General features: G+C 42.2%; 2 protein-coding genes across 2 annotated transcripts; both read left to right on the plus strand.

Moving 5' to 3' along the window:
• The first annotated feature begins 13,469 nt into the window (after window positions 1-13,469).
• On the plus strand, window positions 13,470-16,251 carry LOC311127557 (GTP-binding protein RAD-like). Its single transcript, XM_084159373.1, has 5 exons — window positions 13,470-13,547; window positions 13,863-14,228; window positions 14,752-14,825; window positions 15,034-15,238; window positions 15,403-16,251. Exons 2-5 carry the CDS (start codon window positions 13,874-13,876, stop codon window positions 15,678-15,680), a joined length of 912 nt encoding a protein of 303 aa, XP_084015499.1. The 5' UTR covers window positions 13,470-13,547; window positions 13,863-13,873; the 3' UTR covers window positions 15,681-16,251.
• Window positions 16,252-19,658: 3,407 nt separating this feature from the next.
• Window positions 19,659-53,366, plus strand: LOC311127695 (cadherin-17-like; the record flags this gene model as incomplete). The annotated part of the gene is made up of 17 exons (XM_084159565.1): window positions 19,659-19,685; window positions 19,833-19,931; window positions 21,626-21,760; window positions 22,561-22,690; window positions 23,794-23,952; window positions 26,341-26,537; window positions 30,668-30,793; window positions 32,048-32,198; window positions 32,435-32,647; window positions 32,987-33,063; window positions 35,365-35,556; window positions 45,072-45,313; window positions 45,450-45,580; window positions 46,321-46,560; window positions 52,029-52,145; window positions 52,768-52,884; window positions 53,189-53,366. 17 exons carry the CDS (start codon window positions 19,659-19,661, stop codon window positions 53,287-53,289), a joined length of 2,454 nt encoding a protein of 817 aa, XP_084015691.1. The 3' UTR covers window positions 53,290-53,366.
• Window positions 53,367-72,089: the final 18,723 nt, after the last annotated feature.

Raw genomic sequence — 72,089 nt, forward strand, 5'->3', positions numbered from 1 at the left:
CATAATTTTCCTTCCTCATGATTATATCTATTTTGTGAAGTGCACCAGTTCCTCCTGCAGCAAAGCACCCCCACAGCATGATGCTGCCACCCCCGTGCTTCACGGTTGGGATGGTGTTATTCGGCTTGCAAGCGACCCCCTTTTTCCTCCAAACATAACGATGGTCATTATGGCCAAACAGTTCTATTTTTGTTTCATCAGACCAGAGGACATTTCTCCAAAAAGTACGATCTTTGTCCCATGTGCAGTTGCAAACCGTAGTCTGGCTTTTTTATGGCGGTTTTGGAGCAGTTGCTTCTTCCGTGCTGAGCGGCCTTTCAGGTTATGTTGATATAGGACTCGTTTTACTGTGAATATAGATACTTTCGCACCTGTTTCCTCCAGCATCTTCACAAGGTCCTTTGCTGTTGTTCTGGGATTGATTTGCACTTTTTGCACCAAAGTACGTTCATCTCTAGGAGACAGAACACATCTCCTTCCTGAGCGGTATGACGGCTGCGTGGTCCAATGGTGTTTATACTTGCGCACTATTGTTTGTACAGATGAACGTGGTACCTTCAGGTGTTTGGAAATTGCTCCCAAGGATGAACCAGACTTGTGGAGGTCTACAATTTCTTTTCTGAGGTCTTGGCTGATTTCTTTTGATTTTCCCATGATGTCAAGCAAAGAGGCACTGAGTTTGAAGGTAGACATTGAAATACATCCACAGGTACACCTCCAATTGATTCAAATGATGTCAATTAGCCTATCAGAAGCTTCTAAAGCCATGACATCACTTTCTGGAATGTTCCAAGCTGTTTAAATGCACAGTCAACTTAGTGTATGTAAACTTCTGACCCACTGGAATTGTGATACAGTGAATTATAAGTGAAATAATCTGTCTGTAAACAATTGTTGGAAAAATGACTCGTGTCATGCACAAAGTAGATGTCCTAACCGACTTGCCAAAACTATAGTTTGTTAACAAGAAATTTGTGGAGTGGTTGAAAAACGAGTTTTAATGACTCCAACCTAAGTGTATGTAAACTTCTGACTATTCCTTGCACAACTACTTACTTACTCCTCTTCATTCCCCATGGGACAATTAAGGATATAAGACTATTCCTTGTGACATAGGTTATTATTGTGTTATTACCATTTTACCGTTTATTTTCAAGGAAAATACCTGACAATGCCAGAGCCAGGCTGCAGAGCCTTATACTAGGAGTTAGCAAGGTCACTTTGGTCAACTCTGAATTCAACTTGGGATAACTGCTACCAATAAAGTAGCTCGCCTTTTAGCCAGGTAAATGTCAACGTTACCGAAATCTTCAGATCTAACCTGCTCCGGGGCAGGCTAACTCAGGGCTAACTTTACATTTATCATGAATGAAGAGTCTGAGCCGCGAGTTGAGGCCCAATTAAATCAGATTCCCTCCCTCTCGCGAACATGTTTGTTATCTGCTGATTAAATAATGTATTAATAAACGGTGTTTTTGTGTGTTAAAAAAATAGTAATGTTAAAATACTGATCACATAACACATTTAGCAATGACAAATGCATTGTTCCTAACTAAACAAATGAACATGACACTTTGTTTAAACTATTTAACTGTACTAGAATGCTTAAAAGGCCGCTAAAATTTTAGATATCGGTTATCGGTATTGGGGTTTTTTGGCAAGGAAAATATCTGTTATTGTTATGGGTGGAAGATGGCACATTGATGCCATCTGTTGGTAAATGTTCATTACTGCAACTCCAGTGTTTTACCGGTGTACTTGAGATACCCGGATGTATTGCAATATACTGAACAAGACTGGTTACTCGCATCAATGCCTCTGCCTCGTTATTTAACATTCAAACAGTTATTGGTATTGGCCAAAAATGTCTGGCATGTGCTGATGCAGCACAGCGTTATGTAGGTTGTAATGAAGGTAAATATCAATTTACAGGCATATTATAATGACATTGGCGAATTTATTGATACGAATCCGATTAGGTTTAGGGTTAGAAAAATAAACTACAAAATGTCGCTATATTTGTAGTTCACAATGTATCCGGTTTAGGGAAGAAAATATGTCATTACTTTTACATAAAACATTTCAGAAAAAACGGATATTGCATAAGCAAACGTCAACGTGATTCAAATTAAAGACAGATGCAGCTACAATAATTTATGAATACTATCAAAAAGTAATACAAATCTGACAGGATCGGTTGGTTAGCAAGAAGACTCCTTTTCGTACCTGTAGTCAGTAAAAGGTTTGCCTAATTTTAATAAAGATTCTAACTAAAAGTATGTGTGAGTTTGTCAGGGGACCAGCAGGTGGAAGCATTGTCTTTCTAGCAGTTTGAAAAAGAATGCGCGAGTGATTATTCCATCCATATGGGTGCGTTTTTTACTTCTTGTTGGAGAAAGGTGAATAGAAATATTCTTGGTCCTGTAGTAAACTGAATACACCGGACATCCAACCGTATACCTTAGAAACCGATGAGAAATAGTTATGGGGACAGCTTACTAAGAGCAGCCGAAATAGCTCAGTTGGGAGAGCGTTAGACTGAAGATCTAAAGGTCCCTGGTTCGATCCCGGGTTTCGGCAGGTCTTCTTTTTGAGACAGATCTAATTTATGCCAGCAAACGGAGGGTTGCAGGTTTGAATCCTAGGTTCAAAGGGACAATCTGGTGGGCAGTGATTGTAGGAAAGTCCTCGCTTGGACAAAATACTATCCTCTCCTCAACTCCTCCATCATTTCTCCGTGACCCGACCTAGTCTCAGAACATTTTATATTATTCTGTACATATATCAAAGACACTCCATTTAGTATGATCTGTTACGTTTCAAATTGTATGTATGATTTGTGGATGTCTATCATCCATTTCGTATGATATGTTATGAATTACAATTCGTATGATGTTACGAATTTCCAAAACGTACTATATGTTATGAATTAGCAAAATGTACAAAAGGTTAAGATTTTGCTAAACATATATGTTACATATTCCAATTTGTCTTGCACAACTGACTTAATTTGTTTTTATGACTTTACACATTGATTTTGGGATCCAACCCTGTAAACATACAGTACCAGTCAAAAGTTTGGATACACTTACTCATTCCAGGGTTCTTCTTAATTTTTACTATTTTCTACATTGTAGAATAATAGTGAAGACATCAACACTATGAAATAACACATATGGAATCATGTAGTAACCAAAAGGTGTTAAACAAATCCAAATATATTTGATATCCAAATAGCCACCCTTTGCCTTGATGACAGCTTTGCACACTCATGGCATTCTCTCAACCAGCTTCATGAGGTAGTCACCTGGAATGCATTTCAATTAACAGGTGTGCCTTGTTAAAAGTGAATTTGTGGAATTTAATGCGTTTGAGCCAATCAGTTGTGTTACGACAAGGTGTGTGTGTGTGTGGGGGGGGGGGGGGGGGGGGTATACAGAAGATAGCCCTATTTGGTAAAATACCAAATCCATATTATGGCAAGAACAGCTCAAATAAGCAAAGAGAAACGACAGTCTATTATTACTTTAAGACATAAAGGACAGTCAATCCGGAAAATGTCAAAAACGTTGAAAGTTTCTTGAAGTGCAGTCGCAAAAACCACGAAGCGCTATGATGAAACTTGCTCTCATGAGGACTGCCACAGGAATGGAAGAGATTTTTACATTTACATTTTAGTCATTTAGCAGACGCTCTTATCCAGAGCGACTTACAGTTAGTGAGTGCATACATTTTTCATACTGAAGACCCAGAGTTACCTTTGCTGCAGAGGATAAGTTCATTAGAGTTACCAGCCTCAGAAATTGCAGCCCAAATAAATGCTTCACAGAGTTGAAGTAACAGACACATCTCAACATCAACTGTTCAGAGGGGACTATGTGAATCAGGCCGTCATGGTCAAATTGCTGCCGAGAAACCACTGTTAAAGGACACCAATAAGAAGAAGAGACCTGCTTAGGCCAAGAAACACGAGCAATGGACATTAGACCGGTGGAAATGTGTCTGGAGTCCAATTGGAGATTTTTGGTTCCAACCGCCATGTCTTTGTGAGACGCGGTGTGGGTGAACGGATGATCTCCTCATGTGTATTTCCCACCGTAAAGCATGGAGGAGGAGGTGTTATGTTGTGGGGGTGCTTTGCTGGTGACACTGTCTGTGATTTATTTAGAATTCAAGGCACACTTGCAGCGATACGCCATCCCATCCGGTTTGGGCTTAGTGGGACTATCATTTGTTTTTCAACAGGACAATGACCCAACACATGTCCAGGCTGTGTAAGGGCTCTTTGACCAAGAAGGAGAGTGATGGAGTGCTGCATCAGATGACCTGGGCTCCACAATCCCCCGACCTCAACCCAATTGAGATGGTTTGGGATGAGTCGGACCGCAGAGTGAAGGAAAAGCAGCCAACAAGTGCTCAGCATATGTGGGAACTCCTTCAAGACTGTTGTAAAAACATTCCAGGTGAAGCTGGTTGAGAGAATGCCAAGAGTGTGCAAAGCTGTCATCAAGGCAAAGGGTGGCTATTTGAAGAATCTCAAATATAAAATATATTTTGATTTGTTTAACACCTTTTTGGTTACTACATGATTCCATATGTGTTATTTCATAGTTCACATTTAGCAAATGTATAACTTATCATAGGAATTGTAATTCGTAACATATCATTCAAAATGGATGATAGACATACACAAATTAATACTAAATCAATATATTGGATTTAGTTACAGAATAATATGAAATGCTCTGTGACCACGTTGCTGTCTGTGACCTCCACACCTGTGCCCGGCTGGGCCTCTGTCTGTGACCTCCACACCTATGCCCGGCAGGGCCTCTGTCCATCCTCCACGTCTATGCTCTGCTGTCCCTCAGTCAGCCCCCTGTCCTCCTTATGGGCTGGGCAATCTGATGGAGTCAGCTGTCAGTCTCTCTCTATTTTCAGTTAATTATATATCATTGTAATTATTTGTGTTCAATTTGTTTGTCCATCTGTGGTGTTTATTTAACTGTATTACTATTTTTCAAGCTTATAAAGCATCATTTTTCAATGATGTATTACTCAACAGTATTCTCCCCTTCCTCTTAATTCAGTCTGAGCACAAAAGCCCTTAGCTGAATGCTCTAATTACATTTTGATCAATTCATGTCAGTCTTTGAATGCTCCATTGTATAAACTACACTGAGCAAAAATATAAACGCAACATGCAACAATTCTAAAGATTTTACTGAGTTACAGTTCATATAAGGAAATCAGTCAATTAAAAATAAATTCATTACATGCTTACTAGACCTCGATCGCGCGTATGTTGATTTTGTCCACCCACACCAGACGCAATCAGGACACGCAGGTTGAAAAATCAAAACATACTCTGAACCAACTATATTAATTTGGGGACAGGTCGAAAAGCATTAAACATTTATGGCAATTTAGCTAGCTAGCTTGCTGTTGCTAGCTAATTTGTCCTGGGATATAAACATTGGGTTGTTATTTTACCTGAAATGCACAAGGTCCTCTACTCCGACAATTAATCCACAGATAAAAGGGTAAACAGAGTTTGTTTCTAGTAATCACTCCTCCTTCAGGCTTCTTCTTCTTCTTTGGACTTTATATGGCGGTTGGCAACCAACTTTAAGGTGCATTACCACCAACTGGACTGGAGTGTGGACCTCAATTCATCTTTCAATCACCCACGTGGGTATATGCTCCTAAAAACCAATGAAGAGATGGGAGAGGCCGGACTTGCAGCGCGTCAAGCATCATAAATAGAACCATGTGGATGCAATGATTGAATAACATGTATGTGTACATTTATTTTGTAAAGCTTGCACACGTAACGCGAGCGGTGCGGTCAGCATGTTAGGCCCTAATCTATGGATTTCACATGACTGGGAATACAGATATGCATCTGTTGGTCACAGATACCTTAAAACAAAGGTAGGGGCATGGATCAGAAAACCAGTCCGTATGTGGTGTGACCACCATTTGCCTCATGCAGCGCGACACATCTCCTTCGCATAGAGTTGATCAGGCTGTTGATTGTGGCCTGTGGAATGTTGTCCCACTGCTCTTCAATGGCTGTGCAAAGTTGCTGGATATTGGCGGGAACTGGAACACGCTGTCGTATACGTCGATCCAGAGCATCCCAAACATGCTCAATGGGTGACATGTCTGGTGAGTATGCAGCTTTTCATGAAACATGGGACCAACACTTCACATGTTGCATTTATATTTTTGTTCAGTGTATTTAATTTTCCAACATTTCAAACAATTAGAGTATATTTGTCATTCTCACGGCTTCCACCAATTCAGTATCTTCAATTACTTCCTTGATTTACACTCAAAACTATTTAGCTAACATTACGTTTTTGGTGTGAAAATGATCTTAAATGTATAGATTAAGCCCTTTCTCTTAATTGAGATAAACATGATTGAACTCCTGTGGTGTTTAGGCTTAACACATTTATCCTTTTACAAGTTTGAATCCTGACGAGGGTGAGCGGTTTCACGAAAAGAGACAGATTTACGGGGTAAGAGGAGGGAGGATTGTCGGAAGAAGCCCGATGCTTTTCTACTGTCAGATTTCACAGTAGGAAAAGAAACCATAAAAAACAACGATTCAATACAGCAGCCGTGCCGGGATTCGATACAGGGTCGGCATCGGCGAGTATGTTCATTCTTGGTAGAAAATGCCCCCTGAAATCGCTACACTTGTTCATTCCTGGTGGCACAACCTTGTCTAATGAGAAATATCCTTGGCACAGTAGGGAGAGCGTTAGACTGAAGATCTAAAGGTCTCTGGTTTGGTTTCGGCAGGAATCCTTTTTGGGGCAGCAGCAACCTAGAGGTTAGAGGTAAGGCCAGCAACCGGAGGGTTGCAGGTTTGAATCCCAGGTCCAACGGGAAAATCTGGTGGGAGCGATCCTAGACCTAGATGCCATCTCCTGACAATTGAAACTTAAGACAAGACAAATGTCTGTTTTCTGTAAACATGGGCAATAAAGTATTCTTCTTTTAACGTGTTACACTGAGGATAAAGTAAACCATACCTTTTAACATAGCATGCTACCTTATTTAGAGTTACATGCAGTAGTTAATTTAGAACTAGCCTACTGTGATCAATAAAATGTGTGATATAATTTGTTTGAAACAAAGCAAAATTAAATAAAGTTGTAGAAATATTATCCCTGAGTTATTATCCCTGGATACTTCTCGAATCTGCTGCCATTTCTGTGCATTAAAAATGGATGAGTGATACGGTTTCTTCTAACTGTAACAGAACACTTTTCCAATGCTGTTCCATTTAGCCCATTTAAAGACAATTTCCAATTCCTTGAGGGTTGTCAGTGCCTTCCACCAAAATAGCACCAAATCTATGCTGTTACTGATACACACAACCAAGCTATTTTTCTGAAGTCATTTACCCTTATAGAAGTCCACTAGTTTGTGTTCACCTGAAAGGCTGTTTTGTGTGAAGGGTCATCAGAGGTCAGGAGGGGGTCATTGTGATGGGTTAAGGCAGGGGTGTCAAACTCATTTTAGCTCAGGGGCCACATGGAGGAAAATCTATTCCCAAGTGGGCCGGACCGGTAAAATCATGGTATATATAACTTAAAAACAACAACTTCAGATTGTTTTCTTTGTTTTAATATGATCAACATAAAACATAAAGCTGGAGCCTGAGGACAGTGTGTCCAAAATAGTACAAGCACAACATCACTATTAATCATAAAACACCTCAAGTTTATTTGAAAATTCTAAAGAAAAAGAACACACAATGCCTCAGTGATTAACAGAACTGTTTCACAGATCACATAACTATATCTGGGTGTCATTTCTCAGGCAGAAATGTAGATAAAAATAATGAAATCCTGTTCCCCAAACAAGTGCAAGAACCACAGAGTCAAGAATAGGTTAAATATACAAATAAAATAAAATCAATTAAAAACAATAGCACATCAACATAAAAACATATAAACATAAAGCTGGAGCCTGAGGACAGTGTGTCCAAAAGCACAACATCACTATTAATAATAAAACACCAAGTTATTTGAAAGTTCTGAGGACAAAGAACACACAAACACACAATGCCTCAGTGATTCACAGAAGTATATCACAGATCACATAACTATATCAGGTGTCTCATGCAGCACTTTAAGTGGGGTTGCATAGTTTATTTGACTCCTGATACCTGGCATCTTTTAGCTTTCACCAGCACATCAATATCAGGCGTCACATCCTGAGTGGCAGCCAACTTCAGGATGTGATTCAAGTGCTTGTGCGTGAGCCTTGAGCGCAGCTTTGTTTTATTTATGCTCATTACAGAGAACTTGCTCACAAAGATATGTGGTTCCAAACATGCACAACAGTTTTGCAGTGAGGGCTGTCAAGTTGGGGTAACCTGGCAAGAGATTCTGATAAAATGTGTCCAAGCCAGCTGCGGCAAATTTGCCCTTCAAATCCGAGTCACACTGCAAGTCTATTATTTCAAGTTGGATGCTGACGGGCAGATCAGAGGGATTCACGGTGAATGGCGAGCAAAAAACTTTGAAGTCTTTCTCCAGTTCACAAAAAATCTGAAAGCGTTGCTCAAACTCCCGTAACAGTCCCGTTTTTTTATCTTTGAACCGCTTCATGTCTGCCACATGTTGGGTCGCGCACACATTTTTCAGGCAGGGGAAGTGAGCTGCATCACCACCGGCGAGTTGCGTCTCCCACAATGACAGCTTCAACTTGAAAGAACGTATGCTGTCATAATACTGCGTGACAACTTTGTTGCGCCCTTGCAGCTGTTTGTTCAAGTTATTCTGGTGCTCTGTAACATCCACCATAAATGCAAGGTCCTGCATCCATTCTGCGGAATGAAATTCTAACACTCCTTTTCTTCCATGAACTGTTCAATTTCTTCTCGTAAATCAAAGAAACGCCTCAGCACAGCACCTCGGCTTAACCATCTTACCTCAGTGTGGTATGGCAGGCCTTAGATGTGGTCTTTCTCTCTGAGAAGGCTGTCAAACTGACGGTGATTCAGGCTTCTGGATCGGATGAAATTAACAGTTTGGATGACCACCTTCATGACGTTATCCATCTTTAATGACTTGCAACACAAAGCCTCCTGGTGCAAAATAGTGAAAAGTCAAAAAATCACGTCCTCCATTTGCAGATTGCACTTTCTCTCTGAACTTTGTCACAACGCCTGCTTTTTTCCCGATCATTAAGAGCGCACCATCTGTAGCCAGGCTGACAGCGCGGGACCAGTCCACTCCGACCCTGTCCAGCGCGTCGACGAGTGCGGTGAAAATATCAGCTGCTGTCGTTGTATCTGTCATCGGCACCAACTCCACGAACTCCTCGGTGACGGTCAATGTGTCATCAACTCCGTGGATGAAAATGGCCAGTTGTGCAACATCTGTAATGTCCGTGCTTTCATCAATTGCAACCGAAAACGCTATAAATGACTTTACTTTTTGCTTCAACTGGCTGTCCAAATCCACTGAAAGATCGTAAATCCTGTCTGCAACTATGTTTCTTGTCAGGCTGATATTTACAAAAGCCTGACGCTTTTCAGGGCACACAAACTCCGCTGCCTTCATCATGCATGTTTTTACAAATTCACCCTCACTAAATGGTTTTGAAGCCACTACGATTTCATTAGCAATGAGTTAGCTAGCTTTCACTGCAGCGTCACTGATGTCTCGGCTGTGAGTAAACACAGACTGCTGTTTCTTCAGACCCGCCAACAGTTCATTCACCTTCTCTCTTCTCCGCTGTTCTTGAAAGTTGTCATATTTGTCGGCATGAAGACTCACATAGTGGCGACGAAGGTTATATTCTTTCAGCACTGCAACATGCTGTGAACACACCAAACATACAGCTTTCCCATTGAATTCCGTGAATAAATAGGAGGATGACCATTTTTCTTGGAACACTCTGCACTCTGCGTCCACTTTTCTCTTTTTTGACAGAGACATATTGGGGCAATGAGGGTGCCAAAGCACATAATGTTAAAAGTAGAAGCCGTAATAAATATCGCGGGCAAAACAAAGTAGCTCATCCGGACTGGCTGCACGTGCTTGACGTACTTGCTCTGCCCCGGTATAAACAGTTTGCTTGCTTAACACAATTGATATTGCGCCATCCAGTGGACGCAATTGGAACAGCAGTTTATTTTATTGAAAAATTGCAGCGCATTTTTATACTTTACAAAATCATCTCGCGGGCCGGATTAAACCCGTTTGCGGGCCTGATCCGGCCCGCGGGCCGGACGTTTGACACCCCTGGGTTAAGGTGTTGAATTTAAAAGTTACCATTGCCAATGCATTTCCAGCTAACATGTGGTGTCTCAGATTGGGGGCAAGAGAGTCGTTACAGACTCCTGTAGATACAATCTGTCTGTTCTGAAGTAGTCTCCTTGTTGCGTTGGAGATGATAGGGGTACCCTATCTGAGCAGCATTGGTTGAGTAGTATTGTACAAAAGCAACATGAAGATTTCTTATATACAGTATGCCTCAGTGGAGCTGACTATTCCTTGCACGACTACTTACTTACTCCTCTTTATTCCCTATTGGACATTTAAGTACATAAGACTATTCCTTGTGACATAGGTTATTATTGTGTCATTACCATTTTACCATTTCTTTTTTAAAGTAAATACCTGAAAATGCCAGAGCCAGGCTGCAGAGCCTTATACTACGAATGTTGTTTGAGGAGTTAGCGAGGTAACTTTGGTTAACTCTGAGTTCAACTTGGGATAACTGCTACCAATAAAGTGTCTCGCCTTTTAGCCAGGTACATTTCAATGTTAACGAAATCTTCAGATCTAACCTGCTCCGGGGCAGGCTAACTCAGGGCTAACTACATTTATCATGAATGAAGAGTCTGATCCGCGAGTTGAGGACCAATTAAATCAGATTCCCGCCCTCTCGCAAAGATTGTCATCATCTGCTTCATTTAAGGAAGACAACTGATTAAATACTTGATTAATAACGTGTTTTTGTGTGTTAAAAAATAGTAATGTTAATATACCGATCACATTACACATTTAGTAATGACAAATGCATTTGAAACTTCACGCACAGTAAAACTTTTGTAGGACTTTATACAATTATTTTTATCATAGGAGTGGGAAAAAAGGTGCTCGTGAATTGATAACCACACCAAAGTAATAAAATAAAGACGGCACTTCTAAAAGTCTATTTCACACGATAGCCTGCTGAATTTTCTTTCATTTCGATTTCGGCACAAATGAAAATGTACCACTGACTTGCACTTTGTTTGACGTTTCAGCATTGTTTCAATGAAGAGTTCAGCGTTCGACTAGCCAGCCACGTGCGACATGCACGCGCAACCTGCTAGAGTTAGCGGCAGGCACACGAGCAATATCCACGGTTGGTAACGCAGATAGACAGATATTTCACCGGATGTATAAAAGTGAAGAATCCGCTGGGCGTTTCCACTCGCTACTAAATATGGTAGTGAGAGGAAGCCCAGTGGCCAGCAGTGGGAGAAGACTTACGAGATGGATTTTGGGCGAGATTCTGCAAATGTTCTCATCTATGAAATATTTGATCTCAATACAGTTTTCTGTTCCCAAAACTAGAATCTGTCCCAAACAGAGTGGACTAAGTTTTGTAGACTTTACCCTTTGCCAAAGTTGTAAAAATTGCATTGTTTAGTGGGTAATGCACATGCACACTTCACAGAGTAGGGAACCTAACGGAAATATTCAAATGTCTTTCTGTAAATAACAACAGCCTACACCCTGGGTTCTCATGCTGAGGTGTTCATACTTATATAGCCCACAATCAGTGAACACCACTCAGACCACTCAGCAGGCTTCAGTAGGCTACATAAACACTGACTGACCTATTGTTCAATGTTAAAAATGTTATGCTAATGAAACAGCAGGAGCAACCCAATATAACTAGTGAGTCACTGAGGACAAAACAGCTGGTAGTTTAATGTGGACTTTGCTTATAAGAATGAACATCTCCACCTCCACACTGTTCTGCATGTGTATGTGTGTAATGGAGACAGAAGATAAAAACATTTACTGAACACATGCATAGAGTGGGATTGATAATTAAAGAGCCCTATGCAAGGTCACTTTCCTTGTTAAAGAGACAAGTCATGTTGATTCTCCCACTGATGGGGAACCAGAGAAGCTTATCCAACCCTGGGGGAGGAAGGCCTGTTCTTCTCTTCCTGTAAATAACTGTTACAGTACTGTAAATATGACACTGTATGACCCGTTAAAAAGTACAGGCTAAAGCTGAGTCAGAGAAACCCAGTGAGTCAAACACGTTTCATAGAGCACCAAAAAAAATAAACTGCCAACAGGGAAAAACATCAATTGATGAAAAGATCTGACCAAAACATGTTTTTGGAAACATTGTGCTATTCAACTGAAAACCTTTGGGAACTGTGTTACAGTTATTGCCACTTGAGAAGGCGTTTAACGTTAGTCTGTCCACCAATACACCACCCAATGACTTTATGCATTGAGCATTGTCTCCAATCATGAGGAATGAAGTAGGCTAGTAATTATTCCTTTGTCACTGGTCTTCTCTTCTTCTCAGGAAGCAGAATGGTAAAAGACAAACAGAACTTGCCGTCCCAGCAGCCTACTATAACATTGTGCATTTCACATAACCACCATCAGATGGCGACTACAGACTAGGTTTACTAACCTCAATGAGACTCATGCAGGTGAAATCATCATTAATTTGGATCGCAATGGATTTATTTCATGGTCTTTCTTTCCTGTGTCATGTGGGATACCTGTGGCCCCAGTGATACGTCTAGGCGTCGGTTTAAGAAATAATGTGTCGTATTTCTGTGGTGAACAGCTGTGTCACCAAGGCTACGCGACCTATGGGCGGAAAAGCTGAGAAGCATCTACTGGAAATGCTTGATGTCTCAGTTGATCTTGGCTAATCCTCTGACAATTTGTAGTTGATAACTTATCAATTACAAACACATCGTGTTATTTAAAAGAATTGATTGAATATGGTAAGCCTTGCGAATGGCTGGGAACACCTCACCTGTCCAGATGAATTGTAGCGGGCGCCATCACAAAGCATGGAAACCGTGTCAGGCCAACTCTCCATGGCTATGGGCCAACTGTTGTTAAAACTATGCTAGTTAGCCTACCCCTTCAACGCAGGTAGGCTATAACTTATTGAGAGTAAATGGGCGAATTACTCGGCAAAATAATTACATCAGTGGCATCATGGCATTGCATTGCAGGACGGGAGAATCCCTTAGCCCGCCCGCGCATCATTTTCAATCACGTCTCTGTGGAGCGGTCCTCACTCCCTCTCCTCCCTCCCTGGCATGATGTTACGTACTACTACTATAATAAGAAGAGACGTGACTATCAGAGGCAAACCCTGCCTCATGGTGACGTCACTCGCTCGGCTACTAGATAAATATGGGGATCCGTTCTGTTCACGGATCAAACCGAAACTTCCCTTCATTGAGTAACGACGCTAACGAAAAGTGGATTGCCTGGTTCAGTATTTTGGAATACCTCAGACGCACATCAAATGTAAGTTTGTTTATGGAATTGAATGATTTTGCAGTCGTGATAATACATTAATTAGGCTATGGCAATTTCAAATCATTTTAGTTCAACTTCAATTTTAACATTGCTCAATGCTCAATCAAATCTTAATTAATATTATAGGATACAAGCACATTATTGTCTTAAATGTATTTGTTCAAATAATAAATACACAAAAGTTCATATAAGTTGAGGCCTAATAAAGGATAAAAAAAGTAATGAGAAATGCATTCTTTGTCAGAGTTGGCTGCTTTTCATGTTAACAGCAGAATCTTACTAAAGAGCGCATCTATTTCACAGACAAAAAAGTAATGACTTTGAATAAAGGTGACAAATTGCGGAACATGGACAAAAGGAGAGGGAGCATGCCGTTTCCCATGCACCTGCAGAACCTGCACAGAAGAAGCATGCCGGTGGATGACCGCGAGATGCGCAAGGCGCAAACTGGAGAGCTGTCCAACCTCATGCGCTGCACGTCCTACACCCCCGGGGAGCCTTACCGAGACAGCTGTGTATCGGACTCGTCCGATTCCGTTATCTCCTCCGGCAGCGACTCCGGGGGACAGGTGTACAAGGTGGTTCTCCTCGGCGAGCAGGGTGTCGGAAAGTCTAGCCTGGCACGTATTTTCGGTGGAGTCGAGGATGGTCACGACTGCGACGAGACAGGTGAGTGTCTGATGACCATTACTGATGATGATGGTGTTGAAGTTTATATGGCATTGAAAATACACTACAATGAAATACGTTATCAAAACAAAGAAAATAACTGTTTGACTGTGGCTGTTCTCAGCACCCCATTAAAGCTAATGCACATAGGCTCCAAACTAAGTAAATATAGGATTTGGTTTCCATATAATCTTGGCACACAGGCTGAAGAACATTGATTATTGCTTATTTCCATCCAGTCAGTAAGGCGTCACACATATCAAAGTACTGCTGTTGACATATACAGCCACAGAGATAGTGGATGGGAGATATGAAAATCATTGACTGAGGGAAGGAGACAGTAATGCACTGTAATACCCATCACAGATATAGGTTAATTGAGAGTTAATAAGCTGTACTAAAGGCATCATGAAATGGGAAATAGAAATGGGCAATAGTGAGTGAGACCTCACACTTTACCCAGTTAGTGGGTTTATAACATTGTGGCCAGGAGTATTTATCTGTCTGCTTGCTTTTGTTTCAGGAAACACATATGACAGATCGTTCGAGGTGGACGAGGAGGAGGCGTCCATCTTGTTGTACGACATTTGGGAACAGGTGAGGCATATAATGCAAATGATGCAATTTCAGTTTGACCCTCAGTAAAATTGGTCTTAGTCATAGCATATCATTTGATGTACTGCGTAGTGCTCTAATGCTGATGTATAATATCATATATCACTATAATAACTTTAATTTGAGCACCTGTAGCTTTTGATTAGATAAGCAATGTAACTAATGTAATTATATTTCTCTTCGCCTTCAGGATAACAGTCAGTGGCTGAAGGAACAGTGCATGAGGATAGGTGACGCCTACATTATCGTCTACTCAGTGACAGACAAGTCCAGCTTTGAGAAGGCGTCAGAGCTACGCATCCAGCTACGCAGAGCTCGCCAGACTGAGAACATTCCCATCATCCTTGTTGGAAATAAGAGCGATCTGGTGCGGTCCAGAGAAGTCTCTGTGGATGGTAAGTGACAGTGATCTTTGCCTAGTGCTACTTATTTTAGAATTACTGCTATAGTTAAAGCTAGTATAAAGGTGTTATGCAAAGGCATAATGATGAGGGTGAAGTCACTGTCCCCATGGAACACTATAGATTCTCACCTGCGCCTCCCCTCCTTTTTTTGGCAGAGGGCAGCGCCTGCGCTGTGGTGTTTGACTGCAAGTTCATCGAGACCTCAGCCAATCTCCACCACAATGTCAGGGACCTGTTCGAGGGCATCGTCCGGCAGATCCGCCTTCGCAAAGACAGCAAGGAGGAGAACGCTCGCCGTATGGCCAACTGCAAACGACGCGAGAGCATCGGCAAGAAGGCCAAGCGTTTCCTGGGCCGTATGGTGGCCCGGAAGAACAAGAAGATGGCCTTCAGACAGAAGTCCAAGTCCTGCCATGACCTTTCGGTCCTCTGAGAGTATAGTATCTGGACTGCTGTTTTCTCTTTGGCCTTCAAGACCAGACGCTGTGTGTTTTTAACACTAACCCCAAGGACTGATAGAGCTGTACAGAAATTATATATTTTATTATATTAATTAAATACAACAGACATGTCCATGATAATGATCTGGCTTTTGAAGTTTCATTATTTAATTTTTTTGTCTGCCTTATGTATAGCTGTTGATACTTCTTGTGTATGTATATTCAATCCACAAAGGCTTGTTATTTTCAACCATGAGTTGTAAGATTGCCTTGATAATGGGGGACAGTGTGTTTGGTTCTACTGCATGTAGTGTTGGTCGTGTTGTATATAGCCCTCATGAAAGATTACATGATGGTACACTGTCCTGAAAAGCAATGGAACTGTAAGCCCTATGAGTGATTTCCCTGCATTCTGTCACCTGGAGTCATTTTTACTTGAAACTGGGTACGCAGGTTCGTACTTTGGCCATGATACTGAGGAGAGGAACAATGTGTAATGGGGGTTAGGCCAGGTTTTGGAAAAATATATGATTCTATTGTCCTAACCTTCAGTCCAGATGTGAATGAAGAAAGCAATAATAAGTTATATTTGTCATGTGAATTTAACGTTTTGTTTTAAATATAGTTGATTTGCACTTCATTTTAATATTCAATAATTTTGTTATGTTTACATTTGATTTTTTTTAATAAAAAAAAGAAATACAAATATTCCATATCTTTTCTTACCCAGATCGTAAAACAATTAGGTTACACCAAAAACGAAAGTACCAGTCAAAGGTTTGGACACCTACTCTTTCAAGGGTTTTTCTTTATTTGTACTATTTTCTACATTGTAGCATAATAGTGAAGACATCAAAAAATCATGTAATAACCAAAAAAGTGTTAAACAAATCCAAATATATATGTTATATTTTCGATTCTTCAAAGTAGCCACCCTTTGCCTTGATGACAGCTTTGCACACTCTTGGCATTCTCTCAACCAGCTTCATGAGGAATGCTTTTCCAACAGTCTTGAAGTTATTTTTCTTCATCCCAAACCATCTCAATTGGGTTGAGGTTGGGTGATTGTGGAGGCCAGGTCATCTGATGCAGCACTCCATCACTCTCCTTGGTCAAATAGCCCTTACACAGCCTGGAGGTGTGTTCTGGGTCATTGTCCTGTTAAAATACAAATGATAGTACCACTAAGCCCAAACCAGATGGGATGGCGTATCGCTGCAGAATGCTGTGGTAGCCATGCTGGTTAAGTGTGACTTGAATTCTAAATAACTCACCGACAGTGTCACCAGTAAAGCACCCCCACACCATCACACCTCCTCCTCTATGCTTCATGGTGGGAACCACACATGCGGAGATCATCTGTTCACCTACTCTGCGTCTCTCAAAGACACGGCGATTGGAACCAAAAATCTCAAATTTGGACTCATCAGACTAAAGGACAGATTTCCACCGGTCTAATGTCCATTGCTCGTGTTTCTTGGCCCAAGCAAGTCTCTTCTTCTTATTGGTGTACCATATGTAAAAATGTATGCACACATGACTGTAAGTCGCTTTAGATAAAAGCGTCTGCTAAATGGCATATTATTATTATTATTATATATTATTAGTAGTGGTTTCTTTGCAGCAATTCGACCATGAAGGCCTGATTCACACAGTCTCCTCTGAACAGTTGATGTTGAGATGTGTCTTTTACTTGAACTCTGTGAAGCATTTATTTGGGCTGCAATCTGAGGTGTAGTTAACTCTAATGAATTTATCCTCTGCAGCAGAGGTAACTCTGGGTCTTCCATTCGTGTGGTGGTCCTCATGAGAGCCAGTTTCATCATAGCGCTTGATGGTTTTTGCGACTGCACTTGAAGAAACTTTCAAAGTTCTTGACATTTTCCAGATTGACTGACCTTCATTTCTTAAAGTAATGACGGACTGTTGTTTCTCTTTGCTTATTTGAGCTGTTCTTGCCATAATATAGACTTGGTCTTTTACCAAATAGGGCTATCTTCTGTATACCCCACCTACCTTGTCACAACACATCTGATTGGCTCAAATGCATTAAGAAGGAAAGAAATTCCACAAATTAACTGTTAAGAAGGCACACCTGTTAATTGAAATGCATTCCAGGTGACTACCTCATGAAGCTGGTTGAGAGAATGCCATGAGTGTGCAAAGCTGTCATCAAGGCAAAGGGTGGCTACTTTGAAGAATCTAAAATAAAAAATATATTTTGATTTGTTTAACACTTTTTTGGTTACTACATGATTCCATATGTGTTATTTCATAGTTTTGATGTCTTCACTATTATGCTACAATGTAGAAAATAGTAAAAATAAAGAAAAACCCTTGAATGAGTAGGTGTGTCCAAACGTTTGACTGGTACCGTATATAAAACAGACCTTGTTATTTGATTTATGTCCTCATAAATATTCATTCATAGATTGTTCAGTGGACTGGAGTCTTGTTGACCAACATCATTATTGGAAGGAAACAAGGTAGTCAAACATTAAACTGGAGAGGCGTGCAAACGCACTTCGTTTTTCCACACTATTCAAACCGTTCTCCCTCCTTCATAGAGAACACGCACATGATTGAGAGAAGGTAAGACACAATAAATAGAACGTTTTCGAATGAAAATGTAATTGCAAAAATGATCGTGGAGTGTTAGGTAAATAAGTAATGTTTGCCAATCATTCATTCAGTTTTTGTGAGGTATAGGCTCTTATTCTGGCCTACAGGTTGAGGTTCAGAGAGTGAGATTGTTTTCATTCGCCGGTCTTTGTAAATCATAATAAGACATGTAAATATTGTTGCAAGCGAATGGCCAATGGGTGTTGTGAATTGTAGTTTGCGGCGCGATGGGCCATCAGCGAGGTACAGAGGTTCCCGCGACCTGTGCCCAGCATTATTTTATTTTGGGGGGATTTACTGGAGTGCCAAATCTCATCATTAACTCTTTCTTGTGCCAATTGCCTTGTCTTTTGTGACCATATAAGACATACTATAAAGTCATAATATTCTTGTTATAGAGAGAACAATTAATTGCTAGGCTGTTTTGTGTCGCAGGTGTAATCATGTCCTGGGAAACAGAGTGCAGCCTGCTCTCATAGACTAGATGTACCATAGTACACTCAAAATAGGATGGTTTCAGTATGGTTACATAAGACAGAAGGTTACTTAAGGCAAAAACTAAAGGAGGGTGGTTGGTCGGGTGTATAACTTTGCAACTACTTACTACTTTTTTGCGACTTTGCAACTACTTAGCATGTTAGCTAACCCTTCCCCTAACCCTTTAACCTAACTCCTAACCTTAACCCCTAACCTAGCTAATGTTAGACACATAGCTAACGTTAGTGTTAGCCACCTAGCTAACATTAGCCAAAACAAATTAGAATTCATAACATATCATACAAATTGTAATTTGTAACATATACGAATTGTAATTCGTAACATATCATACTAATTTAAGTGACCCAGATTTAAATGTACTATATTACGTCTACCCCTGAGTCCAGGTTGCAGGGTGCATTCCGCTTTTAAGTCTGTGAATGTGATGAGACATTAATGTACCATGTAGGCCTACTGCCTGTGGCTACTGAGTATATATTTAACCTAACAGCCATTTAAATGCAACATTGTCTTGCACAGGTGTAGGCCTATTGAAGTTGTATTTACATTTTTAAGTTGGTTGATTCTGCAGATTGGCAGGTCTATTTTTTTATATATATATTTTTTATATTATTAAAATAGAATAAGTTGCACATGCAGCATTCACACTGGGTTTTTTCTCTCTTTCTCTTTCTCTTTCTCCATCTTTCTTTCTCTGCTTCATAACAGTGAGAATCAATCCATAACAAGACAGAAATCATAGAAACCATGTGTTCCCAAAGGTAAAAAATAACCACTGTTTGACTGGAAATGTTGTGCATCCTGCATTTACAGATATACAGTTACAGAAACACATGACTGGAAGATAAGTTATGTCCATCTTTATCATTACACTGACTGTAAGTATGCTTCCTTTGAATGTGGCCTTCACAGGTTATTATAGCAATCTGAGATTATTATGATTTTTATATACTATTTATGTGAAAACAAACCTCAACTAAATGATTGAAATTCATGCTGTCTTTTGTCTCCTTGGATTTTTGTAGTTGGTGGTACTTCAGACTCCCGCACAGTGCTCAGGGGCCAATCTTAAAATTGGCGTCCCTGAAAACTATGATGGTATTTTCCCATGGTACCTGGCTAAGGTAAGACTTTTCAGTTAATTTGACCATTTATGCAAAAAATAAAACATTTACAACAAAGCAGCTTGCTTATTGGGAAATAATAATTAAGGAATAATTATCTCCATATTGCTGCCAGTCTGTGTGATGCATCATACCCTGGTCCTGCTGATATTGATGTATTAATGGCTGTATGCAAGTAAAAGAGGGAGAAGAGCCATAAAAAGTTTTGCTGTTGCATTGCATTCAGCGCTCAAGATATAATTATACCGGAGCTACTCCCGCACAGCTCCCTCATCACTAAACAAAAATTGGAGCGCCTCTGGCTGTCTGTTCAAAAATTGGAGCGCCAGCCCTGCATCCATGGCAGGAGGATTCTTTTCTTCACTTAGAAATCATCAGGTTTGTCCTGGCAGAGCATGTGTTTGACACTGTAATTGAAGGCCTTTTGAAGCTGTCAAATTAAATGCGTGGTCCAGTCAATGTTCTTCCCTTTTGCATGATGTATGATCAAAACATACCTCAGATTCACTCTAATGGCGGACATGGTGGAGATCGGATAATTGGCACTACTTTGTGTTAGGGTGGAAAGGACAACATTATTACTTTAAAATGTGTGTTCTTGAGCAGAAATGGCACTGACAGTCAGGTCTATGAGTCAGAGTTGTTTTCTCACCAGCTTTACTATTTGAACGGCTCTGAACTTCTCAGGTATCCTGCTCTGGCACATGATAGCTGTTTTTTAAAATCATAACATGAATGTAAGAATGAAAAAGATACATTTCTGTCATGAAAACATTTGCATTTCATGTCAACACATTAGATTCATGACAAGAGAAGAATGTTTGGTGTGAACGATTAGCTACTTTGTCAACCACTGCATAGCCTTAAATATAGACTTTGCAGCCTGTTGGTCTAAAATGAGGTTATGGAGCAGTCAAGAAAGAAGTATCCCAGACCAAATCAAAGTGTTAGGTTCTCAGGAGTTGAACACATGCTGAGATCATTGGCACGGCTTTGGCAGCTGAGAGCCAGTTGCTATGTGGTATGTGAAGCCGTAAAACATGCAGCGCTGAGTGGCACGAGATCACCAGCATGCTCCTGTTTCATAGGCTGCTCTAACCATGCCACAGTCACACCGTGCCAGGCCAGGCTCCATGACAGTCCTCTACGATAGACAGTCACACAGTACATGACTAGGATACCCATTCATACCTGACCATGGCCGGGCCAGACACTGGCATTGTGGGTCTGGACCAGAGGGCGTCTGTTTTGTGACTGCCCCTCTGCCAGCAGCTTGTGACACCCTTGAGAACAAACTGTCAGCGGTGAACAAGTTTTCCATAAGGGGGGAAATGTCAACGTTCATTATGACACATAACCGCTCACTCAAAAGATTCAAAAGGATTGCCAGATGGAGCTATACATACACATATTCATCCATTTACACATCATAGAATGGGTGAATGATCAATTGACTTTATATGAGCAGAGCAAAAAGACATTACACAAGGCCCAGAGATCTCCTGTGCTTGCAGTGACATACAGTTATCCTCTCAACTTTGATGTAAAAGGTCAACATTTGCCCACACACAGTAACTAGAAGTTTTATTTTAGCTGCACATGTGACTCTTGCCGAGAATACTAAAGTTAAAGTCTAATTGTATTGAAGAGGGAATTGTAGATTGAATTAATATTCTTGTCCTTGTCCAACACAGCTCCCTGACCTCCCAGCTACCTACACTGACGTTGTGGTGAAAGGGGACGATGAGGGGATCTTTGGAGTTGAGGCAGGATTCCTTTATGCCCTGAAGCCTCTGGACAGAGAGAAGCAGCCATCTTACTCTCTGCAGGTTGACAGTCACACATTTATGGCATTATCTATGCATGTAGTGATATGTTTACGATACATGATTAAGTTTACAATACATCACAATTCGTGATTAATCATCCATGCGGTTATTATGACCATTGGCAAAGATGGAACACAAGGTGACCTATGAGATTGCATGGATGGAACGATATTGTAATCATCCTCATCAAAAATACCATCAAATTGAATACAATATATTGCAATGATTTGTTTTGATTGGTGTGTATTATCTCTGGCTTGTCCTCAAACAATGTACTGTCTAGCAACATCAAATGAGACACAATATCCTTAGTTAATTACAATCAAATTAGATCTTTAGGCTACCGTATTTGTCTTAATTAACTTATATTTGCCCTTCATACTTACAGTTGCATTTACTTTAAACTGGAAGTGAGTTTTTCCCCCCAGCTTCTCAGCTGTAATTGCCACTCGAGAAAATAATTAGTACAGGAAGTCAAGTAATGTCACCCACGTTATCCCAGGATTGCGTGACAGGCATAGCCAGTCACTACAGGAACGGAAGATAGACCTAAATTAGGAAGTCAATATTGGCCATTTGAGTAGCAGCCTGAGTGAAAGAATGCTATTACCTCCATGCTTAATTTAGATCTCTGCCTAATAAAATGTAAAAATTTTAGTTTGGAGCAGATTGGTGAGAAATACTGTATATGTAAAAGTGAGAGACTACAATGTCTTCATATAGCATTGAAGACATCTTTAGCGTGTTATGAGGGGCACGATTAGGTACTAAGCGCTTGAAACCTTGTGTGCTCATCACAGGTGTCCTTCACAGTATCCTTGCAGTCTCAGAGCTTTATGGTGGAAGTATGCGTCATTGACAAGAACGACAACGTGCCTGTGTTTATCGAGGAGAGCATGAGAGGCAGTGTGCAGCTGGGACTTCTGAAAGGTTGGTTATACTAGCCAGAACATAGAGCCCATCCACCATTCAGGAGAAAACAAATACCGGAGTTCACAGAAGGGATTTTAATTTGTGACATATTCATGAGTTTATTTCCCAATACATACTGATGAGTGATGTTTGCATTGTCTGAATCTTCATGACTTATACAGAAATAGTATCACCTGAACGAACCACATGGCTCTAGTGAAGGACATATATTAGAGGTAGAGGTGATGTGCTTCATCTTTTTTATTGGAGTCTTACTACAGTCTGACCTTGAGCTATTGTGGGGTAGTTCTTTGAGTTTTTGTGTAAGAGATGACTCAAGCGTTTGGATTTATGTAACTGAGGGGACTCACGGTTGAGTGGGAGACACTCTCCCGAGTGGCGCAGTGGTCTAAGGCACTGCATCGCAGCGCTAGCTGTGCCACTAGAGATCCTGGTTCGAATCCAGGCTCTGTCGTAGCCAGCCGCGACCGGGAGACCCATGGGGCGGCGCACAATTGTTCCAGGGTAGGGGAGGGAATGTCCGGCAGGGATGTAGCTCAGTTGGTGGAGCATGGTGTTTGCAACGCCAGGGTTGTGGGTTCGATTCCCACGGGGGGTCAGTATGAATTTTTTTATAAATAATGTATGCACTAACTGTAAGTCACTCTGGATAAGAGTGTCTGCTAAATGACTAAAATGTAAAATGTAAGAAATGGAGGGAGCTGTGTGAGTGTGAGCATCATACCAACAGATTGTGGGTTACCATTGATAACATTGTGATGTGAACTTCAGGCAATTATAGAGCAGACTTTACATTGAGAGGTTATAGTAATATCCCCATAAAGTGTGCCTCTATTCACATGAACGACAGTAGATACAAATATGTTTACCAATTCATGTTTTTACCAAATGTAAAGTTATGTAAAATTATGTTGGAATAAAGTCTGAAGGTTATCATAATTAAATCAGGATTGTCCAGGAGGAATACTGGGATTTGAACTGAGTAAGGATGTTTCACTATAAGAAATAGCCATTGTCATCCTTGCTTATGATAGACTAGTCAAATCACAGTCTGAATGTACACAGCTGTACAGAAGCTTGTCTATCTTTCTCTTGGCTAGGGATCTCATTCATGCAGGTGGGGGCATCTGACCGTGACGACCGTAACACAGCCCATGCTGACCTGCGCTTCAGCCTGATGGACCAGACCCCCAGGATCCCCTCCAGTCACATGTTCTTCATAGACTCTGTGACCGGCGAGGTGTCACTCACTGAGGACGGTGAGTTATAGGCCCCTCACTCAACTGTCCTGTTTTATTCTACATGGTATTGTCTTACTTTTCTCATTTTTCCCACAAAAACAATGTCACATCCCATTCCCAACCAACACAAAGTTGCACATACAGTGGTCTACATACAAAACAGAAGAATTTAATGTATACAGTTACAGTAAAAAATAAATAAAAAAATAAATATAAAAAACACAACTATGCTGCATCCTCTCTTCTGTTGCGGTCTGGCCACAGCACCTCATCCACATCACAAGCAATGTTTTCCCTGGCCAAGCAGCGGGGGAAATATCGCCTAGCATGGCGATTCCAGCCATGAAAAGCATCAGCTGCTATATCTCCACATGCGTCTTCCATAGCTTGGAGAAGAGGTATACGCGTTTGTGGATTTCGGTCATACACTTTCCATCTCCAGGCAGAAAAAAATTCCTCAATAGGATTGAGGAATGGAGAATATGGAGGGAGATAAACAACTAAAAAGCGTGGGTGGGCAGTGAACCAGTTACGAACCAGAGCAGCCCTGTGGAAACTTACGTTGTCCCAAATGACAACGTACCTGAGCTGCTCTGGGCCATCTACCTGATCTGGTGGAATGAGTGTGTTGTGTAGGGTGTCCAGGAATGTGATCAGATGGGCGGTGTTGTAGGGGCCAAGGGTAGCATGGTGATGGATGACGCCGTGGTGGGTAATTGCTGCACACATTGTGATGTTTCCTCCGCGCTGGCCAGGGACTTGAACAATGGCACGCTGGCCGATCATATTCCTTCCCCTCTTTCGTCTTTTTGTGAGGTTGAATCCAACCTAATCAATGAAGATGAACTGGTGCTCCACTGCAGCCACCTCTAGCTCAAGGACTCTCTGAAACACACATGACAATATCAGAAATAGACATGGAGTGGTCACAATTGTGAAGCACAATCATTATGATTACAATACTGAAATATGTATAATTTATACAGTGTTGAGAGTATGCATCAATTGTGGGATTGTATAGGACACACTTGCACATAGTTATATCGCAATTCTTTGACTCTTTCTGAATTGCATTCAAATGGCACCCTGTAGACCTGCTTCATCCTGAGATTATTTCTGCGCAAGACACGGTCCAGTGTTGATAAGCTTACCCTATCAATATTTTGAAATATCTCATTGTTTTCTAAAATTTTTCTTTGTATTTGCCGTAATGTTATGCCGTTATTTTCTAGGACCATGTTCATGATTTCAGTTTCCTGTTCAGGAGACGGAACACATTTCCGACCACCTTGTGTTGGTAATCTTTCAGTTCTGCCAAACAAATAGTAAAATGCTGTAAATACAAAGTAGAAATACATTTCCCAAATACTTGAAACATACTTTATTTTTACAGTCCTACAGAACAGTCCACAGGCAATACTGTACTACTGTACTCATTGTTAGACCATGGTTGACCACATGATCAACCAAAGTGGCTCGGTTCTCATCAGAGATTACGGTCCTTGGCCTTCCTCGTCCTCGTCCTCGTCCTTGTCCTCCCCGTCCTCCTCCTCTTACTCTCACTCCTCTGGCTCTGCCTCTGTTTCCAATGTTAGCATCCATTGCTCCAAAACAGAAGAGCTCACCTGTTGCTCTTTTATGCTAAAGCTCTGATTGCTATTTGTAAAACTGTGTGACGGGTGTTTGCCCATGTGATGAGTCAGTGTGCATATTTGAATGGCAGTGTGTTCATTGTGAAAACAAGAGATTTTCTGCATGAAAATTGTGCCAAATGCAAATATTTGTGTGTAGTGTTTTGAAAAAAGTGTGTTGTAGAACTGCAATTTGAGTGTAAAGCAGGAATTGTGCTTGTAGTTTAGCAGAATTGGTTCAGGGGGTTGGTGCATGAGTTACATGTTGTGGTCATTGTGTCTCAAGTACCAGTATTTGTGTGTAAACAATTGAGAAAAACTGTAACAATGTTTTCCCGCTTTTTTTAACGTGCTGTCTGTGAACAACGTAATGCAGCTCCAGGACTCCCTGGATCGTAGCAGTCCGCCATTCAATTTAAGTGACCCATTATAGCCACCAAGCAGGGCTTTACATTTTACAGGTCAACTGTGTGTTTCTGGACACTGAGACATATCCTATAAAATCAGACTGGAAAACACTTTCAGTTAAACACCTAAAATGCCACCACAATCATTCAACAGCCCAATTTCTCCCCTTGGTTATTTCATTCTGCCCCACTTGTGGTGGTTACTGTATATTCAACTGCTATATATAGCCTATAGCATACAGCCCCCGGTTATCATTATATATGATAATAATCATGACGTATGCTACTGCTGACCTCAGTGATTTCTTGTGTGTGTTTGTCTAAATGTATGATTGTAATATATTGATATATGTGTGTGTGTGTTCCAGGGGCTTCCACCCTGGACCCAGAGATGTGTGGCCGCTACAAGCTGTCAGTGATGGTGAAGGACATGGGGGGGAAACCCAACGCTTTCTTCTCCACGGGCATCGTGACGGTGGAGGTGACGGGAAACACCTGGGCGTCACCAGACCCAGTTCGCCTCCAGGAGAACCTCCCTGGCCCCTACCCCATCCCCATCTCACAGGTAGAACCTCCCTGGCCCCTACCCCATTTCACAGGTAGAACCTCCCTGGCCCCTACCCCATCCCCATTTCACAGGTAGAACCTCCCTGGCCCCTACCCCATCCCCATTTCACAGGTAGAACCTCCCTGGCCCCTACCCCATTTCACAGGTAGAACCTCCCTGGCCCCTACCCCATCCCCATTTCACAGGTAGAACCTCCCTGGCCCCTACCCCACCCCCATTTCACAGGTAGAACCTCCCTGGCCCCTACCCCATTTCACAGGTAGAACCTCCCTGGCCCCTACCCCATCCCCATTTCACAGGTAGAACCTCCCTGGCCCCTACCCCATCTCACAGGTAGAACCTCCCTGGCCCCTACCCCATTTCACAGGTAGAACCTCCCTGGCCCCTACCCCATCCCCATTTCACAGGTAGAACCTCCCTGGCCCCTACCCCATTTCACAGGTAGAACCTCCCTGGCCCCTACCCCATTTCACAGGTAGAACCTCCCTGGCCCTACCCCATTTCACAGGTAGAACCTCCCTGGCCCCTACCCCATTTCACTGGTAGAACCTCCCTGGCCCCTACCCCATCCCCATTTCACAGGTAGAACCTCCCTGGCCCCTACCCCACCCCCGTCTCACAGGTGACATAGTATCATGCTCCTTCTCCATCTCACAGGTGACACACAGTGATGCTTTCAGGAATCACAGAGATATCTGTATATTCCTGCATACATTACATACTCAGGTGTCCTTTGCCTCTATTCTAGAAGAATGGAAAGGGGTTTTCTGACAAATGTCAAACACTGTGAACTTTCCTCAGATATTCTATTTGACTGTTCATTGTAAAGGAATGGGTGAATCATCAGGATACTGCAGTTATGTTGTTGTCTTTTTAGTCCCCCTCCCGGGCTTTCCTAAGCAACCAAGGTGTGCATTATTAATGTCACTCATACCCCTAGGCTTTCCCCTGCCTGAGTCATGGTAGCCTGAGGTTCCGTTCCCGCTGTCGGTGTGTCTTTGTGTGTGTGTAACAGTTTTGCTTCCGTCCCTCTCCTCGCCCCTACCTGGGCTCGAACCAGGGACCCTCTGCACACATCGTCAACAGTCACCCTCGAAGCACCGTTACCCGTCGCTCCACAAAAGCCGCGGCCCTTGCAGAGCAAGGGAAACAACTACTTCAAGGTCTCAGAGCGAGTGACGTCACCGATTGAAATGCTACTAGCGCGCACCGCTAACTAGCTAGCCATTTCACACTGGTTACATGTGTCCATAATGTCGAAGATTGCTCAATCAAACCTCACACTTTGTTTCTGACTTAGCGGTTGTATTGAATAGGGATCAGTCTCTGTGCTCTGTGCGGGGCCAGTGTCTCTGTATCTGCACCTGGTCACCTTTACAGTCTGACATTTAGCTTGTTATTAAACATTTATAATATTAGACACGGCCCACTGCTTGCATCAGCACCAAATCACTAAAGCTGTGTAAAGCTGTGCATGCTTGTCCATTTATGTATATATTCTTAAATTAAATTCCATATTGGGTATATGTTGTGAAATTGTTAGATATTACTTGTTAGATATTACTGCACTGTCGGAGGTAGAAGCACAAGCATTTCTCTACACCCGCAATAACATCTGCTAAACAGGTGTATGTGACAAATACAATTTGATTTGATTTGAATAACTGGAAACATCTGACATTATCAGAAAGAGGAAAACTAGACGTTCTGTTACTGCTCAGTAGTATGAATCTTCTCTGCATTTCTATCAACATTTATTAGTCTGGAAAACAATAGTCTGTTTTCTATATATAGGTGCTTACAACAATGGAACATTGTCAGAAATGCAAGCTTAAGACCTCAAGACAGTAATGCAAACTCGAGAACATAAAGTCATGATTTGCTGTGAATATGTGTATTTCTACATTTCAGTGTGGTCTGTGGGTGTCACCACAGTAACTCCCTTCCACCTCCTCTTCCTCCTCTCCTCCTCCTCTCCTCCTCTCACTCACGCCAGCTCCATCCGCCCACTGAAAACGTGTGGACTCAAAACGTGGGCAGATTTGAATGGCAATTTACCAACCTAAAATAAAATCTATCCAAATGTGGACAGGCAAAATCTCAAACAAATCCTCCAAATCTCTGCCGGAACATAAATGTGTGTGTGTGTGAGAGAGCGAGAGAGAGAGAGAGAGAGAGAGAGAGAGAGAGAGAATGTGCTAGAGGTTGTGCTCTAGAGCTCTTCACAGCTCAGAGGCGGGGTCAGGGAGGTGGGAGGCTGACAGAAAAGCATGGACCAGGTTTAAAGTACAAGATGACTCTGTTCTTGAGATTCTCAAAAAAATAAGCTTCTTTTAAATCTGATTGCAAAATAATAATAATAATATATGCCATTTAGCAGACACTTTTATCCACAAGCGCCATTGCTCTACCAACTGAGCTAAGAGCTACAAACGACCACAAAGCATCATGATGTATATTATTACTTTATACTGTAATGTAAAGATTATATTGGCTATTACTTATGTTTTTTTATAGTGCATCTTCTTAGTAGGAATCTGTTTGTCAACATACTATTACTATATCACAATTAATTAGGCTGTAACTTGTATTGTAGAGGCACCACATAATACCACATCTGCATGTCCATGTAAAGGGTTAACAGTGTAGAATCCACCACTGGTGACTGTGCCTACATGATGGGAAAAGCCTCTCTCCGCCCACTCTGCATTTACCACCATGTGTATGTAGGCGGTAGGACTCACAGCTGTGCTGTTACCAAACAGATGGGGGGGGTCATGTTGAAAGACTCTGACTATGGCTGGGAGCCCTTTACTATCAACAGCATGGAAAGTCATTTATCTACCCAGTGAAATGTCGTGCAACACGTATGCATTATGCTGATGTATTTTTCTTCCATTATGCATTTCTCTTTCCAAATATTTTCCTTCAGTCCCATGTCATTGATACAGGTGCACTTTGGTTGTTGATCTCAAGAAGCATTGCTCATCTTTGGGCATTTTCTGGCTAAATCAAGGCAGGAGAATTCCACATTGAGCATACCTCGTATACATGTAAGTCAGATTTGTAAAACAAAATGGATCTATTAGAAATACAGAAGTTGTGGGCAATTCCACCACTTTTCAACCTCATTTCATTATCTCCAGCACAATACCAGTGTCTACAAATGTGAAAACGACGCATTTCTACGTTTTGTTGACATAATCAAAAAATGAAAACATTTTTAAAAGAGTGATTTTCAAACATGAGATGCGCGGTGACGCAGGGAGCAAGAAAATACCCTCCCTCTGTCTAGAATCTCGTTGCAGGCTTTGAAAATCACTGAATAATGTTTTAGGACCTTTCTTCTTATCTTTTTAACCACAGATCATAGAAACACGCCATTTTCACATATGCAGACACTGGTATGGTGCTGGAGATAATGAATATGAGGTTGAAAAGTGGCGGAATTGCCTTTTAAGACTGCTTATTCACAAGGTGACATAGAAGACAGAGCGTGCACTGCAAGCTGTTAAAAAAGCACTGAAAGCAAAACATTACATCAGCTACAGTGTGCTCTACTCATCCATTTTTAGAACAACCAAGTCATTAATCACGTTGTTATGTACTACATCTCTTCAAAGCACTGAGGCCCTGAAACACAATAACACTGGGAGTAAGGCAGTAGTGAGAAGAGAGTCTTGTGTATACACAGCCTCAGTGTTTGGGGAGCCATCTCCAAAACAATGGAGTGGAGTGTGACAGTGTGTTGAGGAGATGCACACCTCTCCTTCTTGGGTGCTGTTTCATGGGGTCCTTTGAGCCAATCATACAGCTCCCTGTCCAGCCCTGTGCTTTAAATCAGTGGAACCCTCCCCCCATCCAACATGGATGAGCTTTTGTTTTGCCAGAGGTCTCTAGAGAGGGTTTCCCTCTCTAGTAAAGCCTAGGTATCTATGCTTTACTAGAGAGAGAGAGAGAGAGAGAGAGAGAGAGAGAGAGAGAGAGAGAGAGAGAGAGAGAGAGAGAGAGAACAGCTGAAGGGGGGCTCAATCCTACAATCCTGCAGTGCAGAGGGAATGTTGAATTGACGATGTTCAGTTTATGACCTGTTCGGTGCCTTCCCTGCTTCCCTGTGCTGTGTCTAGGTGAAGTGGAGTGGGGGTCTGGTAGAGTACAGCCTGGAGGGGGAATTCCCAGAGATGCTGTTCACTGTCAGCAGAGAGGGAGTCATCTCTCTCAACGCCCCACTAGACAGAGAGACTCAGGACCAGGTGAGTGGGCACACTGTTTTCATTCACATTGTATCTATCGTACCCCCTGTCTTTATCGTAGAGTAAAGACTTGTTAGGGCAGTGAATGCAGAGTAATGTCATGTGATGTACGACAGTACACTGTAAGGACAGAGGAAAATCGGGGTAAACAAGAAAAGGAGGATCATGACTCAAATCACAACGTGTCTTTTTTCCTCCTCTGGAGTTTGCCAAGAAGCTAAGCTCCAAAGCTGTACAGGATTAGATAAACATCACTTTTTGGCACAGGTTGACTTTGGGGTCATTCTGCAGAGTAGCAAACAACATGTCTGCCCAGAGACCTTACTGCTCACTGGTCTGACACAAGTAAGGAGAAATCCATCACTGTATTGGATGTTCTGTTTCTACAGAAAGCCCTCTGAGAGTCTATTCTGTCCGAACTATACCTATAGTACAGTAATTATAAAGCCAGACACACCCCCTCTCCCCTCCTTCACCTCTCTTCCTGCCTGGCAGTGACTGTCACCTACCGTGATGGAGCTGTCATGTTCCAGCATGCATCACACTGAGTCACAGCCTATCGATACACCTCCTCACACAAAACAACACGAGTGAGGCAGTCCAGGTTCCCTGATTGAGATGGTTCCACGCTGACTGACTGAGACTCATATGTCAGCGACATGTGACTCGTACAGCTGATGGAGGGAAGAGGGAGGAGAGGAGGAGGGGGATGCATGCACATGTACAGTACCTTTCGCTTGGTGTTGACAGAGTTGTGTGCCTGTACGGGGTGCAGAGATGATGAATAATCCCTGGATTTGTCAAAGAGGGCGCTATACAAGCAAAATGGCTCAGTGCTTTGAGCTGAATAGCAGTCCATGAATCAATGGACATACTGTCACTGCCTGTGGTTAGTCTAATGGCTTCATCTTCTAAAGACAGGTTGGAGTGAAAGGGGGGAGGGGGGCAATCTGCACTCAAAAAAAGCAATAACATTCACACTCATACACCCCACACACCTCCCATCCCCCCATCTATTCTAAGAAAGCTCAATAAATAATAAATACAAAATCGTTGTGGCTTTATCTCAAACTGATGTTCCAGTGTGTAATTGTGCCACGTTCAATACAGAACATGAAGATCTTTCCAGGCTGAGAGCTGGCGCTCTGTGTTATTCCAGTGTGACTGTTTGTGGTCTCACTGTGCATCCGGACAGGGAGATTTAATCTGGACATTTTGTGAAAGTACATGACCCCATGTGGCTCTGTCTGTTAGTTCCAGATCAGCATTGTGGTGGAGCGTCCGGACGGCAGGGAGATCGCCAAGCCTGTGGAGCTGAGGGTGATGGTGGGCGATGCCAACGACAACAGGCCCACGTTCCCTACCACACAGTACCACACCGTGGTCAAGGAGCTCGCCCCACGGGGTGAGGCACAACCCTCAGAACACTCATTTAACACACTCCTACAGATAACTCTGGAACAAACTGGATCACAAAGGCCTTTTGTTTAGGCTTAAAACGAAATACTCAGAAAAAAAAAAACCTATGGAGAAATTCATCAGTACGCTCAAAATAGGATTCTATGTTTCTCACTTGAGGGTTCAATTCTGTTTTTGTTTTTGCCCACACACTAATCTGTGAGGACTTTGCTCTTTTCCCAGGGACGGAAATCCTCACAGTTCAAGCAGCCGACAACGATGATCCCAAAACAGATAACGTGAGGATCTTCTACCGGCTGGTTGGCCAGATCCCAGAGAGCCCTCGTGCCTTGTTCCGGGTGGACCGTGACTCTGGGGTCATCTCAGTGCAGGCAGACAACCTAGAGGGAGCCGCCCCACAGTACACACTGACCATCACTGCTGAGGACGCTAAAGGTGACCAACAGTACTGCATGGCAATGTGGTTCTGTGGTGTTAGGGAGAGGGGTGAGGGATTACTTCCACAAAGATAATGTATGCATAGTACAATGTAAAGATAATCCAGAGATACTCTATAGTAGTAACCTATTGTGATATGTAGACATGGGTGCAGTGGTAGTGTAAATGAGTTTTAGACTAGCAGATGTATCCTCTGAGGAGAATATTGTTTAAATATGACACTACAGTGACTGATGATCATGATTAAGACTGAGGGCATCAGTATGACAGAGGCATGCCAAACGAAATGACTCACTAATGGAGCCTATCTCTCTCTGATGATGATTTCATTTGCAGGGTTAAACAGCTCCTGTACTGTGGTTGTGACAGTGCAGGACGAGAACAACAACCCACCCGTCTTCACTCAACACGAGGTACCTTTACGCAGGCTGAAGAGGGGACTGACCTGTGATTTGGGGTTTGGGTTTGGGGGATAGAAGTGATTCAGAGCACTCATTGCAAATCTATCTGCTTATATATTAGATTTTTCTCTTCTGTTGGATGGCTGCTGTGTGAACTCTCCCTCCAGGTCACTGATTTGATTTCCCAGAGGGGAGCGAGATGGAGTGCTTCGAGGGGGATCCGAGCTTTAATCTCAGGCTTATACAAATGTAGGATCATCATTTGAGCCAGTTTGCTACAGCAGGAAAGTAATCCTGCAGCAACAGAAAATGTGAATTATTATGTGGATTATAATTAATGGGCAATTTTTCATAAGGGAAAATCAAGTCGGTAATTTCAGAAGCATTTTTAAACCTCAAATACACTACACGTTTTAAATGTCGTGCATTGCAGGAAAGTTCTCCCGCAACAGGGTGATCAAATTAATATCCTACATCTGTAGAGATGGAACCATATTATTGTAGGGTTTTTTCTCATTGTGCTCCAAATGGACAATGTTCTCTGAGTTAATCTGAGTAAGCCTCAGATGAGGCCTTTGAGAATCCTTTATTTATAGAATAGGCAAATCCACAGCGTCGCCATAAGACAGCTCTAAATGATATCCCTCACACTTACAGCAGTCGGAACACTTCACATCTTTATAGAAAAATCATCGCACTGAGCAATATTCAATATTATGTCTGAGCTCACTGGTCCAAAAAAGCAGTTTTAGATTAAATATGAAATACTTTGTTAAAAGTGAAAAATACATCCCTTCTAATACAGAAATGAACTGCATTGTTCTGGAATTTGTCAATAAAAAGCCCTCAGAAGTGACTCATAAGAGATCTCATTAGCCGCACAGTGTCGTCATCTCCTCTGGTACGGGGGGAGTGTCCCTGAGCCTACCAATGAAATTGACCTTAATCTCAACATAAAGGCTATTTTTGATCTATGAGAGCATCTTTGGGGACAGTCAGTGTTTCCAGCTGTCTTTTCCATAGTCGATCCTCATGAATAATGAAGTCACCGCTGAGGTCTCTATGAGACAACATTGGGTTAGCTCTGGCCTCAAGGTATGCAGTATACGGGCCAAAGATAGACCGTTTTCTCACACACTGTTCCAGAATGGAAAACAGTCTACACCCACACCTCCTGAATAATGCAGGAGACAGGATAGTCGTGAAAGATGTGGGAGCAAATCATCATCTTAAGATGGGGACATGTGACAATGAACACACAAAGCTCTCGTTGTCCTGGTGCTAGACTAAGTCAATGTAAACACCAACTGTGCTTGTTATGTTTAGATGCTTTCGGAGTGAGAGAAGGTACTGTTAAGATACAGGAGACGTGCCCTGCCTTCAAATTCTAGAGTCATTCCAGAGTCATCCAGTGTGTTCCTCATTGGGTGCAAGCCATGACAAAAGATTTACAGCCATTCTCATTTTGGATTCTCTATGCACCTCAACAATGCTGTCGATCATTTCTTGAGTCGATGCCAGCCCCAGGCTCATGTTCTTTCACTATGGCACACACACACACACACACACACACACACACACACACACACACACACACACACACACACACACACACACACACACACACACACACACACACACACACACACACACACACACACAGAGGTGGAAAAAGCTCTTGAGTGGGTCACGCCAGAGTGCCCCTGCTTTTTCCAGCAACATGTGAACGGGTTTGTAGGGAGCTGGCAGGTGAGTGGTGAGACCCATGGTATCAGCGACCCTCTAGCCTGGGCAGGCAGATCAGAGACACAGCCGCTTCAGTGGAGGGTCACAGTGAGTGGCAGATTAAAGGACTCCCAAGCAGAGAGATAGGAGGTGTGTGAATGAAGGTCAACAACACAGGGCCACAGGGGACACGCCTGCATACACACACCAGACCTGGGTCAAATACATAACCTAGATTATGTCAAATATGTTAAAACTTTTGAAATGCACTTGATTTAGTTTGCCAGGAACAACGGAACCAATGGAGTAGTCCTAAAAGTGCATATTCTAAGCTAAATCAATCTAATACTAAATAATATACTTTTCAACTATTTCTCAATCAATCACATTAATTTTATAAAGCTGTTTTTACATCAGCAGTTGTCACAAAGTGCTTTACAGATACCCAGCCTAAAACTCCAGAGAGAAAGCAATGCAGATGTAGTAGCCCCTGCTTCATGATCTTTTTCTTCTCCCTGTCCTCATCCCCCCCTCCTCTCTCCCTTTCTTCTCTCACCTTTCTCTCTCCCTCCTCCCCCTCTCTCCTAGTACGGACCCTTCCACCTGGCAGAGGATGCTCCTTTGGGAGCCACGGTAATGGTGGTGTCGGCGTGGGATGCTGATGAGAGGGGAGGAGACAGCTGGCAGGTGAATTACAGGCTGGAGTCTGGCAACGAGGAGGAGGTGTTCACGCTGGTCACAGACAAGCAGACCAATGAGGTTTCAATCATCCTCTCCAAGGTACGGCCATCTCCTTCATTCAACAGTCTCTATTCTCTCTTGTTCATTCACAAATAACACACAACCCAGAGAGCCCTAGATGTCGATGAATAGGATGCATTTTAACATGATCTCAACATAGTAATAATATCTTCAACAATTCTAGATGAAGTTGCGTGGAAAAAGGAATGGGGGGGCGAAATATACTTCTCCCATGGGCAAAGAAATTCAAAAGGGGTGATGATATTAATTAATAGTAATTTCGATCCGAATGTGCAAATTGTCCAAATAGATATGCAAGGTAGATGGATTATTTTAAATATGTTATTGGACAATAAACAGATATGGCTCATTAACATTTATGGACCAAATAATGATGATCCACACTTCTTTGACAATATATATAATAAATTATCAACCCTGCAAGCAATTCAAGACAAAATTATTATGGTGGGGGATTATAATACTGTTTTAAATAGCTCAATGGACTGTAAAGGAAATCACACCACAAACAATCACCCACATGCTCTTAAGGAAATCGTGAATGTCATGGATACATTAGAACTAGTAGATATATGGAGGCTTAAATATCCTGATCTAGTGAGATATACATGGCGGAGACTCAATCAAGCTAGTCGTCTTGACTTCTTTCTTATCTCATTCTCGTTGGCACCAAAAGTTTAAAAAGTGTTGATAGGGGACAGAATGTGGTTGGACCATCATATAATTGGCATATACATTACTCTTACTGAATTTTCACGTGGGCGAGGATATTGGAAATTTAATCAAAGCCTATTGGATGATAATTTATTTTTAACTAGGACAAAGGAATTTATAACTGACTTTTTCCGACATAACATAGGTACAGCAAATCCCCTTATTGTATGGGACACCTTTAAATTTGCCTTTAGAGGCCATGCAATTCAGTACTCATCTCAAAAACAAAAGCAATTTAGGTCAAAAGAGTTTATACTAACAAAGGAAATAGAAAGTCTAACAGAACAGATAGATGGCAATAAAAACTGTAACATAGAGGCTCAGAATAAATTAGAGGAAAAACAAAAAGAAATGGAGAAACTCATTCAAGAAAGATTCAGTTTCAGTCACCTCCATCTCCTCTAACTGAAGCTAATTGTAGAGATTTTTTTTCTATTGATAATGTAAAATTAACAGCCAAACAGAAAGACTCATGTGAAGGTGAAATTACAGAGGAGGAACTTCTGGATGCAATTAAATACTTTAAGTCTGGGAAAACTCCAGGGTTGGATGGCATACCAGTCGAAGTATACCAAACCTTTTTTGATATACTAAGAGGACCACTATTAGCATGTTTTAACCACTCCTACAGTGGGGAAAAAAAGTATTTAGTCAGCCACCAATTGTGCAAGTTCTCCCACTTGAAAAGATGAGAGAGGCATGTAATTTTCATCATAGGTACACGTCAACTATGACAGACAAATTGAGAAAAACAAATCCAGTAAATCACATTGTAGGATTTTTTATGAATTTATTTGCAAATTATGGTGGAAAATAAGTATTTGGTCACCTACAAACAAGCAAGATTTCTGGCTCTCACAGACCTGTAACTTCTTCTTTAAGGCTCCTCTGTCCTCCACTCGTTACCTGTATTAATGGAACCTGTTTGAACTTGTTATCAGTATAAAAGACACCTGTCCACAACCTCAAACAGTCACACTCCAAACTCCACTATGGCCAAGACCAAAGAGCTGTCAAAGGACACAAGAAACACAATTGTAGACCTGCACCAGGCTGGGAAGACTGAATCTGCAATAGGTAAGCAGCTAGGTTTGAAGAAATCAACTGTGGGAGCAATTATTAGGAAATGGAAGACATACAAGACCACTGATAATCTCCCTCGATCTGGGGCTCCACGCAAGATCTCACCCCGTGGAGTCAAAATGATCACAAGAACAGTGAGCAAAAATCCCAGAACCACACGGGGGGACCTAGTGAATGACCTGTAGAGAGCTGGGACCAAAGTAACAAAGCCTACCATCAGTAACACACTACGCCGCCAGAGACTCAAATCCTGCAGTGCCAGACGTGTCCCCCTGCTTAAGCCAGTACATGTCCAGGCCCGTCTGAAGTTTGCTAGAGTGCATTTGGATGATCCAGAAGAGGATTGGGAGAATGTCATATGGTCAGATGAAACCAAAATATAACTTTATGGTAAAAACTCAACTCGTCGTGTTTGGAGGACAAAGAATGCTGAGTTGCATCCAAAGAGCACCATACCTACTGTGAAGCATGGGGGTGGAAACATCATGCTTTGGGGCTGTTTTTCTGCAAAGGGACCAGGACGACTGATCCGTGTAAAGGAAAGAATGAATGGGGCCATGTATCGTGAGATTTTGAGTGAAAACCTCCTTCCATCAGCAAGGGCATTGAAGATGAAACGTGGCTGGGTCTTTCAGCATGACAATGATCCCAAACACACCGCCCGGGCAACGAAGGAGTGGCTTCGTAAGAAGCATTTCAAGGTCCTGGAGTGGCCTAGCCAGTCTCCAGATCTCAACCCCATAGAAAATCTTTGGAGGGAGTTGAAAGTCCATGTTGCCCAGCGACAGCCCTAAAACATCACTGCTCTAGAGGAGATCTGCATGGAGGAATGGGCCAAAATACCAGCAACAGTGTGTGAAAACCTTGTGAAGACTTACAGAAAACGTTTGACCTGTGTCATTGCCAACAAAGGGTATATAACAAAGTATTGAGAAACTTTTGTTATTGACCAAATACTTATTTTCCGCCATAATTTGCAAATAAATTCATTAAAAATCCTACAATGTGATTTTCTGGATTTCTTTTTCTCATTTTGTCTGTACTCTTTTTCCCCACTGTATGTAAATGGTAGATTATCTGACACTCAAGAAGAAGATCTCATTATTACTGAAACAGGATACAAGTGGAAAATATAAAGATCCAGTCCATTAAAAAAATTGGAGGCCCCTTACACTTCAGTGTTGTGATGCAAAAATTCTAGCAAAATGTATAGCGCATAGAATTAAAAAGGTATTGTCGGATATTATTCATTCTAATCAGACAGGTTTTTTACAAGGAAGATACATTGGAGATAATATAAGGCAAGTATTGGAAACAATAGAACATTATGGAAAATCTGAGAAACCAGGCCTGCTATTCATAGCAGACTTCGAAAAGGCATTTGATAAAGTACGACTGGAGTTTATATATAAATGCCTGGAGCATTTCAATTTTGGTGAATCTCTTATAAAATGGGTCAAAATCTTGTATAGTAACCCTAGGTGTAAAATAGTAAATAATGGCTATTTCTCAGAAAGTTTTAAACTGTCAAGAGGAGTGAAACAACGTTGTCAACTATCGGCATATCTATTTATTGTGGCCATCGAGATGTTAGCTATTAAAATCAGATCCAACAATAATATCAGGGGAATAGAAATCCAGGGCTTAAAAACAAAGGTGTCATTCTACGCTGATGATTCATGTTTTCTTTTAAATCCACAACTAGAATCACTCCACAGCCTCATAGAGGATCTAGATACATTTTCTAACCTCTCTGGATTAAAATCAAATTATGACAAATGTACTATAATACGTATTGGATCAATAAAAAATACTTATATAATATTTTTACATTGCCATGTAGTTTACCAATAAAATGGTCTGATGGTGATGTGGATATACTCGGAATACATATCCCAAAGGAAATAAATGATCTCACTTCAATAAATTATAATAGAAAGTTAGCAAAAATAGATAAGATCTTGCTACCATGGAAAGGTGGGTGCCTGTCAATTTGTGGAAAAATCACCCTGATTAACTCTTTAGTATTATCCCAGTTTAACTATTTGCTTATGGTCTTGCCTACGCCTAGCGAACAGTTTTTTTAATTATATGAGAAAAATGTTTTCAATTTGATTTGGAACGGCAAGCCAGACAAAATTAAATGGGCCTATTTATATAATGAATATGAATTCGGAGGACAGAAATGATTAAATATTAAAGCATCAGACCTATCACTAAAAGCTTCAGTCATACAAAAGTTATACTTAAATCCAAACTGGTTCTCTAGCAAATTAGTAAAATTGTCTCACCCAATATTCAAGAATGGCCTTTTTCCCTTTATTCAGATTACAACCACTCACTTTCAGTTATTTGAAAAGGAAATCATCTCCCAGATATCACTATTTCTAAAACAAGCCATAGAAAGTTGGTTGCAATTTCAATTTAATCCTCCAGAAATGACAGAACAAATAATGCAACAAATATTGTGGTTAAACTCAAATATACTAATTGACAAAAAACCTTCTTTTTTTTGACAAAATGTTTAAAAAAGGTATAATCTTTGTAAATGATATCATCGGTAGGACTGGTGGAGTTATGTCACACATGCAGCTAACAAAAACATATGGAAATGTCTGCTCTACCCAAAAATACAACCAAATAATTGCAGCCTTACCGCAAAAATGGAAGAGGAAAGTGGAAGGAGGAGAAAGTAAGGAACTTGTCTGTCGGCCTTGCATTAAAGAACATAATTGGTTAAGGAAAACTGTGATAAATAAAAAGGTATATCAGTTTAATTTAAGGACCAAAGGATTGACAGCCGTCCCATATTGATTGCAAAATAGTTGGGAAGAGATTTTTGACGTACCGATCCCATGGCATAGTGTTTATGAACTGATACGCAAAACGACACCGGATTCAAAACTTAGAATCTTTCAATTTAAATTATTATATAAAATTCTTGCTACTAATAGAATGTTATTTATATGGGGGATACAATCTTCCCAGCTCTGCAGATTTTGCTGCGAAGAGACAGATTCATTAGATCATTTGTTTTGGAACTGTCCATTTGTAGCTTGTTTTTGGACACAGGTCCAGGAATGGCTAAAGGATTGCCTTATTTACCTGGAGCTAACCCTGCAGATAGCACTACTGGGTGATCTGAAAAGTCATAGTCAATCGATCAATAACATAATAATACTGTTAGCAAAAATGTTTATTTTCAATTCACAATCTGTAGAAACAATGAGAATAGAAAGGTTCAGAACTTTTGTAAGACATCACAGTACAGTTGAAATACACTGCTCAAAAAAATTAAGGGAACACTAAAATAACACATCCTAGATCTGAATGAATGAAATAATCTTATTAAATACTTTTTTCTTTACATAGTTGAATGTGCTGACAACAAAATCACACAAAAATTATCAATGGAAATCAAATGTATCAACCCTTGGAGGTCTGGATTTGGAGTCACCCTCAAAATTAAAGTGGAAAACCACACTACAGGCTGATCCAACTTTGGTGTAATGTCCTTAAAACAAGTCAAAATGAGGCTCAGTAGTGTGTGTGGCCTCCACGTGCCTGTATGACCTCCCTACAACGCCTGGGCATGCTCCTGATGAGGTGGCGGATGGTCTCCTGAGGGATCTCCTCCCAGACCTGGACTAAAGCTTCCGCCAACTCCTGTACAGTCTGTGGTGCAACGCGGCGTTGGTGGATGGAGCGAGACATGATGTCCCAGATGTGCTCAATTGGATTCAGGTCTGGGGAACGGGCGGGCCAGTCCATAGCATCAATGCCTTCCTCTTGCAGGAACTGCTGACACACTCCAGCCACATGAGGTCTAGCATTGTCTTGCATTAGGAGGAACCCAGGGCCAACCGCACCAGCATATGGTCTCACAAGGGGTCTGAGGATCTAATCTCGGTACCTAATGGCAGTCAGGCTACCTCTGGCGAGCACATGGAGGGCTGTGCGGCCCCCCAAAGAAATGCCACCCCACACCATGACTGAACCACCGCCAAACCGGTCATGCTGGAGGATGTTGCAGGCAGCAGAACGTTCTCCACGGCGTCTCCAGACTCTGTCACGTCTGTCACGTGCTCAGTGTGAACCTGCTTTCATCTGTGAAGAGCACAGGGCGCCAGTGGCGAATTTGCCAATCTTGGTGTTCTCTGGCAAATGCCAAACGTCCTGCACGGTGTTGGGCTGTAAGCACAACCCCCACCTGTGGACGTCGGGCCCTCATACCACCCTCATGGAGTCTGTTTCTGACCGTTTGAGCAGACACATGCACATTTGTGGCCTGCTGGAGGTCATTTTGCAGGGCTCTGGCAGTGCTCCTCCTGCTCCTCCTTGCACAAAGGCGGAGGTAGCAGTCCTGCTGCTGGGTTGTTGCCCTCCTACGGCCTCCTCCACGTCTCCTGATGTACTGGCCTGTCTCCTGGTAGCGCCTCCATGCTCTGGACACTACGCTGACAGACACAGCAAACCTTCTTGCCACAGCTCGCATTGATGTGCCATCCTGGATGAGCTGCACTACCTGAGCCACTTGTGTGGGTTGTAGACTCCGTCTCATGCTACCACTAGAGTGAAAGCACCGCCAGCATTCAAAAGTGACCAAAACATCAGCCAGGAAGCATAGGAACTGAGAAGTGGTCTGTGGTCACCACCTGCAAAACCAGTCCTTTATTGGCGGTGTCTTGCTAATTGCCTATAATTTCCACCTGTTGTCTATTCCATTTGCACAGCAGCATGTGACATTTATTGTCAATCAGTGTTGCTTCCTAAGTGGACAATTTGATTTCACAGAAGTGTGATTGACTTGGAGTTACATTGTGTTGTTTAAGTGTTCCCTTTATTTTTTTGAGCAGTGTATATATGGCAAATAGAAATCCTATATGGATGGTGTTAAAAGATAGATGGGAGGTGTTGAATGGAATTGAAGGATGGGACTAATAACAACTAACAACAAACAATAACAAGATAACTAATAATGTAGGCACGCTGTGTCCATAATAAGTGTATGGGTTGTAGGTTGGGAGCTTTTGTGAAGGAGCACAGTTAGAAAGATATGGCATATAGAAGCAAACCGGATGGACATCATGAAAATGATCGGAGAGGTTGAGAGTAGAAGAAGTTCAGGAGAAAGAACAAACAAAATGTAATTACTGTAAAATTGACTGTGTGCATAACATATAGATAGTGGGTATGGGCTGGAAGTAGAGGCCTAGGTGTTGTTGTTCACTAGTTTACTCCAAGTGGGGAAAGGGTGGCAGGGTTGGAAAGTAATAAAGGGGAATATATATATATTTTTAAAGGATATGTATGTGTATGTATGTATGTATGTAAGTATGTGTGTATGTGTGTATATGTGTATGTATGTATGTGTGTATGTATGTATGTATGTATATATGTATATATATATATATATATATATATATATATATATATATATATATATATATATATATATATATATAAAAACATGGGGGATTGGAAGTGATGCAGACAATTACATTGATGGAAGTTACAATCTATTGTATCTGCAATATTAAGCTGATCTACCCCCCAAAACTCTTCATACACACACACGTGGCTATTTCAACGGCACGTGTCCCAAAAATAAGCCATGACAAAAAAAATGAGTTTATCCCAAAATAATCTGAGCCCATCCCTGGGGTGTCTCTTTGGCTCTTCCCTGGTCTCCTGTAATCCCCTCCACCCTCCCAGCCCCGCCTCAGCATCGCCCTGCCTCAGCTCTCCCCTGGCCTGGACAGGAGGGCTTTGGAGACAAAGAGGGAGTGTTTGTCATTGTGTGTGTCCCAATTCCCTGGAAGTGTGGCAACTATGTTCTACCTCTCTATGAGAGTAGAGGAATGTTACCCATATTCCACAGAGGTAAACCAGGAGTTGTCTAAACTGATATAGGACTGGAGCACAACCCCTTTGCATTGTATCTGATGGACCCTGACATACAGTAACAATATAAAATGTATGACAGAGCCGTATAAGGCTCTGACATAGGCCTACTGTAGCTAATTTTGAAGCACCACGTATGGTGTATTGTTTGTGCAGCAGTTACACGCTTAAAGCTAGCCAATGATAAAATAGCATGTTAGTGCATCAGAGCATGCTCACTAATATGTGACCTTGTGGCGAGACTGACATAACCCAGAGGGTAGTCCCATTGTCTTATTAAGAGCAGATTCCACAAAGTCTAATTGAATAATTGCACAGTGCCATTAGTCTGTAGAAAGTAATTGCAGTTTACTCACTATAAACCACATAGGCAAGGCACTGCTAACTAAACACTAGCTCATCTGGCTCTCTGGTGCTGTGCTACAGTTGTTTTGATAGCGTAAAGATGATATCAATGTGGATATTCAGCTCCTGCTGTGCTGTAGGCAGATGTGTCTGAGGTTGGGTGTAGCATGATAATCTATGTGACTTGATCAGGAAAAACTCTGGGCCTTTTACTAGACCCATGTCAAGCATGAGTTCTGTTGAAATGTCTCCCACACGCATACAGACCTGCCGTCATGAATGGTGAATTAGAGATGATGGGATAGAAAAGTGTGTGGTCAGTGGCTGTGTGCTGGGTGGCAGGTGCACATAGCTGATTCAATCCTTTTCAGAGGGAAGAATAGAGATTACAGACGAACACACACATACCACATACACACACACACACACACACACACACACACACACACACACACACACACACACACACACACACACACACACACACACACACACACACAACCTCACACACTGGACTAATGCTTTGATCTTATTATGATCTTGATATGAAAGAGGGGATCACAAGTAATCGTCTCCTTCTTTTTAAATCCATTGAGCTGGAGACTCTCATGCTTCAAGTGTCCCCATTTAACCGAGTGGGCCGCCCTCCACACAGTAACTTAAGGCCAGCAACAGCAGCTGAGTGGTGGTTGGATTCTTCTGGTTGTTGCCTGACATAAACCTGCACTTCACCTCCAGTCAGCACCATTAGTCACTCCAACACAGATCAACGTCTGAACGTCTGTGTTTTCTCTCTAGCAACAGAGGTAGCTATTTGGGCCAGGCTACATGTTATTAGCAACAGCAATCACTTCATTTCTCCAGAACGTAGACAACTCACAGAGTAAGCATAGCAACGGCTGTCCACTAACGGGATTCTCCGTCACAAGCATGATTCATGTCAGTTGACCCTTGAATCAAATGGCTGTCCCTGTCATTCCAGTTTCTGTTTTACAATGGAAATAAAACTCTGCCGGTAAATCAGCTTGTCTCACATGCAGGTGACGGTATTATAGAGGCCTTGTTTACTTTAGAGTCGCTGTAGGATCAGTCTGTAAATATGTGGAACGCGTCGATTCCCAGCAGACATATGCAGGCTCTTTCTGACCTCCTGTGTTTGCTCAATGAGCGTAATACAATCCCATGCCTCTGGAGGGGGCGGTTCGATATTTTGCTCAGTCTAAATGAGCAGCCTGTGCATCTCATGGAGTGCTGAAATGGCACATTCACAACAGATTCACCGACTGCTTTTTGCTCTTTAGATAAAGTCTGCTGTTTTCTAGGAAATGTTAGTAAAGCCCTCCCATGATTATTTTCCTAGTGTTCATTCTTGCACTGTATGTAGAACACTATGTTCCCATATTTCACAGCTCTCAGAACACTACATGTATGTTAGTGCATGCACTTCCATGTGAGCAGCCTTTCTATGGCAACCTGTATGCATGCAGGTGCTGGACTTCGAGCGGGAGAGCGAGTACATCCTGGTCCTTAGTGCTCAAAACCCAGTGGCCCTGGTCCGAGGGAGGTATGGCCCAGCGTCCACGGCAACCGTCTCCATCTATGTGGACGATATCAACGAGGGCCCCATCCTGTCCCAGAGCCACTACGAGGTCACGGTCAGAGAGGGAGAGGAGCCAGGACGGGTTATTGCCACTATTCGTGGATATGACCCAGACTCACACCCAATCAGGTGAAACATCATTCATCAGAAATAATGAAAAATAAAAATTAATTCACAATTTAAAGGCATGGTTCAGGGTGTTATCCCACCCCGCATATACTCTGAAGTAATACGTACTAATGGTTTGGGTTTTGTTTTTGTCCAGATACTCGCTCAGAGGAGACACAAAGAGGTATTTCTCCATTGGGAAGTACTCAGGTGAGCTGAAGACCGTCCAGGCCTTGGACAGAGAGGAAAACAGCACCTACACTATGGAGGTCATGGCTGAAGATGGACGTAAGATGATTTTCTGAGAATAATGTCTATTTCTATATTTCTCTATCTTTCCAGACAGAGGCTTCAGGGCAGCTTAGACCTCGGCCTTCTGTTTGTCCCAGTGGGTGTCACATTTAATAAGGCAAGGCTAAAGCAATACTTCCATTGAGAGTTCAAGACCACACAGTATTCACTGACAATGTAATAAGCAAGGAGTGAGTCATGCGAAGTGACAGCCAGTGTGTAGCCAGCTAGCTGGTGGGTGTAGAGTGGGGAGTGAGGAGGGGGTGTATGTTGTATAGAAAACTCCAATCCTCCCAACACTAGATAAGCATGACTCAGAACAGAAGATAGACCTGCAGGGTCTGAGAGCTACACACGGCACCTCTCCAATTACCCACTGCCCTCATCCCTCGTATGCACTTATTATCATGTCTAGTGAAAGATCTATTCCAATTCAGACTGGTCCATTACCCGCAGAATGGGGGCTCTGACTCACATATTGAGTCCAAACCTGTAGAGGCTAGAGAGGACAGTGGTGTTAATTGGTGGAGGAGATCCTGTATTATGTTGGTTGGATCGAAGTGTACAGGTATCAGAAACATTTTAAAATCTGCTTTGTAGTTCAGAGAGGTTGTGGTTTCTAATGTCCCTCTCTGTGCTTGTCAAAGCCAGGCCAGCAGCACCCAATACGAGGACTATTGTTTCCAGTGATTCAATGGGTACTAATGTTTATTAAAACTGAACTATTTGCCCCCAAGGGAACTCTTCTCTGTCAGCCTCCACCCTGGTAACGGTACATATCCTGGATGTGAATGACAACAGTCCTGTGTTGGTGGGGGACTACTCCTGGAAGTACCTGTGTACACCTCGCTGGGAGGACCAGGCCTTGGTGCTGGCATCCCGGGACAGTGATGGTCCCCAGCACGGTGGCAGGCTCAACTTCTCCCTGCGCAGTGACGCCACCGTGCGCGGCAACTGGAAACTCACCCCCATCAATGGTGCGACTGTCTGCCTCATCATCCAGATAACCTAACACATTTTTATTTTCTTTCAGACAAACAGAAAAATCAACACAGGCTTAAAACAACCTCTTGGCCCATCAGATATTTTAGTAACCAATCCAGCATGACAATACTATAGGTGTAGTGACTGTAGTCGGGACAGGGTGACCCAACGCTATGACATTGTAGGCTAGCACCATACTGTAGGAAGTAGGACCCAGGAAACATTAACCTCTCTGGAGGATCAATCCAGATCGAGGTGTTGGATTGGTTGAGTCATGTCTGTGTAAGAACCACTGCCAAACAGCTAAATTACAGTGACAAATTAGACCACTTATTCTATTTGAGTCATCATGGTGACGTTAGACCTGACGCTGTCACTGTGGCTACCCGTGTATGTGTACCTGTAATAACATTGGAAAGATAACAATCCAGGGTGTTTTGCTACAATGTGATGAATGGTGAGTAGGAGGTAATTCAGGGATCCATTCAGGCCGCTTGTAGATCCACAGAGACATGTAGAGAGGATTAGAGTGAGTGGGACTGAGACACTGACTGGCAGTGGAAGTAAATTGCCCTCATCCTTTCTTCTGAGGCTGTCTGACTTGGCAGTGTCAGTAATACGCCTAATTGCCTCTTCCTGTCGCTGTACCTGTCTGTAATGTGTCAGGCTGACATACAGTAATCAGACTTGTCGACTTGGCTGTGCTGACACAGCCTCTCTTCTGATTCACCAACCTTTTCTCTTTCGTTGATTTTCTCTCGCCCTTTCTCTCTGACGCGTTATTAATGGAAGAGGCGGAGGCCGGCTGTAATTATATTTCCCCTTTAATTTGTGTGATGTCACAGCTGGGACCCGCTGGGCTGAAAGGCTAAGAGGCTAAAAGTGTATTTTTCCCAGCAGCACCCAGCAGCTGCAAGACTTGTCCCTAATAACACGTGCCATGGCGCACCTATTTACCTCACCTTTGTGGCTCTTCGCCCTCCTCCCTGACAACTGGGGAGGCTGGAGGGAGTGACGGAGGTGTGACGCAGCCTCTGTCTTTGAGAAGCTAACATAGTGTGCTGTGACGTGATTGTCCTGAGAGGGTACCAGTAGATTCCACTGTTCCTGTCCACCACTGAACAGACAGTCAATCAATTCTAATTAATCATAAATAGATACAGCAATGATTTACCTCTATATTTCCCATTATTCCTGGGCCGTGATAAAACCAGGTTAAAAAAAACTCTCATATACACTATTCCTGTCAATTATGACATCAAAGAAAAGTCACAATAAGAACCATTGAGGATGCGGAAGACCAAGGGCTCCTCTACTATTTATGTCACTGAAGCCTGCCGGCTGCAGCCTTACCTCACGAGATGATATACAGTGCATTCGGAAAGTATTCAGACCCCTTGACTTTTTCCACATTTTGTTACGTTACAGCCTTATTCTAAAATGGATGAAATCGTTTTTCCCCCTTCATCAATCTACAAAAAATACCCCATAATGACAAAGCAAAAACAGGTTTTTAGAAATGTTTGCAAATGTATTAATAACTTAAATATCACATTTACATAAGTATTCAGACCCTTTACTTAGTACTTTGTTGAAGCACCTTTGGCAGCGATTACAGCCTCGAGTCTTCTTGGGTATGACGCTACAAGCTTGGCACACCTGTATTTGGGGAGTTTCACCCATTCTTCTCTGCAGATCCTCTCAAGCTCTGTCAGGTTGGATGGGGAGCGTCGTTGCACAGCTATTTTCAGGTCTCTCCAGAGATGTTCGATCAGATTCAAGTCCGGGCTCTGGCTGTGCCACTCAAGGACATTCAGGGACTTGTCCCGAAGCCACTCCTGCGTTGTCTTAGCTGTGGGTCGTTGTCCTGTTGGAAGATGAACCTTCGCCCCAGTCTGAGGTCCTGAGTGCTCTGGAGCAGGTTTTCATCAAGGATCTCTCTGTACTTTGCTCCGTTCATATTTTCCTCGATCCTGACTAGTCTCCCATTCCCTGCCGCTGAAAAACATGGTGATGGGATGGTGCCAGGTTTCCTCCAGATGTGACGCTTGACATTCAGGCCAAAGAGTTCAATCTTGGTTTCATCAGACCAGAGAATCTTGTTTGACATGGTCTGAGAGTCCTTTAGGTGTCTTTTGGTCAACTCCAAGCGGACTGTCAAGTGCCTTTTACTGAGGATTGGCTTCCGTCTGGCCACTTTACCATAAAGGCCTGACTGGTGGAGTGCTGCAGAGATGGTTGTCCTTCTGGATGGCTCTCCCATCTCCACAGAGGAACTCTGGAGCTCTGTCAGAGTGACCATCGGGTTCTTGGTCACCTCCCTGACCAAGGCCCTTCTCTGCCGATTGCTCAGTTTGGCTGGGTGCCAGCTCTAGGAAGTGTCTTGATGGTTCCAAACTTATTCCATTTAAGAATGATGGAGGCCACTGTGTTCTTGGGGACCTTCAATGCTGTAGAATATTTTTGGTACACTTCCCCAGATCTGTGCCTCAACACAATCCTGTCTCGGAGCTCTACGGACAATTCCTTTGACCTCTTGGTTTTTGCTCTGACATGCACTGTCAACTGTGGGACCTTATATAGACAGGTGTGTGCCTTTCCAAATCATGTCCAATCAATTGAATTGACCACAGGTGGACTCCAATCAAGTTGTAGAAACATCTCAAGGATGATCAATGGAAACAGGATACACTGGAGCTCACTTTCGAGTCTCATAGCAAAGGGTCTGAATACTATTTCTGTTTTTTATTTTGATGAGAAGAAGAAAACATAATTTAATCCATTTTAGAATAAGGCTGTAATGTAACAAAATGTGGAAAAAGGGAAGGGGTCTGAATACTTTCCAAATGCACTGTACATCTGACATTACACACGGTACATAATGACAAGTCAAACTGTGTAAGGCTGTGTAATATGTAATAAATGTCACACCTGAGGACCTTTAGTGATAATAGTAGAAGATAGAAGAAGATAATAATTTTCTTTGTGTTTGTCCAGAGGTGCGTCACAGTCTCAGAACAGAGGCACATGAAGGGGACCAGTGTCTGAGGCCAGCCAGGGGCTTTTGGTCCCCCAGATAACAGCTAACAGTCTGATAGTAAACCCTCTGTTTACGAGACGGGAGCTTGTATTTTGGATTCGTTCATAGATTAGATAAAGTATCAGTGCATTTGCACTAGAACCCCCCCCCCCCTCCAACCTTCGTCACCCATTGGCCAGTGTGTTTGTTTTGAGTCACAGAGGGTCTACCAGACAGGTCCCTCACACATACAGAATGTGTATGATAACCATAACCTAGGTCTTTGCTATGTAGAATAACATTTATGTGGGCTGTTGATCATGCCAGTATTTTACTTGTGTTCGCCAAAACCTAGTTAATCAATCAGCCACGGTTATTTATCTGAATTGGCCTGTATCCCGGACTCTTTACTGAGGACAAGCAGATGTTTAAAAATATATTTGAGGTAATGTTTTTCGTTCTCGCACGGGCTTTGGAGCTTTTGGAATTTCCCTCTGATGTTTACTTTGCTGTTAGACGCTAGCCAAAATGGACAAAATACTTCTGTGTACCGTCAATCAAATTGGTCTTAAAAGAACATCTCATTCCAAAATCATGGGCATTAAAATGGAGTTGGTCCCCCCTTAGCTGTTATAACAGCCTCCAGTCTTCTTGGGAGGCTTTCCACTAGATGTTGGAACATTGCTGCGGGGACTTGCTTCCATTCAGCCACAAGAGCATTAATGAGGTCGAGCACTGATGTTATGCGATTAGGCCTGGCTCGCAGTCGGCGTTCCAATTCATCCCAAAGGTGTTCAGTGGGGTTGAGGTCAGGGCTCTGTGCAGGCCAGTCAAGTTCTTCCACACCGATCTCAACAAACAATTTCTGTATGGACCTCGCTTTGTTCACGGGGGCATTGTCATGCTGAAACAGTAAAGGGCCTTCCCCAAACTGTTGTCACAAAGTTGGACGCACAGAATTGTCTAGAATGTCATTGTATGCTGTAGCGTTAAGATTTCCCTTCACTGGAACTAAGGGGCCTAGCCCGAACCATGAAAAACAGCCCCAGACCATTATTCCTCCTCCACCAAACTACAGTTGGCACTATGCATTGGGGCAGGTAGCGTTCTCCTGGCATCCGCCAAACCCAGAATGTGAAGTATGATTAATAACTCCAGAGAACGCGTTTCCACTGTTCCAGAATCCAATGACGCCGAGTTTTACACTATTCCTGCTGACGCCTGGCATTGCGCATGGTGATCTTAGGCTTGTGTGCGGCTGTTCGGCCATGGAAACCCATTTCATGAAGCTCCCGATGAACAGTTCTTGTGCTGACGTTGCTTCCAGAGGCAGTTTGGAACTCGGTAGTGAGTGTTGCAACCGAGGACAGAACAATAGATGGACATTATTTGTTGTCCATTCCTTTCAGTAGAATATACATTTCTGTCAGCACCACCATTGTTCGCTCTGGTAGCTGTGTTGTTATTACAGTCTTGTCGATGGGCAATTTAACTATCAAAAAAAACATACATTGTTTACAATCAATGTCACTTCTGGGCTTTCCTTTCACACTGGGATGTTGGAGCTGTAATTACTCTGTAATGTCTGTCCTTTCTCTGAAACAAATAGGACTTGGTTGGGCATATGCTTGGTCTGTGTTCATGTGTTTTCTCCTGGCCCTCCCACCCCTCAGAATATCTCCAAAACTCAATCTGGTTGACAGCATCTGCTCTGTAAATGGAAAAGGACATCTCACAGATCCCTGTAGATTTGTTTCCCTATATGCCTGATGTATGGCAGCATGTTGGAATAGAGTACTGGTCATCCTGAGACATTGTGTTCAGACTGACTCAGTCTCAGGGCAGGATGGGCCGCAGGTGCACCCTCTCCCCCTGTCATAGCCTGGTCTCAGCCCAGTCTGCCTGGTGATCCCCCCTCTACAGAGGACAGCTGAATTTTACGCGCTATGCGCTTCAGCACTTGGCGGTCCCGTTCTGTGAGCTTGTGTGGCCTACCACTTCGCAGCTGAGCCGTTGTTGATCCTAGACGTTTCCACTTCACAATAACATCACTTACAGTTGACTGGGGCAGGTCTAGCAGGGCAGAAATTTGATTAACTGACTTGTTGGAAAGGTGGCATCCTATGACGGTGCCACGTTGAAAGTCACTGAGCTCTTCAGTAAGGCCATTCTACTGCCAATGTTTGTCTATGGAGATTGCATGGCTGTGTGCTCAATTTTATACACCGATCAGCAATGGGTGTGGCTGAAATAGCAGAATCCACTAATTTGAAGGGGTGTCCACATACTTTTGTATAGATTATGATTCTAGGAAAGGTTATGTGAACAATTACGTAATTTTACCAAGAATACGTACAGGACCTTTCAAAGTTATGGAGCCCAATAAACCTTTGTCATAAAAGTTTACTATAGGCTACCAATGTAATATCTGTCTTTCCCCAGACACCCATACCAACCTGTCCCTGAACATCCCGTACCTGTCTCCTGAGGTCTACACGGTCCCCTTCACCATCTCTGACAGCAGCTCTCCTCCCAGGAGCACCTTCATCAACCTGCCAGGTGACACACATTGATATGTGTTGAAGCAGAATATATTGCTCTAAGAAACATACATTGTTTACAATCAATGTCACTTCTGGGCATTCCTTTCACACAGGGATGTTGGAGCTGTAATTACTCTGTAATGTCTGTCCTTTCTCTGAAAACAAATAAGAGTGGGTTGGGCATATGCTTGGTCTGTGTTCATGTGTTTTCTCCTGGCCCTCCCACCCCTCAGAATATCTCCAAAACTCAATCTGGTTGACAGCATTTGCTTTGTAAATAGAAAAGGACATCATTGATCCCTGTCGATTTGTTGCCCTATATGCCTGATGTATGGCAGCATGTTGGAATAGAGTACTGGTCATCCTGAGACATTGTGTTCAGACTGAATCAGTCTCAGGGCAGGATGGGCCGCAGGTGCACCCTCTCCCCCTGTTATAGCCTGGTCTCAGCCCAGTCTGCCTGGTGATCCCCCCTCTACAGCACACTGAACTGATTTAGTAAAATCCTGAGGCCGCAGGGGCATGGAGATGTTCTCTCCCTGTCATCGTGGTCTGCTCAGGGTATCTGTAATGTGCTTATGAGAGCTGAATATGTCCCTGTACTGTGTGAGTAGTGTTGACTGTGTCTTAAATTACAGTGACGGTGTGCCCGTGCAATGTGAGAGGAAACTGCAGGACCGCCGCTAAGCAGCTGCAAGGCATGCCAACCGTCCAGTCCACCGTCGGCATCCTTCTGGGAACCCTTGGGGTCATAGGTAAGAGTAGCTGCTGTTGGACTGTAGACTGAACACCTTTAAGATACCAAGTGAAAACAGCGAAGTCAATCAATCAATCAATCAATCAATCAAATGTATTTATAAAGCCCATTTTACATTAGCAGTTGTCACAAAGTGCTTGTACAGAAACCGAGCCTCAAGTGTAAGCAAAATGGTCCTTTGTGTAATTTTGTGTCATGATGATCTGAGTTCACTTAGGATATTTTTCAGGATCTTACATTTGAGTTAGTCATGGGAAATTTTTGTATGGTGGGCCTAATTTTATCTTTCTTATTTATCCCAGGAATCATTCTAATCGTTGTGTTTGTGAGGCTGTCCTACCAGAACCCCAAACCGCCGAGCAAAACCAACCAGGAGAGAGAGCCCCTGAGGATCTCACTGTGAGGGTACTGCCTGCATATGTCTCTGACTGTGCCCTTATGGACAGGGCCATAACAGTAGAGCAATGATATAGTGAGAATGTTTATTCAGTACTGTGCATAGTATTTACCTAGTGGGTAGTTCTTGGGTTGCGGTGGTATTTGTGCATTTGGGAAAAGATGTACTTAACTTTCCTAGTTTTTTTAATTTACAGTAAATGTATTTGGGTACATCTTCCCAGTCTAAATCAACTAATGGCAGCTTAATGACTTTAAATCATTTTCACCATTATGATAACTTTGTACCACCAGTAGGAGTAGTAACACCAACGACGAAAACACCAATGATACATTTTAGGTAAACTAGGATTTTCTGAAATTGAGGCCACATATACTAAAATCTAAGGTCATTAACCCTTTAAAAATTACTTACTAAAGTGATATGATTAATAATTCTGCTCACAATGTAATTTCCCTTCATTTAAATAGAGTAACCCCAAGTGACAATTTGGATTTAGACACACCAAAGTATTAATGGAATCCTCAAATGTATGATATACTAAAAGGGTATGATTAGCTTGTAATTTTATTTTAAAATAGACCACTACCCCGTTAACAGTTTGCCACTGGAGGGAATGCTCACTGGAGGGATCCGCTAGCGCGTCGTTGAACACAGCTTCCAAGTCGTTCATTAGTTTGCATAGAACGCATGCCTCTCGTTGATTATCCCTTACGTAATGAGTGATTTTCGAGGAGGTAACACTAATGACATAAAACTGAGGGACACATTATATTAGTAATAAAAGTGTATTTTAATAGCCTACTTTGTTTTCATAGATCTATACAGTATGTTTAATACTTTTGTTTACCTTCTAGAATTCAAAATTATAGATAGATATATCTAAATCCCCCAAAACATGTCACAACAACCAGAGCCATACAGTATACAGTGAGGGAAAAAAGCATTTGATCCCCTGCTGATTTTGTACGTTTGCCCACTGACAAAGAAATGATCAGTCTATAATTTTAATGGTAGGTTTATTTGAACAGTGAGAGACAGAATAACAACAAAAAAATCCAGAAAAACGCATGTCAAAAATGTTATAAATTGATTTGCATTTTAATGAGGGAAATAAGTATTTGACCCCCTCTCAATCAGAAAGATTTCTGGCTCCCAGGTGTCTTTTATATGGGTAACGAGCTGAGATTAGGAGCACACTCTTAAAGGGAGTGCTCCTAATCTCAGCTTGTTACCTGTATAAAAGACACCTGTCCACAGAAGCAATCAATCAATCAGATTCCAAACTCTCCACCATGGCCAAGACCAAAGAGCCCTCCAAGGATGTCAGGGACAAGATTGTAGACCTACACAAGGCTGGAATGGGCTACAAGACCACCGCCAAGCAGCTTGGTGAGAAGGTGACAACAGTTGGTGCGATTGTTCGCAAATGGAAGAAACACAAAAGAACTGTCAATCTCCCTCTGCCTGGGGCTCCATGCAAGATCTCACCTCGTGGAGTTGCAATGATCATGAGAACGGTGAGGAATCAGCCCAGAACTACACGGGAGGATCTTGTCAATGATCTCAAGGCAGCTGGGACCATAGTCACCAAGAAAACAATTGGTAACACACTACGCCGTGAAGGACTGAAATCCTGCACCGCCCGCAAGGTCCCCCTGCTCAAGAAAGCACATATACATGCCCGTCTGAAGTTTGCCAATGAACATCTGAATGATTCAGAGGAGAACTGGGTGAAAGTGTTGTGGTCAGATGACCAAAATCGAGCTCTTTGGCATCAACTCAACTCACCGTGTTTGGAGGAGGAGGAATGCTGCCTATGACCCCAAGAACACCATTTTCACCGTCAAACATGGAGGTGGAAACATTATGCTTTGGGGGTGTTTTTCTGCTAAGGGGACAGGACAACTTCACCGCATCAAAGGGACGATGGACGGGGCCATGTACCGTAAAATCTTGGGTGAGAACCTCCTTCCCTCAGCCAGGGCATTGAAAATGGGTCGTGGATGGATATTCCAGCATGACAATGACCCAAAACACACGGCCAAGGCAACAAAGGAGTGGCTCAAGAAGAAGCACATTAAGGTCATGGAGTGGCCTAGCCAGTCTCCAGACCTTAATCCCATAGAAAATCTGTGGAGGGAGCTGAAGGTTCGAGTTGCCAAACGTCAGGCTCGAAACCTTAATGACTTGGAGAAGATCTGCAAAGAGGAGTGGGACAAAATCCCTCCTGAGATGTGTGCAAACCTGGTGGCCAACTACAAGAAACGTCTGACCTCTGTGATTGCCAACAAGGGTTTTGCCACCAAGTACTAAGTCATCTTTTGCAGAGGGGTCAAACACTTATTTCCCTCATTAAAATGCAAATCAATTTATAACATTTTTGACATGCGTTTTTCTGGATTTTTGTTGTTGTTATTCTGTCTCTCACTGTTCAAATAAACCTACCATTAAAATTATAGACTTATCATGTCTTTGTCAGTGGGCAAACGTACAAAATCAGCAGGGGATCAAATACTATAGATAGAGTTTGGTCAAATGTACTGCTCTGTTTTGCTTGTTTACAGCCCCCTCATGAAAAAGTACTACTGAATTACTACACAAAACCTACTGGTTTTACTACTTGATTGCTATTGAGATGTGTAGTAAACCAGTAGTGATTTATGTAATAATTTAAGTAGTAATGAGTGACAAATTGGAACGTTTCACTACTGGTGAACACTAAATATTTCCTACTTAAATCACTACAATAAATCTCCCTTAATGACTACTGTGTAACTACTAAGCTTTTGGGTATCTAGTACATTACTGCTGCATGCCTACTCAATCCCTATTGAATTACTACTGCCATCTGTGTGTGTAGTGTTGTGTCACTACTGATCACTACTGAATTGCTCCGGATCCTTTTTCATTTCCTACATAAACCCTTTTGAAAACATTTATTACTGTTTGCCTATTCAAAATCACTATTGAGATCTTGTTTCACTACTGTGTCACTACTAGAATAGTGCACATGTTATTTCCTCAAGTTTCTAACTGTAGTTATATCATCAAACAATTATATGTAAATTTTTTATTTATATTACATTAATTACATATTAAATTACACATTTACACTTTTTTGTTAATCCATTTGAGGCCTTGTCTTCATTCAGCTTTGACATAACTATCTTCAGATCCTCTTTTTTTGTTGCAGCCACATTTCTCCACCACGTAACCTTTTAGAAAATGAAGACATTTGTATACAAACACACATACTGATGAACTAGCATGACGAAAACAGAGGCTACATAGCTACATTTCAATGTGGCTAGCAAACAGTTAGGCTAATCTCAACGCATCTCTATGACAACGGCTAACGGCTAAGACCGTTTTGGCTAGCAATCTTTTTGATGTAGTAAAAAGTTATATAAATGGCTAAACAACGGCATGAAAGTTTTCATAAAATATAAAAGATGGTGCTATGAAAGACAGGATGACAAAGGATGGAAGATGATTACATTCGGGATTGTCAAAAACAGTAGCTACGACTTCCTGTTTTGTGTTCTTCGGTGGTTGCGAAAAACCGGTGTAGTCTGGCTGTAGTGTTGTGATACTTATTTACTACCAACATCAAGTAGTAAAAACTCTATTTGATTACTACTGGAAACACTACTGTTTTCCTACTGAATACTACAAAACTCTACTTGTGTGTCTTGAGTAGTGCATAAACTACACATTCACTACACACTCCCTACAAGTCTCTACATAGTCACTACTGCACAAATACGTTTTGTGTAGTAATTCAGTAGTACTTTGTCATGAGGGGCGGGTCATTTCATAGGGAATTGTCAGAGACGCCCTCGTATTGTTACATCACCAAAATATTGTGAATAAAGGAGCTAACAAGTATTTTGTTGGACGATGTATATTATGTATAACATGCGTATCCCGTACATACGACTAATAAAACATACGACTAACCAACATGGCGTCCGTTCTAAAAACCTGGCTGAACTCTCTTAATATACAGTGGGGGAAAAAAGTATTTAGTCGGCCACCAATTGTGCAAGTTCTCCCACTTAAAAAGATGAGAGAGGCCTGTAATTTTCATCATAGGTACACGTCAACTATGAAAGACAAATTGAGAATTTTTTTCTCCAGAAAATCACATTGTAGGATTTTTTATGAATTTATTTGCAAATTATGGTGGAAAATAAGTATTTGGTCAATAACTAAAGTTTCTCAATACTTTTTATATACCCTTTGTTGGCAATGACACAGGTCAAATGTTTTCTATAAGTCTTCAAAATTATGGTGGAAAATAAGTATTTGGTCACCTACAAACAAGCAAGATTTCTGGCTCTCACAGACCTGTAACTTCTTCTTTAAGAGGCTCCTCTGTCCTCCACTCGTTACCTGTATTAATGGCATCTGTTTGAACTTGTTATCAGTATAAAAGACACCTGTCCACAACCTCAAACAGTCACACTCCAAACTACACTATGGCCAAGACCAAAGAGCTGTCAAAGGACACCAGAAACAAAATTGTAGACCTGCACCAGGCTGGGAAGACTGAATCTGCAATAGGTAAGCAGCTTGGTTTGAAGAAATCAACTGTGGGAGCAATTATTAGGAAATGGAAGACATACAAGACCACTGATAATCTCCCTCGATCTGGGGCTCCACGCAAGATCTCACCCCGTGAGGTCAAAATGATCACAAGAACAGTGAGCAAAAATCCCAGAACCACACGGGGGGACCTAGTGAATGATCTGCAGAGAGCTGGGACCAAAGTAACAAAGCCTACCATCAGTAACACACTACGCCGCCAGGGACTCAAATCCTGCAGTGCCAGACGTGTCCCCCTGCTTATGCCAGTACATGTCCAGGCCCGTCTGAAGTTTGCTAGAGTGCATTTGGATGATCCAGAAGAGAATTGGGAGAATGTCATATGGTCAGATGAAACCAAAATAGAACTTTTTGGTAAAAACTCAACTCGTTGTGTTTGGAGGACAAAGAATGCTGAGTTGCATCCAAAGAACACCATACCTACTGTGAAGCATGGGGGTGGAAACATCATGCTTTGGGGCTGTTTTTCTGCAAAGGGACCAGTACGACTGATCCGTGTAAAGGAAAGAATGAATGGGGCCATGTATCGTGAGATTTTGAGTGAAAACCTCCTTCCATCAGCAAGGGCATTGAAGATGAAACGTGGCTGGGTCTTTCAGCATGACAATGATCCCAAACACACCGCCCGGGCAACGAAGGAGTGGCTTCGTAAGAAGCATTTCAAGGTCCTGGAGTGGCCTAGCCAGTCTCCAGATCTCAACCCCATAGAAAATCTTTGGAGGGAGTTGAAAGTCTGTGTTGCCCAGCGACAGCCCCAAAACATCACTGCTCTAGAGGAGATCTGCATGGAGGAATGGGCCAAAATACCAGCAACAGTGTGTGAAAACCTTGTGAAAACTTATAGAAAATGTTTGACCTGTGTCATTGCCAACAAAGGGTATATAACAAAGTATTGAGAAACTTTAGTTATTGACCAAATACTTATTTTCCACCATAATTTGCAAATAAATTCATTAAAAATCCTACAATGTGATTTTCTGGAGAAAAAAAAATCTCAATTTGTCTGTCATAGTTGACGTGTACCTATGATGAAAATTACAGGCCTCTCTCATCTTTTTAAGTGGGAGAACTTGCACAATTGGTGGCTGACTAAATACTTTTTTTCCCCACTGTATGACTCTGACTACAACTCTACTAGGTCACAACTGGGACAAGGCAATTTGCTTACCCTAAATACTTTAAACAATGCATAAACGTAAGGCAGTATAAATGTCTAGTATTATATTTTATCATTGACTAAAACATGTTTGAAATGTAACTATTTGTCATTTTAAAGTGTTTTCCATGGTTTTAAATGCCACCGCAATTCAAGAACCACCCTAGTAGTAGACTTTTAGTATGACACATTTTGTTGAGTTTTAGTTATAGTATCTGTCATATTTTGTGACACACACAATACTTTCTCGCAATTACAATGTTATCATTGATTAAGATTGCGTCATACTGCTATGCATATAGGGATGTTACATTTACTTGTTATTTATTTATTTTAGCATGAAGCTATTTTAGCTATTTTAAATATTGATATGTAATGATTTGTAAGAATCAGTAGGTTTTTCCTGTTTAATGTTGATTTTAAACCTTGTAATTAAAATGCAGGATGACAAATTGAATCTATTCTTCGCACCATATCATTCCACTGATTACATTTCACATTGTAATACATCTATTGAAAAGAGAAGCCTACTGTTCATTCACAATGCTTTTTAGGAGGCTTAACCACATCGAGGTTGATGTATTGTTAAAGCAATCCCAGGTTTAATACCCTGTACGTACCTTACTTTTATGGTTTTCTAATAAAATTGTATAAAATAAAAATAAAATAGCTTCTTAGCCAAGAGCAATTTCTCAAGCAAGAATTTTGCTAGGACTGTCTGGGAGTGGTCTGAGTGGAGAGTGGAAAACTGAAAACTAGCTGTTATTGGCAGAGAGGTTTGGAATTCTCTTTCTTATTGGTATGTTAAATAATTTACCGCCTGGTGATGTCAGCAGGCAGGCCAAAGCTCCATCCCACCAAAACAGGCTGACATTTCAGGGGTTCTTTTTAAACAGCTCTAGGAACCTCTAAAATTGCATTATCCTAATTTTCACAATTTCACAGTATTATTCCAACCTCATAGTGTGGAAATGTAGATAAAACACAGGGAAATCACGTTTTTGACTGCACTGGGCCTTTAATAATTCCATCCCCGGTGGATCTATAATAACCACCTCAAAATGGTTGTACATGTAATAGGACAGCCAGGATTATCCAGAGAGCAGTCTTAATCACATTTAGCAATGTGCCTCCAATATACAGGATGATGACAATAGCATACATGACCTAGATGACCTGACAAGCGTGCTGGTCTATATATACACCCGGGGGATACATAAATAGCCCAACGCTCAAGGTCCGCTGAATGACGCCCAGCGGCAACCAACACCATTTTATAAAAAAAGAAAAAAAGGAAAGATGTTTAGCCAAGTTGATGCATTATGGTTTTCTAATGGTGCATTTTCCCTTGGAGCAATTGGCCCAAGCTCCGTTGGCAGCCCTTAAAACAAAGACCAGCAGCCAAATTATTCCCTGTCATGAATCTGGTTTATGTGGACGCTGAGACAATAGCTATTCATGTATACATCTGTGTGCAGGTTAGCAGATGGGTAAGCGATGTAATCTCCCATGCAGGGTTAATGGGCTGTGGTGTATCAAAGCAGAAAGGAGTTCACATCCACAGGCTCAGCCGTGTTCCACAATGCTCCACAGGCGTACTAGGCTGTACTAGGGAAAACACAATAACAACAACAACAACAGGAAAGCATTAGGACGTATAAAAAGAACATTTAAATCCAGTGTACTATATATAGAACAGGCAGATGCTCCCCTGTGTTGTCTTCTAATAGTAGCCTACAGTACATGTGCATGGAATCATACACAAGGGAATTACACTGGAACTAATGCACACGTGACCCAGCTAAAAACAGCATTAGCTTACGTACTTCGGAATCAGAATAACCGCAAAAGCCCTGTAGAAAAGGCCCAACAAGCCTGCTTTTGACATAGGGTCAAGCATTAGTATGGCTGTGAGGGACTGTTGCTCTATATTTAACCTCTCTGTGACCATATTCTGCATCTCTGTGGACCAGAGTGGTTAAGCTGGCTATGGGGCAGGGACATTTCTGAAGGAGACATTTTCGACTCTGTCCCCACCAACTGGCTCAAGGAAAATGAGAGGTAATGCACCACATATGTATGCTCTGTGACTTTGCTTGCGTTCTGTACTGTTTCCATTGCTGGGTCACTTAACATTGTGGTATGTTTTCCCCCCATTTTAAAAAGTATATTTTGAGTTCTCAATGAGCAATTTGACTTTGGCCAAACATGATAATGTGCTCATCTGTAATGGGGGTTGTCTGTATATCAGCAGCATGTAGGACAGTTCAGTGCTTGACTTGGGCAGGAGCTCACCGGAGGTGAGTACCGGCAACTCAAATGTTCTACTGCTTGAGCTCCTGTTCCTCTTATAGAATATTAGTTCAAAAGTATTGTGGAGCTCCTGCACCTAAATATAAACAGTACCGTAACCCAAAATGAGTCCCGGAACCTATTTCAGTCCATGTCAAACACTGGGAAAGTTTGAGATCACAGTAACCATTATAGAACCTAACAAGTGTTCCTGAGACAGTTTAAAAGCTACCATGCTGAATGTTTCGTTAGGGAATCCCGGGGGTACCTCTGCTGGGCTTGACCGTGAGTGGGGACCCACTTCTACTGTCTGTCTGCTACCCTGTTCAGTTGGTAAGGGCAGGAAGTGAATGACCTTAAAGTGATGCCATGCCAGCCGTGAAAATTAGCTGCTCTCACCGCTGCAAATTCGAACAACACTCTGGGCAGATAGAAAGTTATACACTTGGAAGGAATTTACCATCACCGCCACCACCTATTTATAAACCCACTTAATCTCTCAGAAAGAGAGGGCCGTTTCGCTGCCTTGATTAATTTAATAGGGCTTTGGCCACTTAGCCCCTCTCCACCTACCTCCACTGCACCGGCCTGTTTACAACGGGCAAGATTACAGAAGTCGACTGAAGGTTAAAAGACAGAATAGGAGAAGCCTTCATCTCTCTACCAGGAAACATGTAATTTCCCTGATATATAATCATATCGAGCATTTCTATCTCTTGTGGGTTTGGGAAAGGGACAAGCATGAAATCCAATTTTGGAGTTGTGATTTGGGTCTGCTCTGCGACACACAGAATAGGTCTGCAGAAAGTGACTACTTCAAATGTGTCTGCGTCTGTCTACATTACCCTCGTCTGAAATTAAAATGCAGAGAGACATTTGAATAAAGTTCAAAACAAGAAACATGAAATCAAGAAACAGGGTGTCTGAATTTAGCTTTTTGATTACAACATGATTGGATTCGCTGACAAAACACCTAGTTATAATTATTTCTTATTCCTATTAGCGTCCTACCTATGAAAGCCCTGGCTATTCAAGGTCTTTCCATATGAACTTGTAAACAGACAGTGACTGGAAACATTGAAAAAGTTACTGAGGTATAGGATTGCATGACAGTGAACCTCATGCTTCAGCTGGCTGCCTCTGTGCTGTGGTAGCCTAACTGTGTTTGTGCTGCATGGAACTATATCAAACATATCCAGCTGTCCCCAGCTGCTCCTCATGACGTCATAGCCTTCCCAGAAACAGAAAGGCATGGTTTGGCTCCAATAAGGTCCCATTTAGTGACAGAAATGGATCCTGCCTAAGGGGGCTGGCACTGGCATAGGAGGGGAGGGGTTTATTCCAGAAACTGTGTCGCTCCACTGGCTACGCTGAGTGGCGTTAATCCTGTGTTTACTATAGCAATCACGTCCTAGAACTACAGGAGAGCATTCTCAGCACTCGTGTCCTGCCCTCACACAACAATAACAGATAGTAGCCTAAAACCATTGATATCACCACTTCTGAAGAAAATTACAGGCAAAAGAATATGTATGCTACAAGAATGTACACTCTACATGATGTATTTGTATTTCATAATGATTTTACAGTCATTTCCCTGTGCATGTTCACGTAACGTTACATGTGACATTTGCATTGTGCTACAGTAGAGCAGGGTCATCACTTCATCAAGGCACGGAGGTGTGTAAGTAGGCAGCTAAAGAAAAGGCACTATCCAGTCTCCAGACCCACTTTAGGCATTATTTGCCAAGCAACAGAGTAGGAGCAGAAAGTCCTTTGAAAAGACAGAAGTACATTACTGCCTGTTAGACTGCTGAAGAACACTTAGAAACAGCCTGTAATAGCTAATGTCTGAGTCCGTCTGATTTCTTAGGACTCTTTTTGTATGAAAAATAACCAATTTGGAGGTTGGTTTCTGTAAGTAAGCAGCAGGTTGGACCAGGTCTGTGAGTCACTCATGCTATCTGCGGGATGGCAATGCGGTGGACGAGATGTGGATGGTGCTCTTAATTCATTTGGACCTTGAAGTCTTGCGACTTGTGACGTAGTACACGATAATTCACAGAGAGGCACAGATGTTTAAATTCATATAGCAGCTAATGGGCTCTGCATCTTCCCTATCAAAGTGGTGTTCCAGGCGTGGGCTAATGAAATAGACCTTTGTGTAATTGCATTAAGGCAGTCAGTAATGGCCACCCTGTGAGAATGCTACTGCTTGGCTTTGCTAATACAATTAGCTTAGCTTTTACATCTGGTCTAGCACTTCTTATTGTACTCAGTCAGACGAATAGTAGAAAATGGCAAAAGCCACTGTGATGGGCTACAACAATATGTCACAAAATACACTATAATGTTGTGATAGGTAAAAGGTTACAGGTAATCATGAACCATCATTATTTCCAGTGAAATAAGTGGGATTGTCACGCCCTGGCTCTGGGGACACTGTTATGTTGAGCCAGGGTGTGTAGATCAATGTGTTTTTGTTTCTATGGGTGCTATTTCTATGTTGGCCAGAGTGGCTCCCAATCAGAGGCAACGAGTGTCAGGTGTTGCTGGCTGTCTCTGATTGGGAGCACAGCACATAAATTGATTTCAAGCACTACAAACACCCTGAACAGTCACTTGCTGCCTACACAACCTGCCAACACAACCCCATCTCTCCTACTCCTACTCCCACACACACTCCATACTCACACATACTCCTTTGCAGTGCACTGTCACGCACAGTCAGCCTCCACAGTCACTCACATCTCCTCTCAAGGCTTACTGATGGCTCAACTCAGCTCAGCCACACTACAAAAGAGCAAGAGTTGCTCACTTTATCCAACATGGCCGCCCACTCTTCCCAGCACTTCCAGCTCACTCATTCAGTATGTGATAGTAGAAGAGTAACACCTCGAACTAAGCTGCTCCACAGTCACACTGACATACAGTAGTATCCCACACTATTCGCCCACTGTCTGAGTCTGTGGAGTGTGTAGTTGAGTGCCAACGTGTAAGGTCACAAGCAGAAGCAGCCTTGAGCTGTGTGGGATGTGATCCTCTGTCTATGTGTGGGCGATTCCACTCAGAACAAGGCATAGGCAGTCTGTGTGATATTTAATCTCCTACTGCAAGGGAAATTCAAGATAGGCCAGGCATAAGGCTTCAAGGTACATATTGATCAGCACCTTACTATGTATGCAATCAATGTATACACGTTAAACTACAGTACGCCTGGCTACGTGAATATGATATTGCTTGATATCATAATGGGAGCTATAGTAGGTCAGTCAGTGTCAAATCAAAACAAAGACGCTAACAGAGAAGAGAGCATTTGGATCTTAAATCGGTGAAATTAAAGATAATCATTACTAGACTGTTTAAAGAAGATTAGAGGCAAAGCAGACAGCGTAGACTCTTCCTTACTCATTTGTTTGTTTTGGGATATGAGCGAGAGAGAGAACCTAGTGGCGTCATTTGAAATGACAAATACAGGTCTTGAACTCACTTTTTCCCATTTACATAAGCCCCCTCTTTAAACTCATCGCACCCTCACCCTCTGACCCTCTTTCCAAGGTCTCTTTAATTTGAAACACCAAGCTTCACAGTACCTCCCACAGTGAGGGGACTATCAGTGGTTCTAATCTGACGGCTCTGTCCCAGTAACAACAGAGGAAAAGATAGCTCCATTAAAAGTTGAGCCTGGGAGTTGTGACGGCTGCTCATATCTTCTGCAAATCTTTCTCCCTCTCCTCTGCTGGCATCATGGAGCTACGCCGGTCCTGACAGAACCTCTCCCTTCACAGCGCCCTGTGGGCCACAGAGCCTGTGCACATCCAAAAACACGACTCCCAAATGCAAATATACACACAGGGATGAGCACATGCACTGACAGATGTTGACAGGTGGATGTACTATACATTATTATAATGAAGGCTTTTAAAACAATTGAAGAGCAGATGGACCAATAATGACAATAACAAAATTAAACAGAGACAAAACAATGCTGAAGGTTACACGAACTAAAACTATTACACAGAGTGAGATGTCACCTAGAGTATCCAATGTCGTGTTACATGTCCACAAAGCTGCTTTGTTTTAAATTTTCACATTGAGAGTCACATTGAGTCACATTGAGATTTCCATCTCCTTTTCAAGTGAGCCCTGGCCAAGAGAGCAGCATACATGTATTTACACAATAGATACAACAACACATAAAACTTAACAATGAATGGAAGTTAAAACAGTACAAAGTGCATAAAAGAGCTTAAAAGAGCAGGTAAAAAAATATGTGCAGTCAGTAGTCAGCAGCCCTCCAATTCGCGCATATATTATGATTACATTTTGTGACATTTTTGCTCGTTTTGGTGTTCGGCAGGTTTTTTGCCAGCTGTTCGCCAACACAAAACATTTTCTTGAGGCAAGTCAAAGCTCAGTAGCCGAAGTCTATGCCCCATCGTCGGTGATTGGCCAACAATACTGTCATGTCTCTCTCCTTGGTGAGGATCAAATGTGCCAGATCAGCTTGGCAAATGGCTGACAGACAGCCAGACCCCCCCCCTCTCTCCCACAGGAGAGGAGAAGGGGGAGTTGGGCCGGTTTTATGACTTAACAGCTGGTCATTAATAGTTTGCAAAAAATGACTCCTTTTGGTCTCTAGTATGGGAAGAAAGAAATCTCTTTGTTACAGAGAAACTCTTGCCGCCTAAAAACTCTAACATCAAAAGATTGGACATTGGAACATTGTTGTTGAGATCCAAATGTTTGGAATGGTCGGTGGGGATCTAAAGAATAATCATGTCATATTGTTTATTGTTTTGTGACATCATTAAGGATGGTATTAATAAATAACTGTATCTCGGAAAGTGATCTATCAAGTTTACATCTAAATGTTGCATAAAATATATGATTAAGTATGAGAGTATTTTGGTGAAGATAGGAATGTGATTTTAGTCTTCTAATGAGATAATCGTTTTTCATATAAACTATGCACAGTGACTAGCCACACCCCAAGTGCCATCAGAGATCGTGCCAGCAAGTAGGGACACCCCTTTTACCAAGAGGGCATAAAGGCTTGAAAGACAAATCAACATTAGACCAGAAAACGTGAGAGTGCACGTTTAGAATGGTTAGAACTTTGAATGAGACAGACCAGGAAGTGTGGAGCGGTGGCTACACAGCTTAAAATGGTTGACACTCTACAGACCAGAAAACGTGAGAGTGGCGACCACACGTTTAGAATGGTTAGAACTTTGAATCAGAGACCAGAAAGACCAGGAAGTGTGGAGCGGTGACTACACGGCTTAAAATGGTTAGACCAGAAAGACCAGAAAACTGCACGTTTGAAATGGTGAGAAACTCTGAAATTCTCAATCTCTACAAGAGAAGAAGACCACGCACTAGACCTTATCATATAAATCTGCAGCTGTACATGTAAAGTGTCTAGAACTTTCACTAAATACATGAGTTGGGAAGGACAATCCCTCTTCGACAACCGTTGGTACATCTGAAGTATCTATTCTAACGAACACTCCATTCGAAGACAAGCCGAGTCACACCAAAGTGGGATAGGACACTCAAACCCCTTTTGAGAAAGTGGTTCAACAGAGAGACAACGATCAAGGGCAGCTACGCGGAAATATGCATTGCATTTCTTATCCGAATGAGTGGTGGTTTCCAAACGTAACAATGATAAGTTGAATCTCTGTCTCTCCCTTTCACTCTCTTTCTATTGACCCATCCTTCCCCTAACCAAGCAGTCATGCTATTGTTAGTCCAGTCCACTAGGGACCTGTTTTCATTGTATTACGTTAGTAATCAATAACCTATACCGTGTGTGTGTGTGTGTGTGTGTGTGTGTGTTTGTATTCTGTGTTATTATTTAGTTAGTTAGTAAATAAATAATTAAGCCAATTTGTGTATTGCTGATTCATCAATAAGGTTAGGGTTCTTGCAGGTTCAAGGATTATGCGATGTTCAGAATGAGACTGATGAGGTAATGATTTAATAAGTGACTGTTATCGATATAAACTCAGCAAAAAAAGAAACGTCCTCTCACTGTCAACTGCGTTTATTTTCAGCAAACTTAACATGTTGTGATGTCACGAGAGGCTACACAGCTTTCAGCGGGATTGCTCAAGTAGTGCAAGGAGACAAGGTTCAAACAAAACAAGGATTTTATTATAGGTCTTGGGAAATTAACGAAAATATAACAAAAGTCTGTTCTCTTGTGGCTCTTTAAGGGTTAACAGTTCAGGGATGTCTCTTCCACATCCAAAATCATAATTCTCACTCGCTCAGATAACTTTTCCCCAGCCTTACTGTAGTCCACGTTGCAGCTAGTGGCCAACCCAGCAAACAGTCCTTCCAAATGTCTCTCACGTATTTCCACAGGTGCATATATCCAAAGGGGAGTATTTCCCAAAGGTAAGTATCTCCAAATCCCTATATTCCTCATGGAAGTGGACGTGCAGCACTCTTGTCCTCCAGAGAGCCCAGGTTGGAGACTGTGTTTCTTTACCCCCCCCCCACACTCCCTCCGTGTGTCTCTTCCCTTCCAAAAACCTTCAGCTCATCAGCTCCTGATTTGTTTCAGCTGCGTGGGAAGATTGGCCATAGAGGGGTGGAGTTCCCGACCATACCAGCAGATGGAGCCATAGCTGTCTGGGTTTGCAGCCACCTCAGGGGGATGTAACGTCCCTCCAGGACACAGCCTCTCGTGACATCACAATGTGTAAATATTTGTATGAACATAACAAGATTCAACAACTGAGACATAAACTGAAGAACAAGTCCCACAGACATATCACTAACAGAAATTGAATAATGTGTCCCTGAACAAAATCAAAAGTATCAATCAGTATCTGGTGTGACCACCAGCTGCATTAAGTACTGCAGTGCACCTCCTCCTCATGGACTGCACCAGATTTGCCAGTTCTTATGTGAGATGTTACCCCACTCTTCCAGCAAGGCACCTGCAAGTTCCCGGACATTTCTGGGGGGAATGGCCCTAGCCCTCACCCTCCGATCCAACAGGTCCCAGATGTGGTCAATGGGATTGAGATCCGGGCTCTTCGCTGGCCATGGCATTACACTGACATTCCTGTCTTGCAGGAAATCACGCACAGAGCAAGCAGTATGGCTGGTGGCATTGTCATGCTGGAGGGTCATGTCAGGATGAGCCTGCAGGAAGGATACCACATGAGGGAGGAGGATGTCTTCCCTGTAACGCACAGCGTTGAGATTGCCTGCAATGACAACAAGCTCAGTCCGATGATGCTGTGACAGTCTGAGCACTGATGGAGGGATTGTGCATTCCTGGTGTAAATTGGGCAGATGTTGTTGCCATCCTGTACCTGTCTCGCAGGTGTGATGTTTGGACGTACCGATCCTGTGTAGGTGTTGTTACACGTGGTCTGCCACTGCGAGGACGATCAGCTGACCATCCTGTCTCCCTGTAGCGCTGTCTTAGGCATCTCACAGTACGGAGATTGCAATTTATTGCCCTGGCCACTTCTGCAGTCCTCATGCCTCCTTGCAGCATGCCTAAGGCACGTTCATGCAGATGAGCAGGGACCCTGGGCATCTTTCTTTTGGTGTTTTCAGAATCAGTAGAAAGGCCTCTTTAGTGTCCTAAGTTTTCATAACTGTGACCTTAATTGCCTACCGTCTGTAAGCTGTTAGTGTCTTAACGACCGTTCCACAGGTGCATGTTCATTAATTGTTTATAGTTCATTGAACAAGCACGTGAAACAGTGTTTAAACCCTTTACAATGAAGATCTGTGAAGTTATTTTGATTTTTACAAATTATCTTTGAAAGACAGGGTCCTGAAAAGGGGATGTTTATTTTTTTGCTGAGTTTATAACATATATATATATATCTTCTAAGAGTTTAATTCGGGAGATGGTAACTCGTTAAACAACTTCTTCCGTGGTGCCCCTAATTCCTAATTAGTTAATTGTTACATGATTAATTTAATCGAGTGACAATTAAACATAGTTAGTTAATTTGATAAATAACAGTCATCACATTAATGTAAGTCACGTCACAACAGTACTACTCCTAGTAGGAGTGGGAACTATGGATGGGATTCTTCAATTAAGTGTTTGTTGTCATTCACCAAGAGACAACTAGTTTGCATACACATTTTTTCACTCGAGAAATACTGCACCAAACATTTTAGTTAGATGTAAAATTACGCGACTAAGACCTCCTTTGCTACAATGTCAAAATTAATTACAGATTTCTAGATTGATCTTAGATTAATTCTGACTATTTTGAGGATGTGTTACTGGGTATGTTGTTGCTACAGCGTCTCAGGAGGGATTTTTTCTAGTTTTTCAATCGAAGGTCTTTTAAGGGAGCATGCGAGGCACAGACGTTCGCTTCGCCTAGCCAAGTTCTGCTAGGAGCAAACCGAACCTAGAATGCGGACGCCTTTATAGTTCTGTGATCTCAGACAGTATTGTCCATGACTCTGTACGGTAAGTAAAGTGCTTAAATATATTGGCAGCTGCCCTCAGATGGCTTTATAGACAAACATTGTTGTAACATGCATATAACCCTATTCCATTTCTTGTTAACTGATCTGCGATGCTATATAGGCCGTAATGTGGACGTGACATAACACACTACCCAGGGTGCTGCTGGTGTCTGACCATCAAGTTTAAACACTACTACACTATACATCAAGCAGCTTCAGTGTGTCGGCTGGGCCCTGTGGATCTCTCAGGATTAACCAATCATCCACACCCGTATTGGGTTCCTCTCAGGAATTCCAACACCTGGCCTCCTGTCATCCTGGCTGCGGCTTAGCCCCTACACCCCCAGGTCAGCTGACCTCTCCCTTTGTTGCCATGGATACGAAGCATCAATGCAACATATCAAATCGACTCTATGGCGTTAAGTAACAGAGATGTCACGTCCAGTGCTCTGAGTCTCCACTTTCTCCACTTAGTGATGGCGGGTATTGTCTCTCACATTAGTAGAGCCACTGAATGGCTACTCCAAAATAAGCCCGCTGCTGCTGCCTTATCAAGCATGTGTCCTGGAAACTTGGGTCTTTACATCCCTGGCCTCAGGGAAACAGGCCTGTCAAGGCTCCTGGGTGAGTGTAAGGCAGTCATTGGTGCTCTCTGCAAAGCCAACTGAAGGCTACAGTTGTTTCACTCACTGAGCACAAAACGCTCTGAGCGGAAGTTTGGGGATTTATTTGTTTGACCTTCACTTTGTTTTCACATTAGGTTGTCCAGTTTCTTATATAGAACATTGTGGATTAGTCATTAAGATGTTTACTTTATATTTGATATTTTTGGACAAAGGACAAACTTATACAGCATGCCAAAAAGTTGTAATGGAAAACTGTATGGAGTCATCCGCAATCCTTTTATTTGGACATTGTTTCTCCATAAAGGCCTAGTCCAGTCAAAATGTGATTTTCCTGTGTTTTATATATATTTCCACACTAGGAGGTTGGAATAATACTGTGAAATTGTGAAAATGATGATAATGATAGTGTAAGATCTGTTAGAAAAGACTGCCTGAAATTTCAACCTGTTTTGGTTGGATGGAGTTTTGGCCTACCAGGCAATACATTCGTTAGTAGACTAATAAGAGAGTTCCAAACCTCTCTGCCAATAACATCTAGTTTCTGTTTTCCCCTCCCCACTCAGACCACTCAGATAGAAAACAATCACAGTAAGGTAGTTAATTGTTACCCAGAAATGTTTTGATATTGAGATAAAAACTGCTGCATTTGCCCTTTAACATTAATTTAGCATATTTAGAGTAATAGATATCAGACAAAGTATATACAAACGTGTATAGTCATGGTAAATCCCCTATGGAGGGATTTTTTACCCTTCATTTAAAATATACTGAACTAAAATATAAACGCAACATGCAACAATTTCAACGATTTTACTGAGTTACAGTTCATATAAGGAAATCAGTCAATTGAAATAAATAAATTAGGCCTTAATCTATGGATTTCACATGACTGGGCAGGGGAGCAGCCTTGGGTGGGCCTGGGAGGGCATAGGCCCACCCACTTGGGAGCCAAGTCCACCCACTGGGGAACCAGGCCAGCCAATCAGAATGAGTTTTTTTCCCCCACAAAAGTTTTTTTTATTATAGACAGAAAAACCCCTCAGTTTCATCAGCTGTCCGGGTGGCTGGTTTCAGACGATGCCGCAGGTGAAGAAGCCGGATGTGGCGGTCCTGGGCTGGCATGGTTTATATTTTTGTTCAGTATAGTATACACGATGACCATAACACTGTGAATCATGTTTTTACGACAGAGGAGGTGCTTATCTCTCATCAATAAAATACCTTAAAAAAGGTAAATCGGTGGAAAGAATTTGAGGACAAAATATTGTTAATGTAATAATGATGAGGTCTATAGCTGCAGGCAGTATTGCTGTAAGGCAGCCCGGCTGGCCTGTTTTCAATAGACGGTGCTTTCCAGCAACGAGGGCTTACCGACATGTGACCTATTGAACGGTGACTGGAAAGCTTGCAAGTGGTGCTGTCAACAGCAGGACATAAATAAAGCTAAAGATAGGGTGATGTGGCTGAGGCTGCTGGTCAGCCCACTGCTTTTTATAGATACACTTTGATTTATAAAAGGCGATGGGGACTATTTTAGATCCTGGGTCTTGGAAAATTTCTAATGATCTCTGGGTACGTGATAGACCTAAGCGTGGTGGGTTCAGGAGATAGCAGATGTGGCGAGTGACGAGTCAACCTTAACCATGTTGGTTGGA

This window comes from Coregonus lavaretus (assembly GCF_964263955.1).
Source record: "Coregonus lavaretus genome assembly, chromosome: 4".
In the NCBI taxonomy this organism is placed as follows: Eukaryota; Metazoa; Chordata; class Actinopteri; order Salmoniformes; family Salmonidae; genus Coregonus; species Coregonus lavaretus.

Bases quoted from the DNA above. Each gene is read 5' to 3' on its own strand.
- LOC311127557 (XM_084159373.1), top strand. From the start codon at position 13,874: ATGACTTTGAATAAAGGTGACAAATTGCGGAACATGGACAAAAGGAGA. The intron at 14,826-15,033 runs GTGAGGCATATA...CTTCGCCTTCAG, and splicing joins TGTACGACATTTGGGAACAG to GATAACAGTCAGTGGCTGAA. The intron at 15,239-15,402 runs GTAAGTGACAGT...TTTTTTTGGCAG, and splicing joins CAGAGAAGTCTCTGTGGATG to AGGGCAGCGCCTGCGCTGTG.